This window comes from Elaeis guineensis, chromosome 7, assembly GCF_000442705.2.
Source record: "Elaeis guineensis isolate ETL-2024a chromosome 7, EG11, whole genome shotgun sequence".
NCBI classification, from domain to species: Eukaryota; Viridiplantae; Streptophyta; class Magnoliopsida; order Arecales; family Arecaceae; genus Elaeis; species Elaeis guineensis.
This window is the reverse complement of record NC_025999.2, coordinates 85,146,818-85,209,249: the sequence shown is the minus strand read 5'-3', so window position 1 is coordinate 85,209,249 and position 62,432 is coordinate 85,146,818. Positions and strand designations below refer to the sequence as shown.

Here is a 62,432-nt window from a genome sequence, read left to right as displayed (position 1 = left end):
GAGCTTACCCGGATCATCATCGGATAGAATGAAGACAGCATGTCGGAGACACGCTGGTTCTTCATCGCCTCGATGTCGGCAGGAAGAAGGAGCGCCTGGCATAGTCTCCTGGCCAAGTCATGGTTGGCCAGGCCCAACGCACCTTCAGGGAGTGGGAAGTCGGTCGATCCTCCGTCGGCCGACCGTCCTTCATCGCCCGACGCCTTGGGGGCCTTCCCTCGGCCGGACGCCTAGGCCCTGACATCGGAGATCGACGGCAGGCTTGCACCCGATCGAGTCTCGACCGACGGCGCGGCAGCAGCGGGCACTGGTCGCTCGGGTTCGTGAGCCTCCTCCCGATCCTCCTCTGCCTGCTGGGTGGCCGGCGCACCATCTACCGACTCAGTCGCCCTTCTTTCGGGCGAAGCGGCGCCCTCGCCCGACGGTCCCTCGGACGGGACTTCGACAAGCACTGTCGGCGCCGACAGTGCAATGACGGGCTCCGCCCCCGACCCAGTCGGTTCGCTCGGCGGAGCTGCATGGGGCCTCTTGGGAGGCCGCGACGGTCCGGCCCCTTGCGCCGGCCTCTTTCGAACGGCGTACTGACGTACGTCGGCTGCCGTCAATCGTGATCTCGGCGGCATATCTACAAACAACGACAGACAGTCAGTACCATAAAGAAAAAACAAAAAGAAGAAAAAGGAAAAGGAAAACGAAAAACCGACCTAAGCGAGGGATCGGGCTGAGGCCGGCATCGTACAAGGCCTGCTCGGTGACGAGCTCCCTTTGCTTCGGCACCGAGATATCTTTTAACCGGTAGAAGTCTTCCCGATCTTTGGCTTCCACCCGACTGTTCTCATTCGGTTCGGTTCGGGGATTTCCTCAACGGACAGGGAACCCCCAAGGAGTGGAAGACGACGCAAAGAAGAACTGGTTCTTCCATCCGTGAATGGACGATGGAAGACCAGTGATGAAGGAAAGTCCCTTCCGAGGATTGAAGTACCACCACCCTCGAGCTTTAGGGTGGGGTCGGAGGACGAAGAAAGCTCGAAAGAGGGAGATCCGAGGATCGGTCGGCAAAAGCCAACACAGAAGCGCAAAGCTGACTATCAGCCGAACTGAGTTCGACGCGAGTTGTGCTGGGCACAGCCCGTAATAGTCAAGAATGTTTCGGACAAACTCCAGAACCGAGAAACGAAGGCCGGCCCGGAGGTCCTCCAAGTAGAAGGCCACCTGGCCCTCAGGCGGGCTGTTAACCCGACCGTCGGCACCAAGGGCGAACAGCCGAAACTGCCCCGGGATGCGGTATTGCTCCCGGAGCCGATCGACGTTCGGCCCCGAAAGTGAAGAGACCTCCACCTCCGGGGTCGACCGAGTGTCGTCAGTCGGCTCTCCCGACCGACCACCTCGTGGAGACGTTCTAGCCATGGACTGAAACGAGTGGCAGGAAATAAAGGAGGAGATGGTGAAGATGATGATGGCCCTCAGAAGAAGGAGAAGGAACTCCTAAGAAGAAGGGAAGCGTTGGAGAGTACCTGGAATAAGGAATTACGTGGGCAGAGTCTCGACAGCGAAACGAGGGGGGTAAAAAATTGAATAGGGGCGACCCGGTATATATAGTACCCCCCGACGATCGAGATGAAGGCACGACCAACGAGGACTCCCCAGATCTTGCCACATGGCATCATCCGGGCCGTCCGTCGGCCCGACTGTTCGACGCACCTATCTTCAGATTGAGCCACGTCACCTCCATCCGCCCCAACGAACCCGTTCCAATGGCCGCACGCCACGTGGCGTAAAGGCCACGACGTTTCGTATCCCCGAAGGGACGGCGGGAACGACGGTTTCCCTTCTCGATGGGATGAGACGTCTGACACCGACAGGACGTCTGACACCGGTTGGATGTCCGACACCTGAAGGACGTCTGACGCCGACGGGATGGGACATCTGACACCGACTGGACATCTGACGCCAGTGAATCGCTCGGCATTCATGAGACGCCTGACATCGTATCGATCCGCGGTACGGTCGGAACTTGGCATACAGTGAATCCACTCCTTTTCGCCCGGCGTTACTGCCCAAACGAAGACATCGGCCAGCGCGCCGTCCGACTCAGGAGTGGAGGGGGGCAACTGTTGGAGAATACCGACCGACCCCGCTCATGCCAACTTATAACCGGACGTACCCGACCGACCGACCGATCGTCGGGTACCGTGACCGACCGATCGACGGCTCTCTACCGACCGAAGATATGTCGGCCGGGCAGACCTCTCCGCCCTCCCGACCGACTGCACCAGGGGGTTCGATGGCCGACTCCCGCGACGTGCCCGACCGACCGTTGGAGGGGTCCGAATCTCCACCCGATGCCACTCAGCTGGCCACCGACCTAAAGTCGGTCGACTCCTCCGATCACCGTACTACGGCCAGAGACTGTCAGTCCTGACAGCAGCATGCGGCACTGCCGCCTAAGGGCATTATCCCGCCTAGGGCATTGTCAATCCTAGTGATTTGACAGCCCCACGACGACGTGACACTTTCACGGCGACTCTGACAGTCTACAGTGAGTTGACAATTCCTCAATTGTCTGCGCCATTAATGACGGCGCCATACTACGCTCCACTATATATATCGGGGAAGGCTACAGTGCCAGAGGCCCCGGGGAAAACTCACAGGCTTGCCCCCTCTCTCTCTAGTTGAGTTCTTTGCTTTCTTCTCACTGTTGCCTAGTCTCCTTTCTGACTTGACCGTCGGAGGGTCCCCGCCGGAGCCGCCTCCGGTCAGTGCAGACTTTCTTTTGCAGGCGCTTGTTCCCGACGATCAGGCGACGAGGGGATTGGCCGCAACACTAAGAAACAGTAGAAATTAGGCAGTGGGGATTGGGAGTTTGGGACAATCCCATTTCTCTTCTGAAAATCGAAACGGGAACGAGACTCCCTCCTATCAAACAGTCGGAATAGGCCTCACTCATTCTCATTTCCATTTCGAAATCCCACTCTCTCTGACTGAACTCCTGACTAATTTTATGCCAAGGAATCAAGATAATGATTTGTGCCCTTTGCCCACATAAACTGCATTGGCTCATAATTGCATGCATCCAAATAGTAATACGGAGAAGCTTTACCGCACCAGTCCATTCCCTGCTTAGACTTCTACAGAAAAGTTAGTGATTGGAATGGATCCAATCCCCAGATGCTGCAGGGGATCGAGGATGGAATGGAGCCGTTACAAGCAGCCATAGTTCTAGTAATGATATTTTTTCCAACGACAGAAGCAAGGAGACACAAAAACCCAAATAAAAGTCTACGGGTCTCTCCCAGGAGGATGTTGATTGAATAAAAAAGAGGGGCTTGTGGTATGCTGGAAATGAGCTCTCATGTAAATATTATCAACACGGATCTGACTATATGATCTAGAATCCTGCCCTTTCCAATCTATCCCTCATACTATCCACTTGGCCAAATCATAGGCTTCACGTTACACACAAGCCCTTCCGCCATCATTTTGGATCACTTGCAACATACTCTTCCATTCTGAATAATTATTTAGTATCTGTGTGATCTATGATCTATGATCTATATTATATAACAAAGAAGCACCTGAAACTATTTGATTCATCGCAGCCCAATCCTTACAACATACTCTTTCATTCTGAATACTTATTTACATCTACATGATCTATATTATATAACAAAGAAGCACCTGAAACTTTTTAATTTATCGCAACTCAATCCACTAGACAAAACAATTCTCTCCAAGTTCAATATTGATTCCCTTAAACCTAACCTATACCAATAGGATATACATCTATTACAAAGACAGCTCAACTGATTCCAGCACACGATTCCAAACCGTAATCCAAGCCAGAGAATGCAAAATCAAGATGTCTGACAGCACATCTTATTCTTAGGAATCGCCTGTGCTGGTCCAGGGATGAGAGCTTTTTGCCAGACAGTGCTGGTCCATTGCCATTGCCTTGAGGTTCAGAAACCAGGTTCTTCCTGTTGACAATGGTAAAAATTTCAGTCAGAACAGTTTCGAAGGCGGTCTCAACATTTGTAGCCTCCAGTGCTGATGTTTCCAGGAAGAAAAGATTTTCCTTCTGAGCAAACTCGCTGGCATCTTCTGTGGTTACAGCCCTCTGGTCCTCTAGATCAGTCTTGTTGCCCACCAGCATGATCACAATGTTCTTGTCAGCATGGCTTCGCAGCTCCTCAAGCCACCGAGGTATGTGGTCGAAGGTCTGACGCTTGGTAATGTCATAAACCAGCAAAGCCCCGACAGCACCTCGATAGTAAGCACTTGTGACAGCCCTGTACCTATTAAATATTTTAACAATCAGCAACACCAGATTTCTGTAAGGAAGAAAACTTCAAAGCATCATGGTAATCTCTTTTGGAAAACGATAATTAGTCTTTCAGCAGTGGTTCACATTATGATCATCATAGAAAAAACATTTATCTCGGCTACATTAAAAAAAAAAAGCAGTTTTAAATACTGCTTCATTTCTCTCCAGGGATATACATATATATATATATATATATATTTCAAACTACTTGTCTCTTTGTAGCAAATTTTAGAAAAATGAAAATTCAGCCAAACAATAGACACCTTCCCATTTTGGGAAAATAAACAGGATAGTATATATCCCCTTATCTCGATTGTTCTCCCGTTTAATTGCTTCATTCACAAATCTCTCCCACCATCAACCATTAAACTATTCTACATAGATTAAAAACTGAATTTTAAATTCTAGATTAATAGAACTCCATCTCCATATAATAACATTTCCTTCTAAGTCTCTCCCTCATAGCAATCCATTTTGTTTAACAACATTTCTAGTTAAATTATAGCTTTTGTATATAATGTAATTTAATATTTTATTTTCATTATTTTCACCCAAACATGCATCACATGCGCTGAGTAGCCAGTGGGCAGCCAAAAATCTTGGTTATGGTAAAAAGACACAAGTATCTCTAATGGATATGTATGTACAGAATAGCATGCATCAATATAAAACTCTGCTGAAGACCAAACAACATATTGTATCATCCGATAACATGCTTGGGGCTGCATTTGGAGGTTGCTAATTTGAGAATCATGCCCATTTTTTAAGGCATTTTAAAGTTTATGAATTCAAGAGCTAACATTTTTTTAAGGTATTTAATGGTATAAAGAAAAATCCAAAAATGGATAAACTTGATAGGGAGGAAAAGATTATGAATTCAGAATACTTTCCAATTTCATAGTTCTATGGCTTCGAAGAAACAGCATTGCGCAGAGACATCAGTTTTATGAAATCATAATATTCTAATTTTAAGAAGCATGTAAATCACGAATCATGATTTTGTTACTTATCCAGAAACTTGTAATAACATCAGCCTAAAACCTTCCTTGGTCCAAATTAAGCACCAAGATCACAAAATTATGCTCTTTTGCACAAGAGTTCAACTAAAAAAAAATTTTTAGATAATCACACCAAGTGCCTCTTATTCTCATGCCATGCCTCAAGGAGCATTATATAGGATAATCTACTTCTTGGAACAAAATGATTGTGCTATTATACCATCTTACAGGATGCAGTTTACGTCCACTGGGAAGCAGAAATTTATACACTAAAAATTTTGAGATTGGGAAATGCCATCATGTGTCAAGCAAAATACCAAGAAGTTGTGAGGGACTGTTCAGATCTGAAAATCCACCATGTATGGCAGGTCACTCTGTAGCGTACATAAACCACACTTCATTTGTGATGTAATACATGTTAAGATGATTTTGTTATGGGACAAGTGATTGATTTTCCTTTCATGTTGAATAAGTATTGATAGCAAGTGCTCCATTTTTCAGTAAGGCAATTATTATTATTATAGGTGATCACCACCTAAATTCATTATTCTGAGTGGTATCCCCTAAGATAAATATAGGAAAATGATCAATTAATTACCACAGATGGTGTTCATTTAAGTTGCAAATGGGCTTCAAAAACAATAACAAAAGAGGTTCAGACTTCTGTATAAGAAGTATTCACTTAAAGTTATAAAAAGTAATATTGGCCTTGATCAAGCCCTTTAACATGTTATAATGATATATAAGTTTGTGAAACAATCATCAATAATGCCAGTTCCAAGCATAGCATCTTACATATGGGAGTTAGTATGTGGGAAAATAATAGCATTCCAGCTAGTTGGTTCAAAATTTGAACCATTTTGTCTGATGAAAAAAAATGCCTTTATCCTCTCATCATTTGTTAAACGATATTAAGATAGTGAGATCACTTCATACACATCATATTAGCTGCTTGTGCAATCAAAAAATTATGCTGGGAATTTTAGATGCTGCGACCTATATGCAATACATACTGGACATCAATATTGTTGGATATTGCCAGGATATGCATTGGATATTTTTTCTAATTTTAAATTATAACTTTTTTAAAATTAAAAAAGGGCTTCAGATACTTTCCAGATATGGTAAGGATATTTACAATTATAATGTCACAAGGTACATAGGAAACTTGCGATCATACCAACTGTAATGACAATAATCATGACAATAGTAATACAATTTTAAAGGGGAAAGCCCAACCTCTGAATGAAATCAAGGGAAATGAAATGAAGGACCAAACGATCCCCAAACAAAAGAAAAACAGGGTTTAACTAGACAATAACACAAAACACCATTTATTGTTGCAAACTTGAGAATGAATTTCCTAAAGTCAGGAAATAATGATGATATGACATTAAAATCACTAGAAGATGCATTATCTGTGAAAATCATTGGGAGGTAATATGGAAACTGATATGTTATATAAACAAGAAAACAGGAAAACAAGGAAAACAAACAACCTTTATGCTGGAAATTTCGTAAGAACAGGAAATTTGGTGTCCATCTAAAAAAAAATGTTGAGTGTGCATCTGGAAATAAAAAAGAGATGGTTGAAGTTATGGAGTCTCTTTACTTTAACTAAAAGTTGATCTCACAAAGGGTAAAGAGTGTTACATAATCTCTTAATACAGATGAATGCACATGCACACACGCATGGTCTTGCAGCAGCATACCCAACTGTAGGTCAATGTTCACGGTATGGCTCCCTGCAGTCTATAAAAATTCCCTAAGACATGTCACTCTCTAGAAACCAATTACCATATCCTGCCCACATTTCTCATTTGCACACGCATACAAATTACCTCATCAGATAAGCTTTCACATGTGGTGTTAATTTATTTTTTATGTCTTGCATCCATGCACAGAATATGAACTACTGGATTGTCGCCTGAGACCATAGTAAACTTAAAAAAGATGGACTTAAGGTTTACAATTTAACATGTCCTCTTGTAATTATAATTTCAGACTTCACTACCATTGTGCCTGTCCTTCTGGAAGGTTCCAAGGTGGAAAGGATATATGGCTCACCAGAGCTAAACTTATGTCGTTACCACAGATGGGGAGCTCTTCACTGTTGTTATTTATTTTTTGCTTTTTTTTCCCTTTTTGGTATCTTATTTGGAGTTTGCTATTATTCTACACCTTATCCTCTTTACAGGAGGATGTTGGAGAAATATATTTTGTCCACTTCTCCATGTATGCCTTTGACATCCATTTTGTGGCAGTTAAAAAGCCAGAAAAAATAACTAATAATCTAAAATAAATAAAATATATAGAATTTATGTTTATACAGTAAAAAAACCACTATCTTCTTTCATGGAAACATAGATCGTACAACATATACATACGACTTTGACATCTATGTAAACAGTGGATAACTGGACAACTGAGTCCTAACATAACATGATGTCAATATAGTGGCCATATAGCATCAAAAAGAAATCTGAATGTGTCTCCAACATACAAGTGCAATCTTCATATAAAAATTCAAAAATTAATTTGAAACTTAAAAACGCATTTGATGTAAAATTGAGGCTTTCTATGAACTTTGTTCAAAAAATTTATCATAAACTTCTGTAATACTGTGATGCACAGATGAAGCATCCATGCCCCAAATTCTAGAAAAATAACCAGCATATTTCATAGTTTTTATTTGTTCCACATTATTATAGTTCTATATGAACCACCAGCAACAAGCAATTTCATTTGCGTCGCCTATATTTAGTTTTGGACTGCAGATGTATGTAGCTTCCAAAATATCTGAAGTGTCCACAGTTACAAGTGAAAGAATATGAAAGCATTAATAAAACATTCATATTCTTCACTTTTTTTTCTTTTTTTTTCTTTTTTTTTTTTTTTTTTCTTTTTTTTTGGCATGTGTGTGCAAGAAAGGGGGGTATCCACCACTATATCTACCATGGTCCAGATACTTGGATGCACCATGTAATTCTTGAACCCAGAACCTCTGGTTAACAGGCAGAGGTGTGTGACCACGGACCAAGCCCCAAGTGTCTCCTAACCCACCAAAAAAAGGCTGTGCATGAAATCAAGATAAATGAACAAGATGAAAAGACATCATTGTTAACGAAAAGAGATTGCATGATTCTGCTATTGAGGAAAAAATAGTACTAATCCAATACAGGACGGAGAAAACCAACTAAACCCAGCTAGAAATGGGAATTCTCTGGCCTGATTATAGTATCTACGAATATTCTCATAAAACCTCCGAGGTGAGTGTGGTTTTTCACGTTTGACGTGAGGGTCATTCATCAGTCACAGGTTTCACTTGATTTTCCCCATGCTACAAGCAAGAGAAAAGTTTCTGATAACCTATTGTTGCAGGTTTAAAACCATAATGACAATCAAAATGTCAGTCATTGGTCCCTAATCTATGAACCAACAAGACCAGTATATTTAAAATTCTAAACACCAAGACAAGGCAACCCTAACAACCTGGCAACAGGCATTGCAAGCTTAAGAAACTCCTAAATCACAATTTCAATCTAACGATACCTCAAAGTAATGTATCTCTCAGTGTAGATTTTGACAACATCCAGCAAGCAAACAAAATCCTGCCGTTTCACTACCATTTTACTCTACCTCCTAAGTTATGTATTCATATCACAAGGAAACATAGTTGCATAAAGGAATACAAGAATCTAAATACCAGTTCAGATCCTAGGTAATATCAGTAAATGAATCGAGCAAAAGATTTAGCTTTCCTTGAATTCAGAATGCAATCACAATCATAACCTTTTCTTGTCACCCTGCCAGAGACTAATAGTGAACAAGATCAAGCAGCTAGTTGGAAACAATAACTCAACAATAATGCGAGCATTAAAGACAGCAAAAACACTAAAAAAGCAGTCGGGTTTAAAGCATTGGATCAATACGCTACACTCGATTAACGGAAAAACTCTCAAGACACTCAAATCTAAAATTCAACAAGATCAAGAAGCTTCCGGACCGGAAAACCAAACACATAGCAAAGAACTCAACCATTAAGCACGACCAGCTAGATTCAACTCAAAGGCCACCAAGAGACAACAAGCCAGTATTGGATCTAAGGAGTTGCACAAGAAGTAAGACAAAATGGGAACGAATACGAGAAGGAAAGAGAACCAGAACCAGATCAGAGGTCTAGGGTTTGGAAGGAGGTACCTCTCTTGGCCGGCGGTGTCCCAGATCTGGGCCTTGACGCTCTTGTGCTGGATGACGAGTGTCCGAGTCTGGAACTCGACCCCAATGGTGGCCTTGGAGTCGAGGCTGAACTCGTTGCGAGCGAAGCGGGCCAGGATCTGGGACTTCCCCACCGCCGAGTCCCCGATGAGGACCACCTTGAACACGTAGTCGATCTTCTCGCCACCAGCCGCCATCGCCGCCGTCGACGACACACCACGATAGTAGTAAAAGAGAGGAGGCGAGATGAGCGAGAGCAGCGGGGGAGAGTGACCGGATCCCGTATGGAGCTCGCCCACTAGGCTCTTGTTTCTCGCTGACGAGTGTGGAGGCTATTAAAACATCGTAGGAGCAAATGAAAAGCTGACTCTTGGAAGATTATAGGACGAAAATATGCCCCCCTCAAGGTTGCTGCAGCTGAGGGTCGGGTATCATTCAATGGAAGTCAACAACCCGTTAAACTAACTTCAGATATAAATTTTAAATTAAAAATAAATTTCATAAATATTAGATTTTTTTTATTTTGATTTTATAATTAAATCCGAACCTTGTTGAATTGTGGTTGGATTTATATACCCAAAACCGGTCAAACTATCTGCATTGTATATATTCTCCTACCTATAAATCTAAAATACACACATGCATTATACATACACACACACATATGTGTGTGTGTATAATTAATTCCTTTAATTATCAAAGATAAAAAAATATTATTGTGAAAACCAAATCCTCCAACTTTCTTTCCATGTCATTTGTGGCAAATTTTTAATATATCAGTTGTGATTTAATAATTATATTAAATTTAATCATTTTTAAAAATTTCTTTTGTTCATATCTGGCATAAAGATTTTGATAACAAAAAGATAAATGTTGAAAAGAATCCCTACTTTAGATACAGTTTTCGGTTCTTTTATTTTTTTCATAGTTCAAAGTTAATAGGATAGCATTTGAGCACATTAAATATTTTGGGAAAAGTCCCAAAAATATTATCAAATAAACATATTTTTATCTAAAATCTGACTTGATGCCCAGTTGTTTTGGGTCCAAAATTAAATATGAGTAAAAAACTTTTTTTAATTGAATTAGCGTTTAGATTGATTTTGGTTGGAATAACTATAATGAAACCTAGTTCGGACCCCACCAAATGACATCTCTGAGCATAGATAAGCTAACAAGATAGGCTTGTTTTCTTTTTTTTTTTTCTTTTTTTTTTTTTTGGTGGAGGTGGGGACTTGTTTAAAGGTTTTTGGGATGATTTATTTAATGATTTTCTTCGTCTTTTTTTGTGATTTGGAGACCCAGGTCAAAACACGTTACTGTAAGGGTTGCAAAATAAAGGAATGCACGTGTTGCACTTAACTTAAGCTCAACCAAGAACAAACTTGCTTAGGCTTGGTTTGAAACTAAATTAACCGAGCTTGAATTAACAATTTAGACTCAAAAATAATTTCAAGCTAAGCTGAAAATCTAGCTCATTTAAGCTAAACTTGATGAGACTCGGGTTTTTTTTGTATAGAGAAGCATGCCGGTAGTATATTTGGTATTGTTGTGGTCAATCTCCTGGAGAGCTGATGCCGGTGAAGAGCACTTGCAAAAGAAGTCCACACTGATCAGAGTTGTATCCGACGAAACCCTCCGATATTTAAGTCGGTGGAGAGTAGTCGAACAGGAAGTAAAATATCAAAATTGACAGAATATCAATCCAGAAGTGTCTTACCAATACTATTCATTTACCTTTCTTTTATAGATAAATTGTTGGTAACATTTGTAACAGTTAGGCACATGGTCCCGATGGTTACATGCTTATTGCGCTAACAGTTTCTGATAAGCCGACTGAAGGTCGATGATCCTAATGTTATGTCGGAGTCATCGATGGTATCGTCGATGGCATACCGACAGGATGTCGTTATCGATTGGATGCCGACAGAATGCTGCTATCGACTGGATGTCGGATTTTCTTAGTCAGTCACTACTTGAGTAGACGATCGGCGATAGATTGTCGATGTCGAATGCTAATAAGACAGTCGATGTGGCAAATCGTCAACTTCTTTGATCGATTAGACCATTCAACCTGATATCAGTCGACAATATATAGTTGAGTATCGTTGTCGAGTCAGAGATATCGTACATCGAGTGCAAATCAAGATAGTAGAATCAGTTGTTCCAACAGTTATCCTCCACTCTCAAGTTCAAGATGACTTGACACGTTGGACAATGGAAGTATCTTCTTTATAATTTGATGCTGGATTCTGTGGTTGCTTAGGCTGTCAGCATTTATGATTTTTTTGAAAACTGAATCGTCCGTCACTTTATCATTTTGGAGATCGTGTAATTATTATTGGAGTGTCACCTCAAAAAGATGGTTATTTAATGTTGCAGGCGACCAAACGGCGGGAAGATATGACTTGGTTTCATTTCAGTCGATTGGGCGCTACCACGCATCGGACGATTGTTGGCTCCTAGCGATCACGCAAATTGTGCCTATTACTGAGGAAGAGTCGGCTATCGGGGTCCAAGAGACCGATGCAGTGGCAACGACTGGAGAGACAGCTGATGGAGTCGATGAAAGGGAGTCGGTGTAGCTTAGTCCACTTTTTGTATTTAGATCTTAATTCGCTTTTTGTAATCCCTTTGTCTTTTCACAGTCATGAAAGTAAATTTTTCTAAGTGTTGAGTACTTACCTTTTCTTTCTTTACTTAAAGAATTGATTAACTGATTAATTTTGACTATCTGAAGTCGTGCTCAACCGATTGAAATCGGTGTTATAGTCGGTGTTATCTGATTAGAGTTGATATTTACCGACCAAAGTCGATGTTAGCCGATCGGAGTCGGTCTTTTGCCAACCAAAGTCGGTCTTTTATCGACCGAAGTCAGGTCGGTAGATAAGTAGCTTGTAGATAGTCGAATATTCAACAAAGATGTCGAAAGTCGAACATGTCATTTCAAATATTTATCAAAAACATATCTACTGATGATACATATGAAGATTGTCAGTATTCCATGTTTAGGGGATAGATGTCTCGTCGAGGGTTTTGAGCCAATATGCTCTCAAGCATAGAATTATCCATAAATATTTTTTTTACATCATAATTAGCTATCATTGTCGAGATAACGACAGCATCATCATAAGAAGTTGAACTTTTCGAGCATCTTCTTCCGAAAAGAGATTACAGTGTCGTGTCATCGTTTCTTGGATGACTTCTCTTTGATGCTTGCCCCTAGTTTGCTTGCCCCCTAGTTTCTCGGACAGTCTGTGATTATGTTGATCATCCCTGTAGTCGATCGATTGAAAATCTCTCCAGTTGGTGGTGGAGGTTGCTCTGCAGCAACTTCAAGCTGTTGACCTTGGACATATTTTTTGAGATATCCTCTGCAGATGAGGTCTCGATTTCATCCTTCAATTGGATGCAGTCATCGGTGTCGTGTCCATGGTCGCAATGGAATCGACAATATTTGTTCTGATTACGAGAAGTGGTGGGGCTCACATTGATGGGGGCTTCCTCACATATTCTTCCTTCTCGATCTCTATGAAGATTTGAGATTGAGGACCACAAGCGGAGTATAGCTGTCGTACTTATAGCTTGGGCTCCTCAGTCTCGACATCGATTGTCGTCGAGAAGGATCCCTATCGGATCGTCTTTGACCTAAACCTCCCTCAGTCTTGTTCTTCTTCGAAGCTCCTCTATCCTCACTGTCGCATCGAGTAGCAGCAGCTTCTTCGGCACAGATATATTTCTGTGCTCGAATGAAGAACTCAAAAAATGACTTGGGGGCTGTCTTATCTAAGAAGTAAGTGAAGCATGAGCCACGAAGTTCCTGAGTAGCAGCCACCATAGCCGTATCCTGATCAAGATCATAGACTTCCAACATGGTGGCATTGAAATATGCCATGTAATCTCTCAGTAATTCTCTTTTTCGTTGCTTGATCGAGAAGAGGTTTACAGAAGTGTGTGGCAACTTTCTGCTAGTGTGGGAATGCACCATGAACTGTTGGTTGAGTTGATCGAAGGAGTTGATGCTCCTTGGACTAAGTCCCGAATACCAAACTCGAACTGCCTTCCAAAGGGTTACCGAAAAAGCCACACAGATGAGGATGTCGGTCATGTCCTGAATCATCATGAAGATTTGTAGCTCTTTAAGTGGTCGACGGGGTCGGTGGAGCTATCGTATGGCTCCATATGCGGCATCTTGAAACGAGCCAAAATAGATTCATCCAAGATGCACCAGGTAAAGGGCGGCATCAAGTGGATGCTAAGGTCATTGAAGAACCCACAGTCATCCACTTGGATTTGTGCAAGTCGACGGTCAAACTCCTTAAGCTTGCGCTCATAGTCATCGAATCACTGTCGTTGGGATACTTTCAGCATCGAATCTTCCCTAGAAGAACTTGGTGATGAGCCAGGGTGCTTCCCTTTCTTTGTACTATGATGGCGAGAGGGAGAAGGAGACCGTCGCTCTTTGTGGCCGGCACAATGGGAGTGTCGGGATGGTTGAGGCTCAACACAAGACTGCAGAGCCTGTCGTCATTCAGGGGGAAAAGAAGGTGATTGCCGTGGAGCACGGCAACTGTGCCTTGATGGCACTTTGTACAACGTTGGTTCCTCCAGTCCTGATCATTGTTATTGCTGCTGTTGGAGGTTGTGCACCGCCTCTGTCAGCATAATAACTTGCTACATTAGAGCAGCAAACTGTTGGGTGTTCGTCATAACGATTGGATGCGAGGTGTTGGGCTCCGCTAGTGGTGGCGAACGGTCTTCCCGATGGAAAGACTGCCTGGTGGAGCCAGTGGAGAGTTGTGCTCCATTCTTATCATGATCAATGGCAAAATGATTGTTCATGCTGCCTCCCTTCCTGACGCGTCAATCTGTTGCAGCTAATCTCCTGGAGTGCCTGACGTCGATGAAGAGCACTTGCAAAAGATGTCCACACTGATCGGAGTTGTGTCCAATAGAAATCCTCTGTGCTTATGTTAATGAAGAGTGATCGAACAGAAAGTAGAATATCAAAATTGACAGAATATCAGTCCAAAAGTGTCTTACTAACACTGTTTATTTACCTTCCTTTTATAGACGAATTGTTGGTAACCATTTGTAACAGTTAGGCACGTAGATCTCACTTATTTCGACTTTATGGTGTCGTGGAGTGGGCAATTAATGCTTATTTAGTGGGCAACTGATGGCCTGATCATAGAAGTAACTATTACGCACTTAGTGCACTGACGATTACATACTTATTGCGCTAATGGTTTCTGATAAGCTAACTGGGGTTGGTGATACCGACTAGTAGTCGGTGATCCCAATGTTATGTTGGAGTCGTCGATGATATCGTCGATGACGTGCCAATAGGATGTCATTACCGACTAGATGCCGACGGGATGCCGCTACCAACTGGATATCAGATTGTCTTAGTCGGTCACTATTTGAGTAAATGATCGACGATAGATTGTCGGTATCGAATATTGATAAAGTAGTCAGTGTGGCAAATCATCAACTTCTTTGACCGATTAAACCATTTAGCCTGACATCGATCGACGACATATGGTCGAGTACCATTATCGAGTCAGAGATATCGTGCGTCGAGTGCAAATCGAGGTAGCAGAATTGATTGTCCCAATAGGTATTTTTTTAGACTTATGCTTTATATTTTACCAAAAAAAAACTAATGCTTTATAGCTTTATAATTAAGACTTTAATTGACACTTATGTTTTTACGTTTCGATCTAAGAATATTAATTCAATTAAACCAAGTTTTAGGTCAAGCTCTAATTCAAGCTTGAACCAACCTTGGTTCAAAAACTTGAATTGATTCCCTGCTTAATTAAAAATTTACAAGAATCAAGTTCTAAATAGAAGACTCCACTTAACAGCCCGACACGAACTGGGCCGTGCCTAGCATAGCTTGCCAAGCACTATAGCGGGCCGTGCCATATACTAGGGGCCGGACCAAGTTGGGGGTTTGGTGGCCCACGGCCCAGGCCTGGCACAGCCCTACAGAGCCTGGGCTCGCACAGCCCACCGGGCCAGACACGGCACGGCACGTGCCCAAGCCCGCATGCTAGCCCATATGGGCCGTGGCACAGTCTATTAGGCATGAGGTGTTTTTAAAATTTTTATTTTAAAAAATAATTTTTATAAAATAAACAGGCTAGGGAATAAATAAAAAAAATTGAAGATATTGAATTTTTTTTTGTAAAAGTAAAAAACACTTTGTAATGGTGGAGAATTTGATATGGAACCCTATCAGTTTATTAATATAAATCAAAATTGTACAAAGGAGGGAGGGGGCTAGGCCTGACCCCCAGAATATAATGAGGGAGAGAGAAGAAAATAAAGGTGACCTACCTCAACAAATAAAAAGTAAAAATATACAATTTTAAGAAATTAAGAATTAAAAATAAATCTTAACTAATTATGTATGCCGTTTGTGTTGTCCTCATCATCAGATCCAGTATTATATCCTCCTTTATCCTGAAGTCTCGTCTCCACATCTAGCCAATCTTTGAAGCAGAGCAGTATCTCAATTGTCTTGCCCATCATGCTACTCCTTTTTTCATTCAAAACATGCCGACCTATACTAAAAGCTGATTCCGATGCTACTGTAGATATCGACACAGTTAAAATATCACGTGCAATTGCAGATATAACAGGATATTGATTTTTTACACTCTTCCACTAGGCCAACACATTAAGATTTTCTATTTAATTTTCATCCAATGCAGAAGATATTTTATCTCGTAAATAAAATTCTAATCCGTTGCTTAAAGATGAAGAAGATACAGATGAAGAAATTTTATCATCAAAACTTTTATTTTTTCAAAATACCCCATAATCTAGCCATTTTTTGACTGTTGGAGAGGTCAAAATGATCATTTCCCAAACTAGCGGTTATAACCCAAAAAAACCAAAAAAGAGAGGATTTTAGCCGTTACGAGATGGGTCTAACCCGTAACGGCCTTAAACGGACCGTGCTAGATACGATCCGTAATGGTCTTAAACAAACCGTACCAGACACGGTCTATTTGAGCTGATTTAAAAAAATATATATGGATCGTCCTATGGGCCTGGCGGGTCACGGGCCGTGCCAGACATGACCCATCAGATCCTTAGCCTAGGATTATGCCAGGCTGAGATCTGGGATAAATAGACCGTGCCCAACACGACCCGTTTGGATCGTGGCTTGATGGGCCAAAGCCGAGCCGGGCCGTGTCAGGCACAATGCAGTGCCCAAGTCTAATTTGGGTGGAGTCTTCTGGCATGGCTCAATGCCCAAATCTAGTTTGAGCGCAGCTAGAAGTCTCCGTTTCCACGTAGAGGATAATTTTGGCAATCGAAACTCGCTGATCCAAATTTGGGTAGCAAATATAGCTGAGTCGGCGAATGATTCGGGCTGGAGAGATAAGGCGATCAAATGGGCGCATGCAAGCGGACGCAACGGCACGCTGCGGGCTAATTTTGTACCATGACCTGATATTTTCCGTGCACGGATGTGTCTCGATTTAGCGCAAGGATCCAAGGGGAAGGTGGTGGGATTCGCTTGATTGTTTCCCGTTTGGTTTCGCTCCATGCGGTCTCCACGGTGGAGCCAAAGCCAGTAGGGTGTTGCAATCGCCGCAACATCATTTTCTTTCTATTCGCTAGTGCTATCCCAGGGACCATGAGAAATCATCTGAACTCGCGTGATTTGGAATTTTGATCTGTGTCTGCTGTTTTGAATGTGATAGCATTTCCCTTTGATGTGTTTTTGTGTTGTTCCATATTTTATAAGAATTGATTTATTTTCATTTCCTGTTTTTGTGTTTAAGAAAGACAAATTGGTAGTCTGCAAATCTTTGGTGTCTGGATCTTTTTAAAAAAAAAAACCCAAAAACATCTTCAATCACAGCAGAGCGGGGTTTAGATTGCAACTAGGTGCAACCACACAATCGAGATTTGAACGGACAAATAGGGAATTCATGAGGTTGAGTGCATCTACAACCACTCCCTCCCAATATTCAAAATGTGTTCTTACAAATCAACAGGTTTAAAACAATTACAGACTCACAGTTGAGAGAGAGAGAGAGAGAGAGAGGGAGGGAGATTTTTTATAAAACAATAAGTTAACTAATTTGAAATATCTTAAAAAATTATATTAATTAATGAGAAATAGGATGTATATATAAAATACAATAAAAACAAAAATTATATATTTAACCTTTGCATTCTATTTTCCACAAATACTTATCAAAAGAAACTAAAATCTCGTCTGATCGATAACTTTGACACACTGAATCTAATATAAAATATATATTTGTGATTCAACAATATTGTACGGTAATCAGCCAAAGGCCGGCTTTGCTCTTCCATGGACACCGGTATCCTTCAGTTCAAAAGTCATTAGAAATTAGACATTCCTAAATCCTAAACCTAAATTCCATTCTACACAAAGTTTGGATACTAACATGCTCGAAAAGCTTTACGTCTGCGACTTCGAACAAACTCGCAAACACGCTACGAACACAACAAGCAAAGTAGCAAACATGGAAGCTAGCAAATACTCTCTATATATATCCTCACTCGATCTGGACCTGGACCACGTCCTTGCGCTCCTCCTCCTTCACCTTGGGCACCACCAACTTGAGCACCCCATTCTTCATCTCCGCCTTAATCTCGCCTATATTGTACAAATTCGGCGGCAGTTCGATCCGGCTGCTGTACCTTCTCCGCCCGCTACCCTCCTCTTCGCCCTTCCCCTCCTCTTCCCCGCCTTCCCCCTTTATCACCAGCGCGTTCTGCTCCACCGTCACACTCACGTCCTCCTTCCCCAGGCCGGGCATTTCGACACTCAAGTACAGCGCGTCCTCCTCCTCCCTCGCGTCCCACCCGCGCCGCATCCCCCTCACCGCCGCGAACGGGCTCTCCATCATCTGGTCCATCAGGTTCAACACCTGGCTCAGACTCCTCGTCGGGTTGAACGGATCAAACGCATCTGGACCCCCTAAAACGAGAAGAGTTAGACGAGATTAATCGACCCAGCGATCGAACAAATTGGGGGAAGAAGAAGAGGAGTACCGGAGAAGAAGCTGGGGAAAAGATCGCCGCCGCGGCGACGGCGGCGGCGGGTCGCGGGGGCGGGGGAGACGTCGGTGCCGCGGTCGATATCGACGGGTTGTGTATCTCTGGCGAGGTCGCGGGCCTCGGCGGAGAACGATCGGAATGGGGTGGTCGCGACGGCGGAGCGGATGGGGGAGAAGCGGAGCTTCTCTAGGAGTTTGGAGACCGGGGAGGCAATCATGGCGATCACGACGAGACTTTTCTCAATCTCTTCTCTTTCGTATGGTGATTCGCGTCCGTGCAGCAAAATGGAGGGGTTTGTGGCAGAAGATAAAGGATGGGAGAGAACTCTCGAGAGCAAAGCAGAGAGAGCAGTGCCGAAGCTTCGAGCGACGAAAGGATGGGAACACGCTAGAAGGAGCGCCGGAGGATCGTACGTGGCGAGATCAGGAGGAGCCGCGCACGTGTTTCACCGAGCGTCTGATTAAGATCGGACGGGCATAAAAATAGGGTCGCTGGTGCTTAGGATCGTGGCGAGGTCTGGAACAAATGAACTTGGGTATTGTTCGTTGGATCACCTTGGAGAATCTACACCTAATACACTTACGTATGTGGGTGTGGTTTTTGTTGAAACATGTGCTTATGTGTTTGCAGGGTCTGTTCAGGATGTTCCACCAAACACCGGAAGATGAGATCCACAAGAAAATATTCGTTGCAACAGTGAAATCATGACATATTTATAACAAACTAATGAAAAATTATAAATCAGTGAAATATAAGGGTAGCATGAGGTCACATCCATAGAAATCAATGAAATATACTAGAATCGATGAAATATAAAGATTTTTATTGATTTGTGATAAATATGATGTGGTATTATCATTGCAATGAATATTTTTTCGAGGATGATGACGCATGGTTGGCGAGCGAAAGATGTACAGCGCATTCTTAAAATCTTAGACCACAAAAAAGATGATTCCATCTCACGAGAAAATATTCGTTGTAATGGTGATATCACGTCACTATTGTAACAAATCAATCAACAGTCGAGAACGAATGAAATACACGAAAATAATCTGGGATATAATTCATGAGAATCGATGAAATACATGACAATCGATGAAATATAAAGATTTTTATTGATTTATTACAAATTTGATATGATATCATCATTACAATAAATATTTTTTTTCACCTCACGATATTCGTTTGAAGTTCGATTTATAAACATAAGGAGAGCCCGATATAAAAAACATCTTTTATATTTACCACATATCCATGAGATGTATCTCAAAGGTATATATTAGTATGTCCATAAATCTTCGTCACCTACAATTTAAAAATATGTGCTCTTTATTTTATAATCACTAGAATGTCTCCTGGTTGATGTATCATGGTTGATAACAGTGTTATAACCTTCATGACAGTTTTTACCACCTCGCATTATGTTTTTGAGATAAATAACGTGAAAAAATTAGGTGGCTATTATTTTTTATTATTTTTCATTTGATGGATCGACGTAACGTGAATAGAGATTATTATTTTTATCTATACCTTTTTAATTAAAAAATTATTTTAAAATACACAACTTTTTTCTCAAAAAAATTGCAAGATCCCAAAAAATATTATTATTTTATCTAATAAAAAAAGTAAATAAAAAGATAATAACGTTATTTTTTATTATTGTCCATTATTTAATGAAACTGCTTTTCTGTACCTATTACATGAATAGGATAGGGAAAGTTTTGCCCATCCAAAATTTTTAAAAAAAAACCTAAAAAATTATAGAAAATCTAGGATGCCACATCAAAAAGCCATGTGTTTTACTAAATTTAATTTTGGAATTTCTAATTAATCAGACTCTTCTTATAGTTTGTTTTCTGATTGAAATTTGTTTCCACACCCCTCCCATTGCGAGAATCAAGCCGAGAGAGAGAGAGAGAGAGAGAGGGGGGGGGAAGAGAAGATGTCTCAACTCTCAATGGGGGCTAAGAAGGAAGGGTGCTCTAAGAATCCTATCTTGATATCCCATCGCCTAATACAAAGTATGCTTTCTTTTCTCCGTTTCAACATTTTTTTTTCTTTTTTTTTTTTTTATGTTAAGAATAACTCTTTCTACAGCTTTGATTGAATATTGGGTCTTCTCTTTTGAGAATAAGGATTTTTTTGATCTCTTCTTTCTTTCTCACTCTTTCTTTTAGCAATCTTCGATATTCTTTTGGTGCCAAAAGATGGCGAAGAAGTTTGGGCTTAGGTTGAAGAGGCTCAAATTATTTTAAAACCTTTGACAGTTGTTTGTTTGACCTTTGAAAGTTGTTTTTTTTTTGACCTTGAAGGATTGTTGGATTGGGCAGAAGAGGAGGTTGGTTTCCAACCATCAACCAAAGCAAATTATCTCAAGCGGCGTATTCGATCTATGGGTAGATATTTCACACCCCTCCAAACTCCAACATTGGTATATTTTAATCTTTTCTTTCTTGTATATATCGTTCGTTGTTACATTTTCTACTGAAAATTATAAAATCTCTTTACTCTTTCCCCTATGTATGTGATTGCTTTATTATTTCCCTTGTTTTTGTTCATTCCTTAGTTATTTCTATTCTTTCTTTTCTTTTCTCTTTTTTGTTTCAATTGCATTGCGGCCTATAAGTGCAATAAGTATTCGGAGCAGCCAAAAAGAAGGAAATGGAAGAGAAGACATTAGAGTAGAAAAGTAGGCGTGCTGCAACGGTTAAAGGGGAATCGGCTGGAATCGTTGCCATTCCATTTGTACAAAAGTTTGCTTCAATCATCTAATTGAATCATGTGTAGCCCGACGTAGCCACTGCAGCATTATCCGAGACTCAGGGCCGGCCTTGAGATAGATCAAACTGGGCGACCGCCCCAAGCCCCAGGCTTAGACCTTGTATTGATGTTCTAATAGGGTGCAAGGATGGCTTTCTACAATATTATAACAAGAAAAATAATTAAATAGGTTAATGATGGGTTTTATACACTGCTTAACGAATATATCTATAGAAAATTATTGCACGTAGATTAATTTTTCAATGATAATTAACATTTAAAGTATGTTAATTTTTAATAGAGAATGTGCCATTTTTTCATTTAGCCTTAGGTCTAAAAAATGTCAGGACCGGCCCTGCCGAGACTTTGCCCATGACCCTTGGTAGAAGATGGTATACATGAGATATCAATGGTTGTGCAATGTTGGAGATGCCTGGTCAAAACACCATCTTTATAGAATCTTTTTGATATCACATATTATAGTAAAAATAAAATAAAATAAGAAGATAATAAAATACGTGGATCAGCCAAAAGATTCGCTTCCATGAAGCATGCAAGCTTCACTATGAAAAAAAGAGAAAATTATAAGAGAAGATCACACTCTCAACTCTCAACTCTCGTGCACCCAATCTCCCCCTTACAAGAAGCTCTTCCTCATAAAAACTCTTTTTTCAGAAAGATCTTCTGAAGCGATCGCTGTCTACTGTCTGACAGTCTTCCTAAAGCACTCTGTCTTTGCTCTCTGCCGGCTCCTCTCGATCTACTACTGCTCTGGGTCCTCAGCCGAACACACAACACCACACTGCACTTTCGATCTCTGATGTTTCGCCCACAGGACCTCTTAAAGGCCCTAAAACCCAAACAGTATCATAGACAAATTCCTTTCAGCATCCAAACACGCCTCTCACCGTTGGATCATGCTCGACAACACTTTCATGCCGTTTGATCAAACATTGGATGACTTTTGGCCGTTGGATCGCACCAGATCGTGCGCTGCATGCCCGCTGATCTCCTTGAAATCGCCAATAGTCGTCCGATCATGATCGGAATCATCCGTAGCCATTCGATCGCGCATCGATCCACGAAAATCTATCGTGGATCGTGAGAATCACTTTCGAATCGTGTCCGATCCATGGTGGACCACGAAAAATCGGACGAAAAATGCTCGGTCTTTCCATAGTGATCAACATGGACCGTCGGTCCACGCATCGTGCATAAACTGTGTGAGGATCCATGTGGGCCGTGCCTGTGCGCGCCCGCCTGGGCCTGGGTTGCGCACTGCACGCGTCCGTGCGTCCGCATACTAGGTCGCATGCGTCTGTGTGTTCGCATGCTGGGTCTCGCAGCTGGCCCGTGTCGCCACACGCGCTCACTCCACCGCAGCCTCCACCGTCTCATGGGTCGTATCGCCTGTTCCGAATTTCTCTCGAACGTATCTTCTCCATCTAGACTTCGTTTGAACTGATCTTAGACTCATTAGATTTCTTTTGTCATCGCGGACCTCACTATGGGCTCAGTGTGAGCTGAATCTCGAGATGTCAAATCCTAACATATGAGATCTTAAAACTACCTAGAGAGCTTACCATACGGTAATAGTAAATTATTATTTTAGACGGTGGTTTTCTTTCATTTTCACTTTCAGATCTATTAATATTTTTATTTATTAATTTAGTTATATATTTTCTCATGTTAGATATCTTTTATTTATTAATATATTTTTTATTTTTTATCCTATTAAATATTTAATGATATATTTACAGATTTCTTTAATTCTATATACCTCTTATTTTTCAACATATTTTTATTCTTCTTAATTTATGTTTTTATATAAATTGTCAAAGAAATTTATAATTATTTTTTACCAAAAATAATTATAATTATTTCATCAGCCAACATATCTCAGGCCATAATTGTATAACTAAAATAAAGTAATAGTTTCGAAACCTTTTAATTCTTTTATTTCCTCCCCCACTGCCTCACTGGACGTTTACCTATGGCGTCCACCATTATAATAATCGTTATTTTAATAACTATTTTAAGATTAAAACATTGAAAAAATATTTTTTTTGGATAGATAATGGCTGTTACAGCTGTTGTAACTCTGAACAACGGTTCTGGTTGATCCATTATAACGGAATAACAAGTTCTTTAGAAAAAAATCCTAAAGGAGCATCAGTCACATTTATTTGCACACGTCACTAATCACTATGGACTATCATTCGCGATAAAGGTCTCTCTTTTTTTTTTTAACTAACAAAGGTCGTTCTTTGACTTGTCACTTTTAAACATCTTTCTTTAACGCGGGTTCCGTTTTCAAGCAGCTGCGAGAATAGCTTCCGCGACAGCGGGGTACATTGCAAGTGCAAGCAAAAGCGAAAATCCTGCACGGCTGCTGTTGCGGAGGCGGTGCGAATTTTATTCTCATATCGATTGTTCAGCCGGACAATCGTATCTTGTTAGGTTTGAATATCTTTCTTTCACATGAAGGCATTTTTTTGGATCCCATCATTTTGATATGGATCCAAAGGATAAAGCCATGAAAAGTACATCCACACTGAAATACATTTTAATGGACCTTCAAAACGGACAATACCTTTACATCAGACTGAATACAGTTTCTAACCTCATGAGTGTGACTTGATTCGATCGTAATATCGATGATCCATGCAGATTTTTCTCAATATGCAGTGATTTTCTGATTGGAGGAGCCACTGTTGCGGAAGATGTACGGACTTTAATCCCACATCGATTATTCAGTCATACAATCATATCTTGTTAGATTCAGATACCCTCCTCTCACATAGAGACACTTTTTGGATCCGATCGTTTTGACACGGACCCAAGAGGACAAAACAGTGAGAGATACACCCACACCATACGAAATACGTCCTGGGGAACCTCCAAAACAGACAATACCTTTACATCGAACTGAACACGGATCCAACCTCATGAGCCTAGCTTGACTCAACCGCAACAACTGCTTTCCATGATTTTTTTAATTTCCCTCCTAAGAACCAGTTATCAACAAATTTGATTGGCAAAAGAGCAATAAGATTCACATAATGACATAAAGATGGATAGGGAGGAATGAAAATTAGGTGGGAGGGAAGGAAGGAAAGAAGAGAAAAAAAACCCTTGCTTTGAATCTGCTTGCATCAAGGATGAAAGCGTACCCCTAGACTTAACCCCACCACAGTGCCATCCAGTGCCTCATCAAACAGAGTCTTCACAACCCAACGGCTGAACGTAACAGCAGCCATTCTACTGCTCTTATTTCCTTATCAAAGATCGAAGGCCAACCGTCTAGATCACTTGTACATATAGCTTTAAAAACAGAAAGTACATTACCTGATATATTAACTTATATAATTTATAGTAAGAGAAACCATCAACAAATAAAACTATAAGTAAATATTGCAGATTCCACCAAACTTCATGGCCTCAGAAAGGCGAGGGGGGCAAAGAGCTAAAATTGTTGGAGCGCGGCAACCGGATCCTCCTCTTTCTAAGACGCTCTGCAATGATGAAGGCAAGCTCCAGTGACTGAGATGCGTTGAGCCTTGGGTCACAGTGGGTGTGGTAGCGTGATCCCAGGTCATCGAAGGTCACGGCCCGAGACCCACCAATGCACTCCGTCACATTCTGCCCTGTCATCTCCAGATGAACACCTCCAGGGTGGCTCCCTTCCTGCTCATGTACATCAAAAAATGCTCGCACCTCCGCCTGCCAAGAAAGGAAAAAAGCATTATCACCAGCAATAAGAGCAATAAGGCAATAGATTTTCATCTTATCGAGAATGAAAGATGATCTATTCTATCTGAACTTTTATGGCATGTTTGATTGGAAGAAGTTGAATTATAAAATGGGAATGAGAATAACTGTCATTCCAACCATATAGCTGGGGAGAGTCTCATTTTCTAATCTTCCAAAACTCAATCCATATTTTTTTTCTTAATATTCAAATTCCATTTCGATTCTAATTCCGGTTTCGATTACGAATCAAATGCATTAGAGAATATGACCATTTTAATTTTCATTCCAATTCTAATTGCGAACCAAACGCATCCTTGAAGGATTAGGATTTGTGAGGTCTTAAACTTCTACAAACTTTCCATCAACTTTAATTGTGGACCCCAAAGATGCAATAAGAGATCCCAACATGCCCCTAAGAGAGATAAAGCCAATGATTTTGAGATGGGTGATGAAGAATTAGGGTTTGATTGCCGAGAGAGCCTGGGAAATGGCTAGGGCATCCAGCAAAGGCTGCAGGGTCAAATACTAAACAAGTAATGCTAAACTAACATCATTCCTTTTAAAAAAAGCCAGAAAAATCAAATTAGTGCCTGAAATATTTGTTTTGTGGGAGGCCTGCCATCCAACCACATGGCTCTCCTCCTAAACAAGCATTAGTTCTGATTTTAATGTTGTTATGAGGGCTGATGTTTGGTTTAACATTTTTCTTACCTAATTTGATGCAGGTAGATAATACATTTAGCAAACTAAACCACATCAGATGGTCCTTTTTTTGGCATCTACAGCTCCTACGTTCTCGGTCAACAAATAAGCATTGTTTGTGCATGCCATGGATCGGCTCGGCAAATCAGAAAATATGCCATGGGATATTTAATTCAAACTAGAGGAATCTTAACTACTCATATGCCAAAGAAAAGGTTAGCGCCTGGGTCTGCCTTTAATATCTATGAATAAACACAGAACACACACTAAACAACTTAGTAACGCCATTTAATATAGATTAATCTCCCCCACACTAATCTTAACCTCAAATCTGAGGACTGCACCAACCACTACTATGACCATTTTGGATAATTATTTTAGTGGGCAATGAGTAGACATATGTCATTACCAATGACACCATTTCACCCAATTTACGTGGTCAACATTTCTGGGTTCGTGTCTCTGTTCCTCACTTGAGGTTACTTTAGCATGAATAATTAAATATTCTCTTTAATAGATTTCTGCTTTTTATGATGAATGGAGAGAATCAAAGCTTAAAAGTGTCATCACAATTTTACTCAAAACTCAGGATAAATCTTCCCTAAGATTGCTTAGTACAAGTTGATTAACTAATCTAGGGTTGCATATTATCCTTTTTTTCTCTTCACATCAACTTTTTATGTTATATTTTATCATTTTAAGTAGTAACTTGTTACTACTGCAAAACCTCAGTACTTATGAAGTCGACAGCTACCATAATGCGTTGCATGGATACGTTGATTGATGAGTTGGATCGTTGGCCGATGAACCAGTTTAGAAGGGGAATGCCTGCCCTAAGACCAAAATCCAAAATGATGCTTGCGACAAGATACAGGCATTCCTCAACCATTTAATGGAGCTATAAGCCCCAAACCCTCAGTGTTGTAGACAATGGACTAGAGTTTGTCATGCTCGATCACCATTTTGAAAGCTCAAGGGAACAGTTGACCGATCAATTATATATTAATTCATGATTGAAAGAATTGATTAGAAGTAACTCCAAGGAAATGGAAACTAAATAAAATTGACAGAAATGGATGAGGTTTTCTGATGGGTTTATTTGCTGTGAGGTGGTACAGAGCTACAGATGTACCACCTGAAAACCAACTTTAGTTCAAAAATATGCACTTAATGTTTCACAATAGCTTTTATTTTTTCATACTTAACTATTATTCTAGTCCAAGACATTAAAGCTAGAATTAAAATGTGAAAATATAAAGTCAATAAGAAAACAAAAAGTTAGTTGAGATCAAGGTTTTAAACTCCGGTGGATGGCGGCATCCCAACTTTCCCAAATATCGGGACAGGATGAATGAAAAAATAGACTAAGAGTCTGGGACAAAAAGGTACATCCAACATCTGATGTATCAGCACAGGATGCATCTCATTGCATGGACGACCTCATCCCATGATATTTAAAACCTCATCCCATGATATTTAAAACCTTGATTGAGACTATTTTTGTTTAAATGAAATGCAATATACTTATAAGAGCTTTGAGTGCAATATTGGATAAAATGACAAATGAGAGGGAAGTTGCACATACCCGGATGGCATCAAACGGTCTAGTCTTGAGGCCACAGGGGGCCTTGATGGTATTGCCATGCATAGGATCACAGACCCAGGTGACCATTTGGCCTGACCCACGAACTGCTCGGATGAGGTGGGGAAGCTTCACCCTCATGTTCTCAGCCCCCATCCTCGTAATTATTGTGATTCTCCCCGGCTTGTTATGAGGGTTCAGTATTTCAATTAGCTTCACCAACTCCCTCGGGTCCATCTTATCACTTACCTGCGTCAATTCATCCATTGAAGCAACCATCTTTAGTCTCCACACAATCACATACTAATAGGAGTTTCTTTGGAAGGAGAAAATGAAGTTTTGTAGCCACCTTGATGCCAAGGGGATTGGCAATGCCACGAAGGAACTCAACATGCGCTCCGTCAAGCTGGCGAGTGCGCTCCCCGACCCAGAGGAAGTGGGCAGAGCAGTCATAAAAGAGGCCAGAGGTCGAGTCCTCACGAGTAAGGGCCTGCTCGTAAGGGAGGAGGAGGCACTCATGAGAGGTCCAGAATTCAGTCGTCGTCATGATTGGGTGGTCCACGGTTAGCCCTGTTGCTGACATGAACCCCAGTGCCTCATCCACTCGGTGGGCAAGCTCTCGGTACCTGCAAGCTCGTTCCCACAGAAACAGCAAGACAAGAAGCAGGTTTTAGACTTTGGATTTCAAAAAGGTCTCGATGGTAACTAGAACAGGTCTCAGTCTTGACTTAGTAACTGGCTATTCAATTCCAGAAATCTCTTTTTCTTTCCCTGAATTAGGAGGAAAGTCACAGTCCATAATTTCCTTTTTCCCTTTAGGATGTCAAAGGCATATATTTTTATCTTTCCCAGCCGAGTCACTTTCTTTCTAGAGGACTGAACTATTGATAAAAACACGCCTTAATTGTGGTAGATATCCTTTTCCAAACTCTAAGACCAAACAGAAAGAATAAAGCAGGGCGTATTCTAAGAGTGACAGCTTAGAACATTATAAAGGAAAATAATATTGTGGAATAACAAGCCAATTGGTAGAGTGGAATTCATGTGAATATATTTTATATTTCTAGATGTCACAATCTCCTAACTTTGAATTATGGAAGTCAATCCGTTATTTGTCGGTGCTGGATTTAATATGTATCTAGAAAAAATGTACATTTATCATAGGAAATCAAATTCATTATAAAATAAATGGAACAACACAACTTTTATAGAGAAAAACTGATCCAAAATTCAGCAATATAAAGTTGTAAAAGAGTTAATATGGGAACTCTAAGTCTTCTTCTTTCTCGTAAAATAAAAGCATATAAGGAAAATTATGAACACATGATCGGAAGAATTCAAAGCTAATATATAAATATTTATTATTTCTACATAAAAGAAACAGCACAACACCGATCGACCTTTTTGAGAAAAGGCTAATATACGAACAAAATAAGTGCGAACGCTACACAGAGTTTAAAACCAGACAAAAACTCCAAACGAACAGCATTCTAATCGGTGGCGATGAAACGGATCCTCGAAACCAAGATCAGCAGAAAAAAAATCACACAACTCACCGGTCGCCCTGCTCACTGTGCTCGGTGAAGTCGAGATTCCACTGCGTCACCCGCTGCATCGCGGCGTACCCTCCGGTGGCGAAGGCCCGGAGGAGGTTAAGCGTCGCCGCCGCCTGGCAGTAGGCCCTGATCATCCTCTGGGGGTCCGGCGTCCTCGACTTTTCGTCAAACGCATCGCTGTTAATGTTATCCCCCCTATAGCTCGGAAGCTTCACGCCGTTCCGCTCCTCGAACGGGTCCGACCTCGGCTTCGCGAACTGGCCCGCCATCCGCCCCACCTGCGCCACCACCGAATCGAGTGATCACGGCCCTAGATCCCGCCAATCCGACGGCCCAGAATGCAGATCGTAGGGGATTGGAAGGGCATCTTACCTTGACGACGGGCATCTGGCCGCCGAACATGAGGACGGCGCCCATCTGGAGGAGGATGCGGAAGGTGTCGCGGATGTTGTTGGCGTGGAACTCCTTAAAGCTCTCGGCGCAGTCGCCCCCCTGGAGAAGGAAGGCCTTGCCGACGGCGGCGTCGGCGAGGCGTTCCTCAAGGTGTCGAGCCTCGCCAGCGAACACGATCGGCGGGAAGCTCTCCATCGTCCGGAGCACCGACTCCAGCTCCTTCTTGTCCGGGTACTCCGGCAGCTGCAGCGCCTTCTTCGACTTCCAGCTGTCCAGCGACCACTTCACTGGCGCCGCCGTGGCCGCCTGGGTCTTCTCGGCGACGGCCGGGTTCTTAGCGGGCTCTGCCGCATGGACGGCGGAGATCGGGCGAGGGACAGCGCGGCGGGGCTGGACGGGGAGGAGGGAGGCAAGGCGGTGCTGCTGGCCGCCGGCAGTGGCAGCGGCGGAGGAGGAGGAGAGTTGGTGGAGGGGGTTGGTGGCGGAGAGAGTGGAGCTGCTTGCTAGGGCCATTTCCTTCTCTCTCTTCGTTCCTTTGTTTGTTCGTTTGTTTCCAACTAGAGAGAGAGGAAACCCTGAGAGCGCTCGAGGGGGAAGAGGGGAGATTTATGGAGCGGAATGCGAATCACCTGAGAGCGGGGGTTGGTGGGGTGGTAGTTGAGGAGGGGTATTTCGGGAATGGGATAAAAAATTTATATCCATTTAAAAATTGATGAAATTGTGGATTGAAATAGCAATATCTACTAATATGGTACCAAACCGAATTAAAATATCTATATCGACTAATTATTTTCCTAACCTTCTAGGATTGATTCACCGATTGAGATCGGCTGGTGAAGCCGATGTGGACGGCTTTGAGCCGAGCCGCCGGAGGCAGGTCTCTCTTTTTCCTTTTTCAAATAATTTTAATTTTCAAGACTTGAATTTGGAGAAGGGTTGGTGGTGGGAGCACACGCAACGCACGGGCGTTTTGGAAAGAAGGGGGATTTGGTGTGGGAAAGCCACGTGAGTGGATCCGGCTTATTGGATTTGCAACGGGCACCTACCACCTTATTCCTGAGAGAGAGAAAGAGGGAGAGAGAGAGGAAGCTTGACTTACCTTTACTCAAAGTATATCTCCAGTTAAATCCCATGAATGATATTGATAGAACTTTCAAATAAATAATATAAACCGTTGAACGTGATTTACCACGAATACATCTCGAATCCAACCACATGATGTGGTATCACCTACCATAGGAGCCTGATATGGATTAGTCCAGGAGCCCATTACTTCAACCAACCACTTCCTGCTGTGTAACCATCCCAAGAGCACAAGGAGAAATCCCAATCCTTCCAATCCGCAATAGTTGACCCACAATTCTAGAACGTTCTCCATAACTGCAAAATCGATATCTCATCAACTCTCGATGAATTCCCAAATGTGTAAAATTATTATCTCTAGCTTCCCTCACATATCCTTAACGCCATGTAGAATCGGACCCTTGCCAATCTAATTTTTCCTTCGAAGGCCCTCCAAATAAATCTTTTCTTGCTCCAAATACGCCTATGTCCTTCCAACTTCCCTCGAGTTCTTGAAAGCTCTCTGAAATCACATTAAATCTCTAAAAAATTTTAAATTGACGAATCATCACTTATGAGCTTAGAGCACTCTATTAGTGGCAATCCATCCAACGGACTTTATACAGTCTCGAGCTGAGTGATATCATTGCATACATTTCTCCCAAATATACAAAGTATTCCTCCCATATTCTCCTATATAAAATCCGGCTCTCCACTTCTATTGTCTTTTAGATCTTATCTCTTTCATCCACCTCTCTCTCAAAACCTCTTTTATTCTACCGAGATAGACCGAGTCAAATATCAGAGATTCTCCAACAAAAAAACTTTTGGCAAACAGATTTTTTTTATTTTTACTATTTCAAGATGCTTCAGAAAGCCTAAGCACAGATTCAAACTTCTTTGACAGTTTTGTGACTTTCGACTAGCTCCTAGGATCATTAAGGTACCATTCTACCTCTTATTCTCAGCTCCAGCTTATCAATCTAAATTAGATCAACTTTCGATGATAATAAATATTTTTAAATTACATATGCACCAAAAATTATATACAAATGGTCCAAAAATTTTTAAATATTTTAAATAATATAAAATATATATTTTTTTTTGATGGTGACTGAGAGCGGTTCGCACATCACGCTCACTCCTAATGCATTATGCGGATGATTAAGAAGCCAGGAATATATATTATACATGAGCTACTAATAAGACAAATGGCTTTATGTTTTGGATGCATGTGCTCGTAATGGGACAATCATAAACAATGATATATGTATTTCGAATAAGCAGAGCGTATACAATTCATGCATGTGATCCCAATATATTTTAATAGTGGAGTTACATTAATGGTTAAGCCCTATGGCTTGATTTTTGTAAAGACCCTTAATAATATTATGATTTGCCAATATAAACTAAGAAATGTTGAAAATTAGTTAGCTGATATAATGAAGTTTTTTAATTTAATTATTACATATTAGACTGAAAAAGGGTGGAGAGGAATGTAAATTGAGATTTGACATAGCTTATTTCTTTGACGGTTGTGAAAAATACTGATAGGCCATAAATCAGAAAGTCATCTCGCAGCTTCTATATGAGGGATGAGTGAGAGAGTGGCATAATTTGTTCTAGTTATATCAACATTATAGTCATATAATTGTTGGAACAACTTTAGCAGCCGCATCTAGTTATCTTGGTAATTGTTGGATCAATTTCATTAGTATACATATAGCATTAATTACAGTGATTGCATGCAGTTATGTGTAGTTTGGCCATCATTGTAACCAAATATATTTTAAACATGATTTTGTATCATCAACCTGTATTTGACAATTCAGTTACTTATCTTTCTTTAATTCTCTTTAGTTGAGTAGTTGATTAGTAGAGCCGATACATTTGAGGGGTATATATGTAACTTTAAGATGAGGAAGATCAGAAAGAGGGGATGCTTTTGTTTGTTAACATGAAATTTGATTTTAAGTCTAAAACTAGGATGATTCAATACTTCACGAATTTGGAATTTGAAGAGACTATATCTGGCTTTGATGTAAAAATAGCCGTGGATTTTTTTTATCTTGTAATTAATAACTTCATATGGAAGTTAATATTAGTAATAGAAGAAGATAGCCACTTGGCTCTTACCAATCTCTTCTCTTGAAGGATGTGTTGAAGATGGTAAATCTTAGGTGGGTAGAATAAATCATCTTCGAGTTTCAGATATCCATGATATTATCGGTAATTTGGATATAATGAATTGGTGATGCTTTTGTAGCTTCACAGTATTTCTAAAGATGTTCGAATGCAACTGTTGCTGCATCTTTCCGATGGTGTGGTGAGGTTGTGGAATGGCTAGGGGACATCTGTCAAGCTGGAGTAGCCGGACTTCGATCTAAGATCCAAAATTCTGCGAGAAAGTCCAAACACGCTAGAGAAGAAGGTGGGGGTTCTCTGGCAGGAGATCCTCCGATGGTTAAGTCAGTAATAGACTGAGAGAGAGAACAGTAGAGGAAGAAGATAAAAATGAGAAGAGTCCAGAATCCTCTCTTTTTTTTCTTTACCTTTTCCTTCTATAGAAAAATCTGTTAGGCAGTTAGGGTCTATCAGAGTCGGAGTGGTGAGAAAGTCCAAACACACTAGAGAAGAAGGTGGGGGTTCTCTGGCAGGAGATCCTCCGATGGTTAAGTCAGTAATAGACTGAGAGAGAGAACAGTAGAGGAAAAAGATAAAAATGAGAAGAGTCCAGAATTCTCTCTTTTTTTTTCTTTACCTTTTCCTTCTATAGAAAAATCTGTTAGGCAGTTAGGGTCTATCAGAGTCGGAGTGGTGGATGTCAGCAGGTTGTTACAAGGTTAGCTATCCATATTTGAGGAAGTAGTGGGCTGTTGCAACAGACTACCAACTCATCATCCTCCATATCTAAGAGCTCTTCAGAGGTGCTCGATCTAGATGGCCTATAGAGAGCTGAGATGGAAATAAAAATGAGATCGACTGAAATCCGACAATGTGGACCTCATTAGGTTACCGATCTCTTGCAGATAATTGGCTGGATGTCGATATCTGAGGTGTTATTCAGATTGCAAGATGTGGATTACCACACCATTATGCTAGGTGTGTGCTACATCTTTAAAAATTAGACATGTCAGGAGAAGACCAAATATGGTATAATACTTTGCCCCTTACTTTCTAGTACGAAGTATTTCACATTAGAAAGTAGATCTTCTTTTGGATTCCGAAGTTGTGCTTCGGAGTGAGCTTCAATACAACTGTGAGGCTTCATTGGTGCGGTAGAAGTAGTCGAACACTATCTCATACTAGTGCTGAGATGATGAAAATTATGCGATGACTTGAATGGGCGATGACCTATGCCGAGCTTCTGTCGAAGTGACTCTTCAGCTGGTGTCTGTGGTGGTCAGGCGCTCTTGGGTCCAACCGCTATTCGGTGCCTGAAATGGTACGGACTTTGCTATGAAACCATCGCTAGCCATTCTGACATTTATTACCAATTATAGTGAAAAAGGTGGCTCGCCACCTGATTTTGAAAAAGATAGCTCACACTTTTTTCTACCACAAATGCCAGAGTGAGATTTGAGGCATCGTGACGATTTCGAAAGACATGGTTTCTTGTATATCTTTTCAACCCATCAGGCAATGCCATATAGTAGCATCTTGAGCACCATATGAGAACGGAAAGATCTCGGCCATCTAAAGTCTTTGTATATGTTCAGTTGTTCGAGTTTCATTTTCATTTTCCGTCATTGCTGCTGCTTCCTCTACTTCTGATATTTTTGCAGTTGAAGCCTCTTTCCAAAGATATTGGAGCATTTCTCAATTAAGTCTCTAGTAAGAAACCTCCTAGCCAATTCCTCCCTCTTCTTTTTGGGTCCTTGAGCTCCTTAGACTTCTTAGGCCTTTGTTTTTACCTTCTTTCGATTTCTCCTTTTCTCTCTTTGAAGTTCATGAACCATCATAGGCTAAGGATAAATAGCAATCTAGAGTCCCCTGGCCCTTCTAAAATAGCTTTTCCAAAGGTTTTTGATAGAGCCCCTCATGATCGGAGATGGGCATCCCTAGGATCTGACCATGAAAGTTTCCATCTCACTGAATTCGACTTGAGAAAGTTTCGGATTTAGTACTTTATTCCTTCAAAGTTTAGGTTGATAGTTCCAGATAAGAACGATAGAATTTTAAAACCTCCAGAAAGATGTATCACCTTTTATAAGGAGGTGCTTCTTTCCGATCTTTAGATATCCTTGCATCATTTCATCTGCAACTTATTAGACTATTACCAGATCCTTCCCACTTAGCTCCAAATGGGATTAGGTCTTTGATAGTCTTCATTTTAATCTGCGATGTCTTCAAAATTGCCCCAGGATGATCGCTTGTTAGGTGTCTTTTTATTTTGAAAAAACATCCATATAATAAAATTTGGTGGTACTTCTCTCCACGATTGAAGTGTAAGATCGACACCGATCTTCCATCTTCGGTGCACAATTAGAAGAATGGATATTTTTTTACTTCTTCGGACCAATCTTAGGATTTTAGGATCACTTGGGGCCAATCTAGGTTAGGACCAAATTCTAAAGATGAACCGCTCAAGGAGGATTTCAAAGACTACCAAAAACTAGTTGGAGTCCAGATCCCCTTGTTCAAGAATCTTCTAACAGAACAGAATCTTTTTGATGCAGGCATCCGCCTTGTCAGTCCCCAATGTAGGTCACTACTCTTCATTCTCTTTTTTTTCTGATTGCAAGCTCCTAACTTTTCTTCTGACTTTGTTATTTCAGAGACGAAGATCACTTTTGATAACATCGCCGTAGTTCCATTAAGAACGAAGAAGAAATCAGACGTGCCTATGAAAGCTGAGCTCCTAAAGAGGAGGAATGTCTCCATTTCGGATCCTTCGACATCGATCGAAGTCTCCCAATATGGAAGTGGCAGAGAGACCAAGGACTGAAGTTTTTCAAATCTCTACATCCAAAATTTTCATGCCCAAAGTGGAGGTCATCGTTCTAATGATCGTGGCCCCCAAAACCTCTTCGAAAGTTAACCATCCTTCCCCCGAAGCTGTTGCACGAAAAGGGAAGATTATACTAACGAAAATGATCGACAAATATGAGATATTATTCTTTAACCGTCATCTTGCTAAGGAGCTGACAGACCTTCTGATTCTCCTAGCTGATCGGGAGATCAGAAAGATATATTCTATGGAGGATGCATAAGATTTCAATACCATCGAAGTAATTGGGGTGAGTCCTTCCTCTTTTTCTTCTTCTTTTTTTTGTCTACCTCTTTCCTGACTTACGCTTCTTGAATAGCTGGTGCATACCCTCGCCTTTGTGAGAGAGGCTTTAGCTGAAAATGAGAAAGTCAAGGCTTCGCTCAAGAAGAAGCTTAAGGAGGTGGAGGAAAAGCGGAAGAAGGCCGAAGAGGTGCTATCGGCCACGAAGTTGGAATTTGAGGCTACCACCAAGAAAGTCGAGAGTGCCAAGATACGATGGGCATTCAACCTTGAGGAGTCTAGCAAGAGGGTGAAGTCTTTGCAAGAAGATGACAAGAAACAATGATAGGAGAGGGACACAAACTTAGGTGATCACCTTCGATATAAGGCAAAAATAGAGAATATGCTCTTAGCAACTAAGGACCAAATCTTAAGAGAGAGGGTCAAGGTGGTGGAGGACTATAAGACCTCCAGAGACTTCAGGGCTGAGATTTCCAAAGCCACCTTTGGCTTGCATCACATCGGCTATAAGAAGTACTACAATCTTGTGAAAGAGCTTTATCCGAAGATCAACTCAATCATCTCGTTTTGAACCTGACCGAGCTGGAGGATAGCAAAGATGTGGAGGATGAGACTCCTGCACCCAAAATGATGATTGCTCTAGAGACAGTCGATCCTTGTGATGCTGTGACAGCTGTCAAGAAAAGGATTGCGAGTGTCATCGCTGACTTATTTCTAAGCAGGCATTTGAAGAGATTTATACTGATACCGTCGTTAGGGTTGCTCTTGAAGTTGCATTAGAAGTTGCTGCTGAAGTTGCTCACGAAGTTATTGCCGAAGTCGATCTTGCTGAAGCTTCTCCAGTTCTGATCGAAGCTCTTTCTACTTTAGTAGGAACTCTTCCTGCTCTGATTGAGGACCTATAGGCTGATTCATCTGATGACTGCTAAGTCCAAAGATCAATTCTAAAGCTTTATCCACTAAGTAGTCGTTGTAGTTCGTCTTTCTTTTTGTTTTTATCCTAATCTGTCTGTCCAGTTTTGTAACAAAAGACTTTACAATGGAATGAAATATTTTTTTCGAAAAATTTTTATTAGATGCCTCTTTTTTTTTACCTTTCCTCATTTCTCTATATTGTCCTCATGCTTGTTTTATGTGCACAGCAAAAATAGAAGGCTTGCTATTACTATGGAAATGTCATTTATCTTAGAGATGAGGGAAAGATTTCATCAATAAAACTGTTATGATCCGATTTCGAGCACTCATCGAGAACATGGGTCTTTTCTTCTGAGTGTTTGAGATGGGCTTCAAGCATTGCATTGTGAAGGTGAAGAAGTTCTTTCCGAACATCAACACGGTGTTCTTGATGTTAATGGATATTGATATCGAAGAGCTGAGTCAGAAAGTCTAGGGTGCTCCTTCGGACACTTACGTTCAGATTGCCACAACTTCTCTTGATGTAGCCATCGAAATAATTGAGGATTTGATGAGTCAAGGTCACATTGAAGAACTTAGGCCCAAGGCTTCAGAAGATCCAGGGCTATTGTCCAAGCCTACTGCAGGCCATCAAAGTCGAGGAAGATCATCAGAAAGATCCAAAGGACATGGCAGACGATGAGACCCGACTTCGTGCTTAGACTTTATATCCTCTTACATCCCTTTATATTGTCTTCTCTTTTTTACAAGATGTAGTCATAAAAAACTTGTAAAGATAATATAATTTAATAGAATAAAATTCTTCTTCGAATTTATATTATCACTTTTATTTTAAATTTTAAATCTACTAACTCAAAATGAAGTAGCCATATATAATATAGATTGTAGGCCAAAGTGGTTTAATTGTAAACCAAAGTAATTCATAACATTTGAAATGAAGCAGATGTCTTGAAACAAGGACTTAATGCATGGAGTATTTTTTTGTAAATAAGACTTACTGATAATGTATCCTCAGATTTTTTAAATTCTAAGTCTGAGGTACGGATGTCCCATTTGACTCTACAATCCGATAAGACCTAGGTCGTATTACTTCAGAGATTCGGTAGGATCCTTTTTAGTTCGAAGCAAGCCTGTCTTGCTTGATAGGTTTAGAGACTTTGGCTTGATATAGAACAAGATTGCCATAATTGAAGATCTTTAGCATGACTTTTGAATTATAATAATGAGCCATCCTCTGCTGGTAAGAGGTTATTCTAATCCAAGCTTGCTCTCTGATCTCTTCAAAAAGGTCGAGTTTGGGGCAAAGACAATTAGAATTTTCTTGCTCATTGAAGCTCTCCACTTTGCATGAAGGAAGATCGATCTCTATTAGAATGATAATTTCTACATCGAAGGCAAGTTTGAAGGGCATCTCTCTAATTGATGTTTAGGATGTAGTTCGGTATGTCCAAAGGATACTGTAGAGCTCTTCGACCTATAGTTCCTTAGCTTGATCTAGCCTCTTCTTAGGTCCTTGAACAATTATCCAATTTGTGACTTTGGCTTCTTCATTTGATTGAGGATGCCCGATCGAAGTGAACCGATGTCTGATATGGAGTTTAGAGTAGAAGTCCTTGAACTTTATATTGTCAAACTATCGGCTGTTATCGATGATGATCATCCTCAGAAGATCAAATTGGCTGATGATGAATTTTTAAATAAATTCTCTGGCCTTCTGTTTGGTAATTTATGTCAAAGGTTCAGTCTCTATCCACTTTGTGAAGTAATCAATCAGCATAATGAGGAACTTTCTTTGACTTGATATCATTGAGAATGGATCGAAAATGTCCATACCCTACATCATGAAAGGCCAAGGAGATGAGATCGGGGTGAGCTGAGATGTCAGTCTCTGCTAGATATTAGCATTTCTTTAGCATCGATCGTATTTGAGGATGAAGTTCTCTGCATCTTTCTGCATTGAAGGTCAGTAGTATCTTTATCGGAGTAGCTTATGGGCCAATATTCAATTACTAATATGATTGCCACAAAGGCCTTCGTAGACTCTCGAAGTGCATATTCAGCTTCAAATGATCCAAACATCTTAGCAATGGTATTGAGAATGACTTCTCGTAGAGTCGGCCATTGAGAAAGACATACCACAGGACTTGGTGCTTCAACTCTTCTGGCATCTTTTTTATTGGCTGGAGTGGTGTTGTTGCTCAAATATTCGATCAATAGATCTATCCAGCTCGACTCATTGTTAATCTGGTTGACGCTTGGAGCCTCTTTAATGTTTGGGATGTCTAGATATTCGATGTAGATTTTTCATCCCAAATCGACAGAGTTGGAAGTAGCTAGATGTGATAATGCATTAGCTCGGACATTCTCTGACCTCAGAATTCTTTGGATATCTAATTTTTTGAAACTTTGAGAGAGATCCTTTATCTTTCGAAGGTACTTAGATATCGTAGGATCCTTCATCTCATATTTGCCTGATACTTGGCTCATAACAAGTGGAGAATCGAAGAAAATCTTGACTTCATTGGCATCGAGCTCTTTTGCGATTTTCAAACTGACGATGAGTACTTCATATTTAGCCACATTGTTCATTATATTGAAGTTGAACCTCAATGCATCTCGATGATAACTCTATCAGGGTTGGCGATGATGAAACCTGCATCGCTTTCTTGGGAATTTGAACCATCCACATACAGTATCCACCAATAATCTTCTGCATCGATTTTTGATCTGTGAATGATTGAGTTTTGCTTCTCTTCAAGAATCATATATTCAATGATAAAATCTGTTAGTACTCATGCTTTTATGCTGTACAAGACTAATATTTGATGTCGAACTCTCTGAGCTCAATCGCCCACCTTGTCAGACGATCAAACATATCTGGCCTTCAAAGTATTGCTGTTAGAGACTGATCAAAGAGTATAACAACTGTGTGAGCTTAGAAGTATGGTAAAAAATACTTGCTGGAGATGACAATCGCATAAATTATCTTCTCGATTCTCATATATCTAGTTTCCGCATCCCTTAGGATCTTGTTAGTGTAATAGAATGGCTTTTGTATACCAATTTCATCTCAGATGAGAATAGAACTAATTGCTTGAGAGATGATTGATAAATACATGAAGAGTTTCTCACCTTCAATAGGCTTTGACGGAAGTGATGTCGGCCCTAGATACTTCTTGAGTTTTTCAAAAGTAGATCGGCACTCCTCCAACCACTTGAAGTTTTTTGACTATTTTATTGCTTTGAAGAATGAAAGATACTTTTCGATCGATCTGGAGATAAATCGGCTCAGTGCTGCCACCCTTCCAGTCAAGTGTTGGACTTTTTTCTTATTGGTCAGGTGATTCATTTCTACAAGTGCTCAAATTTTTTTTGGGTTAGCTTCAATTCCTCATTGAGTGACCATGAAGTTGAGAAATCTTTTAGAGCCTACCCCGAAAGTGTACTTGCTCGAACTTAGCATCATTTGGTAGCACCTGAGTTCGTTGAATACTTCGTTCAGATCAGCAATATGTGATCAATCAAGATGCTTTTCACTAGTATGTCATCCATATAGATCTCTATATTTCGATTGATCTATTCTTTAAGGATCTTGTTGACTAAGCACTAATAGGTTATACCTGTATTCTTAAATACGAATGGCATCATTTTGTAATAGTACAGTCCTTATTCTATTATAAAGACTATTTTCTCTTCATCTTCAGATGCCATTCAAATTTGATTGTAATTCGAGAATGCATCCATAAAGTTTAGGAGCTTGTGACTCGAAGTAGCATCAATCAACTGGTCAATCCTTGACAAAGAAAAGCTATCCTTTAGGCAGGCTTTATTAAGATCAATGTATTTGATACAAATCCTCCATTTACCATTAGCTTTCTTAATCATGACCACATTAGTGATCCACTCAGGTAATAGATCTTCCGAATGAATGTGGCTTTGAGGAGTTTGTCAAACACTTCGTCAATTTTTTTTGCCTTTCTAGGGCAAAATTTCTCTTCTTTTATAGGATGGTCCGATGATGAGAGTCAACATTCAATTTGTGAGTGATGACATCGGAGCAGATACCTGACATGTCGAACATCAATCAGGCAAATATATCAATGTTTGCCTAAGGAGGAGTTCAGATAGGTGACTTTTGATCTTGATAGTTCAGCCAGGATAGCTTTCGAGCATCACTTCGATGAGTTGCTCTATGGGTTCATCTCGATTTTTGTCTTCTTCCTTCCTAAGGTCCAATGCTTTGATTGGCAGAGTTTTCTTGGACTTGTTCTTTTGGACTGTTGCCTTGAAACATTATCTCGCAAGTACTTGATCACCTCTCATTTCTCTAGTTTTGTTCTTGGTTGAAAACTAGATAAGGAGGTGGTACGTTAAGATGATGGCTCTCAAAGCATTTAATCCAGGTTGTCCGAGGATTGTATTATATATTGAGGATAGTTGGATCATGAGAAAATTGAGGAGCATAGTTGCTTGTCGAGGTGATTTTTTTATGGTTACGAGCAGTTTTACTTTACCTTCCACAGATATAGCATTATCGAAGAAATCGACCAGTGGTGCATTGGCCCACTTTCTTTGGACAGTTTCATCTTTTAAAAAGTATCATAAAATAAGACATCGGTAGAACTTCTATTATTAATCAAAAAAATTTTTTACATCATAATTTACTATCATCATCAAAAATGATAACAGTATTATTATGAGGAGTTTGAACTTCGATTACATCATTATTGAAAAAGAAAATAACATCATTGGAAGATGAGTTTGCTTTCCTGATTCGCCACCTCTTTGAAGTGGATCCTCCATCTTCTTCTTCTTCTCCTACGCTTATCGCCTGCCAGTCCTGCGATCATATTGAAGATGCCAGCAGTCGGATTGTTGCCAAGGTTGTCATCAACGTTGACTTTTGATCGATGTGATCCTTTTGCTGGACTTTTTCTTTTGTTCTGAACATATTTCTCAAGATATCTCTGATGGATGAGACCCTCGATCTCATCCTTCAACTGATGATACTCCTCGATGTCATGGTCATGATCGTAGTGGAAGTGGTAGTACTTCTTTCAATTCTTCTGGCTTAGCTTGGCTCTCATCTTTTGAAGCCAACATAGGAAGTCCTGATTTTTAATTTTCATTAGGATGTAAATGTGGGGGGTCGTTAGAGGAGTGTAGCCTGGAAGCATCTTTGGGAACTTGTCATTTTCTTTTGCTTTCGAGGGTGGTTTTCTCCACCCTCCTTCTGAGCTCTCGACCATTATCGCAGGACCTCTTATTCTTACTATTCTTCCTCTTTCTTTTTGAAGATGGATTTCATCCTCCTGACCATATTTATGTACTCGGGTTAGGAGGTTGGTCTAATTCTTCAAAAAGTTTTTGTTGAGCAAGAAAATGAGGCGTTCATCCTTAAGTCCTTGTTTTATCGTCAATATAGCGATGGACTCATTGAGGTCGCGGACCTCAAGCGTGGCGGTGTTAAAACATATCACATAGTCCCTTATCGACTCCCCTTCTCTTTGCTCGATGGAGGAAGAGGCTGTTATTGTTCTTCGACTGTAGCCTTTAGCTGTTGAAATGCATCACAAACTATATTTTTAGCTGCTCGAAAGAGTGGATCGATCCTCGTGGGAGGCTGAAAAATTAGACCCTCGAACTCTTCTTAAGAGTCATTGGGAAGGCAAGATAGAGAAAGACATCAAATGCATCCTATAGCATTATAAAGGCTTTATAGCCCTCCAGATTATCAAGCAGATTGGTTGAGCCATCATACAGCTCAACTTGTGGCATCTTGAATAGATACGAAATTGATTCACTCAGAATCTTTCGAGAGAATGGTGGCTGGATGTTAAAGCTGAAATTATCGTTCTATTGACGACCATCCATCTGTAACTCGATGATCCTTTGTTCCAGATCTCGAACCTTCTTTTTGAGGCTTTCCTCATGTCGAGAATAGTGTCGGTGTGAGGAGAGGCTGGAGGTTAGAGCTATCAAGATGGATCGGTCTACCCCGACCTACCCTGACCCGTCTCTAAACGGGTCAGGGTGGGCTGGCCCGTTTAACTGATGGATTAAAAAAATTCAATCCGATCTGATCCGCCATAGATCGTGGGTTAAATGGATCAATCTGTCAAAATTCAAAATAAAAAAAATTTATAAACAGTAATATAAACTAAATTTTATATTCAATTTGAGCTCAAATCAACCTATTAAAGTCTTGCATCTCAATTTTTAGAGTCATAAAATGAAATTATCAAACTTAAACTAAATACTTAATATAACCCAAACTTAAAAGACTTTAAGTTTCAATTTTCAAATTAATTTAAAGGCAAATCAAAATCTCAAAAAATTATCCTTTATCATTATTGTGGTCTTCATCATTTAATTCTTCATCTTCTTTCTCTTCTTCATCAATTATCTCTTCAATAACATTAGAACCCTCTTTTGAAATATATATATATATGTATATATATGTATATATGTGTATATATATATGTACATATATATATGTATATATATATGTATATATATATATATGTATATATATATGTATATATATATATATATGTATATATATATGTATATATATATATGTATATATATATATATATGTATATATATATATATATATATATATATATATATATATATATGTGTGTGTGTGTGTGTGTGTGTGTGTGTGTGTGTGTGTGTGTGTGTGTGTATACATATATATATATACATATATATATATATATACATATATATATATACATATATATATATATATACATATATATATACATATATATATATATATATATATAATATATATATATATATATATATATAAAGAGATGGGTCTGCCCCGACCCGTCCCGTCCCGCCCCATCCCGACCCGCTGACCCAAACGGAGCAGGTCATTTAATCCACTTTTAAATAGATTGCTAAAATATAAATCCAATTCATTCCATTTACATGGCAGGATGGGCCAACCCGACGGGTCCAACCCAAATTGACAGCTCTACTTGAGGTGGAGTCCTCCTTCGAGGGCTCCGGCAATTGATCTCGTCGATTATCTCTCCTAGAACTTCGAGAGCATCAGGGTGAGCGACGCGGGACTGGCTTAACTAATTGTGACCGTTGCCATGAAGCTTGGACTGCATTCTAGCATCGTTGCCCTCATCCAGACCCTTTCGCATAGGTCCAGCAGCTTTGTTGAGATGGGGCTGCTAAGGGAGCTTATGTCCTTGCTATGCTGTCCTACTGTAGTTATTGTACAGCAGTCATAAGTGCCTGGACTTGCTCTGCCTGTGCGGTGATTGGGTCTGGATGCATGGTGGTGGGCTGTCAGAAAGGTTGCTCCCTGATGTTCCATCTGTTGGGATTGCTATGTAGTGATGATTGCCGTTACGATACGATGAGATGGTTCTACAATTGGGTTCGTATCATCTTCCTCCTAAAAAATGAGATCAAGGGTACTGGCCCTATCCTTCCTCTAGTGCTAATCTGTTGCTGTACCTCTCTAATGGTGTGATAAGATGTTAGAAGACGCCCGTTAAGCTGGAGTAGTCGATTTTGATCTAGGATCCGAAATCCTATAAGAAAGTCCAAACACACCAAAGAAGATGGGGGTTCTTCGACGGGAGACCTTTCAATGGTTAAATCAGTAACAGTCGAAGAGGAAGAACAATAGAAGAAGAAGATAAGAGTGAGAAAAGTCTAGAATCCTTCCTTTTTTCTCTTTATCTTATCTTTTATAGGAAAGTCTATTAGGCAATTAGGACCTGTCAGAGTCAAAATGGTGGATGTCAGCAGGTTATTACAGGGCCAACTGTCTACGTTTGAGGAAGTAGTAGACCGTTACAATAGATTGTCAACTCATCATCCTCTGCGCATTATGAGCTATTCGAAGATGTCCGATTTGGGAGACGGCTTGTAGAGAGCTGAGGCGAAAATGAAAATGAGATTGGCCGAAGCCCGACAATATGGACCTCGTTAGATTATCAATTTCTTGCGTGTGATCGACTGGATGTCGATATCTGAGGTGTTGTTTAGATCGCACGATGTAGTTTACCATATTATAATGCTAGGTGTATGCCACGTCTTCGAAAATTGGATATGCCAGCAGCGGACCAAATATGGTATAACAACAATATTGCCATGTAATCCTTAGGATAGCACCTCTGCTTTGCCATGTCATAGTCTAGAAGAAGAAGCCTTACAAAGATTTTTGATAAGGATTTGCATAATGACATTGTTGTGAAATACCTCTGAGAGAAAGGAGTCCAAATTAAATGATCTTATATAATTTTTTTGCATTATTGGTGTCAAAGATTTCTGAAAAGTATTTATCTTCCATAAAGTCGGGCTGCATGTCGATATAAAAAGACTTCACAATTAACTATCTACCTCTTCTACCAAAAAAAAAGTAACTATCTATCATGAAGACAACCACTGACTAAATTGAAAAAATCAAAATGAGAATGATAGAATGGACTCTTGACTTGGACTTTTCTTGTGGCCTTCTTCTTGGGTCTTGCTAAGGATACTTCGGTGTTATTCAAAACTAAAGAAAGATTAGTTCTTTGTGCACCGCATGCAGTATAATAAAAGCGCACCATCCAATAATATTAAGGCACGTAGTATACTTAAATAGATAAATATTTAATATCGCTCAACTTTTTTCTTTCTCTAATTTTCAGTGATGAAAATATCCTTCTTTCTACAGAATAAAGAAAGAACAGTATTATTACTTCTTGATATCTTATATGACTTTCTATGAATATATATGATATCTTGAACGATATACATGACTTTCTATATCTTTATGACATCCTGAATAATATATATGACATCTTGAATAATATATATAATTTTTTAACATCTTATATGACTTTCTGTAAATATATATGACATTCTAAATAATATATATAACTTTCTGTGAATATATATAACATCCTAAATAATACATATAATATCCTAATATCTTATATGACTTTCAGTGAATATATATGATATTTTAAATAATATATATGACTTTCTATAAATATATATGATATTCAAAATAATATATATAACTTTCTAACATCTTATATGACTTTTGTATGAATATATATGACATCCTGAATAATATATATGATTTTTTGATGCCTTATATGATCAATAAAAAATCATATAAAGTATCAAAAAATTATATATATTATTCAGGATATCATACATATTCATAGGTATGACTTCTTGTGAATATATATGACATCCTGAATAATATATATGATTTTTTGATACTTTATATGATTAATAGAAAGTCATATAAAATATCAGAAAGTCATATATATTATTCAAAATATCATAAATATTCATAAAAAATTATATATATTATTTAAGATGTCATATATATTGACAGAAAATCATATAAGATATTAGAAAGTCATATATATTATTCAGAATATTATATATATTCAGAAGACATCATATATGCTATTCAGGATGTCATATATATCCATAGAAAGTCATATAAGATATTAAAAAGTTATATATATTATTTAGGATGTCATGTATATTCATAGAAAGTCATATATATTATTCAAGATATAATATATTCATAAAAAATCATACAAGACATCAGAAAATTATATATATTGTTCAGAATATCATAAATATACAGAAAGTCAGATATATGGTTCAGGATGTCATATATATTCATGAAAAATCATACAAGATATTAAAAAGTAATAATACTTTTTTTTCTTTATTTTATAAAGGAAAGGATATTTTTGTCACTGAAAATTGGATAAAGAAAAAATTGAGCGGTATTAAATATCTATCTCATCGATAAATACGCTACGTGCTCCAATGTAATTTGGTGGCATGCTCTATATCAAGTTTATTGTACCACACATAGTGCACAAAGAATTACTTCTAAAGAAAACTAAGAAAGTAGACTTCATCTCAATTTTACTTTATTTTCAAGTATACAAATAAGCACACTTATTTTAGAGAATAAACACAAGGAGTCCAAAGGGAAGAGATAGAGGAAAGAAGAAAGGAGCTTGGCTGCTTTAGAATGATTTAGCAGGATTTTTATTAGAAAGAGAGGTGCCAGATTTCCAATTAGGAGTGGGGGCAAAGTCTGCTAGCTACCTTCAAAAGGGAGGGGTGGGGAAGGAGGAAGGGGGAGAAAGAGGAACTTGGAGCTTCGATTGGAAAATAAATGACATCCAAAGGGAAATCAAATACAAGAAGAAATATGGTTTACCAATGCCGGGTCACCAATGACAATGAGGGAACAGGGTCCTCCTTCTCTCTTACAACTGATTTCTATCAATGACAAGAGATATGTTCCTTTGTCACCCTACTCTAGCATTAATACTCCATCGACCATAAAGAGGGAGGGGACCTCAACTAGACTCGTCCTTGCACAACATTGAGGTGATGGCATATCAAAGAGGGCTAGGTGCCATACTAGCATCCATATGGATATATGTTTAGCCCCACAATTCACTATGGAATGCGTAAATCTTGGATATTTATATATTTTTTGCAAGTAGGACCTTCACAACCTTTTCAAAATTAACAAATGATGGCCCACTAACTTCCATTGCCTCCAAGACCCAGTCAATAGGAGTATCTAGATATCCATTCTGAGATCGCTAGTATCTATTCATTACATACCATGGACAAAGAAGAGAATGGAATACAAAGAAGAGGGGAAAAAAACAGAAAAGGCCGTATATGAAAAGTTAGGGGTTGCTACAAATTTGTAGAAATTTTTTGCAAAAATTAAAGCTTTAATGGTGGCTTTTATTTATAAAAAATGAAGCAGCATAAACTCTAATTTAAATTCAAGTGTTAAATATAACATCTTTAAAAAAGAAGTATGAAGCTGTGGTCTATATCTTTGAGCTGTATGCAACTTCTATTAGGGGAGCATGGCTCTCCTATAGGGCATATGTGGCACCCTAGGGTGCTGGAGATTTTTTTTAAAAAAATATTATTTAAAAAAATATATAATTTTTAAAATATAGTAAATTTAAACTTATTTATGGATTTATTACCATTTGGATTGTGTGGGATGCACCTACAGTTTCACAGTCATATAGGATCAAATCATGAGTTGAACCCATATTTTTTTTTTATCGAGTTTGGTAATGAAATTATTGGTTGAACCCATGATTTTATTCATATTTCCATCCCTCTCTCCTCGCAATCCCCCTTGCTCTCTGATCCTCTAACTAGCCCCCTGCTCCCACTTCTCCAACCACCCCCACTCATTCCCCACTCCTCCAACCGGCCCCCTACTCTCCACTCCTCTAACCGGCCACCCCTCTCCCCACTTCTCCGATAAATCCCTTTATTCTTCTTTTCCTGTGGTCTCCTCATTCCTCAATTTTATTTTTTTTCCATCCCTATTATAAGTCATCTTTCTTTATTTTGATTTTTTTTATTTTTATAGTATATTAAATATAATTCGATGTTTTGAATTATTTTTATTTATGATTTTATTCATATTCCCATCCCCCTCTCCTTGCAATCCCCCCTGCTCCCTTGTCCTTCGACTAGCCTCCTGCTCCCACTCCTCCAACCACCCCCACTCGCTCCCCATTCCTCCGACCGGCCCTCTTACTCCCCACTCCTCTAACTGGCCACCCCTCTATCTACTTCTTCGATAAGCCCCTTTGTTCTTCTTTTCTTGTGATCTCCTCGTTTTCCAATTTTATTTTTTTTTTCCATCCCCATTATAAGTCATCTTTCTTTATTTTGATTTTTTTATTTTTATAGTATATTTAATATGATTTAATATTTTAAATTATTTTTATTTTGTGGTTGTAGCTATGTATTTGATTAAGAACTGTCTCTTTACCAATCTGTTTATTAGTATTATGTTTTAGTTCATCTTCATGCTCAGTGATATTTATGGTCTCTTTGGTTGCTAGATGTTAGATAAATATGATTTGATAAACATGCTTTATTAAGTTTTAATAATTGTTAGTTTTGGTGAGATGCCAAGTGGGGCATTAGGTAAATATGAAGTATATATTTGATTTCATGGCAAACATTGGAAGAATCATATTTTCAAGAAAGTGATTCTTATGAATTGACATCCTATATGAAAAAATCAAATTAAAAAATTAAAAAATAGCTCCTTAGATTTTATGTGATCATGCTTGATTATTTAGGGTTATAAAAAATATTATAAATAAATTTTTTCTTAAGTATTTGTAGTAGTGGATTTGTTTAATATATGAATGATGATTTCATGCTAAGCATGCTGAACTTACTTTATTTATTATATATGTAGTGAAGTATGATAGAAATTGTCACGACCTTATGCTATATAAGAGTTCAATGGTTAATGAACCATATGATATTGAGTACAATAGACGGCCATCAAAGGACATTAAAATTAAATATGGAATGAAATTTGAGAAGTTAAAAGATAAGTTATATAAAGTCTTTCGTGTAAATAGAAGAAAGAATAAAATAATGATAATATATAGACATCTATAAGTTGTGCAATTAAAGTATAAACATGTTTTGATTATCAAAAATGAGGATATCGAGATAATCTTTTCAATTGTCAGTTCATATTTATATTTATCCGATGCAGAGTTGTATCTAGATATGCCACCAATTGAAAATACTAGATTTGTTTTTGATCAGGATAATTATGAAACAATTGATCGGGACATAGGAATGACAACTTAAGACAGTGAATAGATTATTTCCTCAAGTCCATACGTGGTAGATAATGTCCTAGTAAATACTAGTTCGAGACATACAGAGGATCAATTCCCTATAGTGGGTAATGATATGTCATAGACTATTATCAGATAAGTTTTAATTTACACAATTACTAATGATACAATTCATATAAATAATCGACTTTTTCAAAAAATGATGTACCAAGCAAAGATGACATAGAAGATGATACTCAGCAAGTCACTATATTATATGTTATGGAGTGCCCATGTGACTAGGAATTTTATATGATATAGGAGTCCCAAATTTTTCAATATTTGAAGCTTCTTTTAGAAAATTTAGAATGGTTGATTGGGCAACTAGTAATGTGTTAATGTCTTCAGCCTTACAGACACAATGTAGTACATGGGAAAGAGGTGAAGACTTATGCAAAGGCCTCCATTATATGGAAAGATGAAACTACAAACTGTAATAAAATAATATTTAATTAACGATGTCCTGAATTTAAGGTTGTTGAATCAGAGCTAAAGCTTTAGATTATTAAATATAAAAATATGGAGTCGGAATGCAATTAGATGCTTCGAGTGATTAAGCATAATGATTATTTTAAAATCACACGATATATTGGTTCGCATATATGTATATCCGCCATGCTTTCTTAGGATCATTTTGGACTAGACTCCAACTACATCAATGAAATATGGGATTTGTAAAAGAAGTATCCATAATTACTGCCGCCGATATTGGTGTAGTTCTAAAGAATAGATTTAACTATACATCCAGATATAGAAAGTTATGAGAGGTGAAGTAAAAAACAATGATCATGGCATATGAAAATTGAGATAAGTCATATGACTTATTGTTGAAGTGGCTGCATGCTGTAGAGAAATTTAATTTATACTCTTAAGTGAAATTCATCAACATTCTTATCGGTCACCTAGCATATGCTGTATTTGATCATATTTTTTACACCTTTACACCATCGATTGAAGGTTTTAAATACTGTCGATCTGTAATTTGTATTGATGCTATATTTTTGTATGAAAAATATTGGAAGAAGATGATGATTGCAACTATTGTAGATGAAAATAATTAATTTTTTCACTTACATTTGCTATCGTAGATGAAGAATCTACTGATATATGGGGCTGGTTCTTAACTTATCTGAGATGTTTTTTTATCTCATGTCAGAATATCTATCTAATTTTAGATTGAGATGTAGATATATTATCCATCGTGAAAAATGAACATCTTGATTGGCAACCATCCAATATATATCATATATATTGCTTACACAAACAATTTGAACACAAAGTTTCGAAACTCTAAAATTGAGAAATTCGATAAAAAGAACCAGCATGCAAACACAAGTCAAGAAGTTCAATAAGTATACGAGAAAAATTGAAAAAATGAATTAGGAAGCTATTCAGTAGTTAAATGAAATTTTCGTGGAGAAACAGTCACTTCCACATGATAGTAACTGATGATTTGAAATTATGATTGCTAATTTATGTAAATATTTTAATGTAGTACTTAAAAATATGTTTTTTCTGTCAGTAATTTTGTTGGTGCACTAATATTTTTTTGATTTGTATCATATTTTGATGATCGATATGCTCAAATAAAAAATAAATTAAATAAAAATAAAAGATTTATTTTTTTATTATAGCTTATGTAATCATGAATCAATCAAAAGCTACATCTATAATATTAAAAAAATTTAATAAAATAAGTAGTGTGCTTCAAATACAAATGATATCGCGTGGACGTTATATGAATAAAGACGATGATATTCAGATGAACAATGATGTAATTTTTTTTAATAATTATATTATTATATATAATAAATAAATAAATTTAATTTTTAATAAAAAAAAGAGAACGATAGTTTATGGTTGGGATAGTTTATAATAAAAAAAATTTCACGAACGAAAAAAAGTTTTCGATAAAAAGGGCGCCTCGTAGGTTCAGCCCATGGTTCCGTCTTGCGTGATAGTGAAATACATGCATGGTGTCTTATGCAACCCAAGTAATCGTAGATCCGTAAATAATTTTGATTTAACAGTATTTTAAAAATTAATTTTTAAAAATTAATATTTTTTAAAAGAACCCTGGGATGCAGTGTACTCGTGGATGACGTCCATCATATGATGGATTGCCTGTACACGAGTACCGACTACATGGTGTAGTCATGCATGTTATCTGATGGCCATTCACGTAAGTTGGATTCTTATATAAAATTTTAAATCTGACCTTTTTTTTTTTTTTGTCTGTGGTTGGTGGGCGCAGGTCTCTTTCGATTAGCAGGTTAGGGGGAGGTTCCGATTACAATTTACAGGCGAACCCGATCCGCGGCCCGCCGTTCCCTTTCCCAATCCCGTTTGGTCAGCAGTCGTCTTCGAAGTCTTCGAGTGTTCAAGGCCGGCTAGGGTTCGTTCCCGCTTCCACGCTCCTCCCCTCCTCCCAAGCGGCAATCAGCGAGACAAGCATCCAAGCGCGGTGCCAGGTAGTGGAATCTTGAATCTTGGTCTCCTTTTTCTGTTTGTGTGTCGCTTTTGATGATTTGTGCGCTGGGAGTTGGGCAGATGTGGGGTTTAATCCTTGAGGTAGCGTGAATTTACTGGCTTATTGGGTTTTGACGCTTCCTTTGGTGCGGAAGTGCGGAAAGATTCAATCTTTTGGAGGTTTTTCGAGCGGAGTTTACCGGGTTCTTGGGACGATGAGGTCTCAGATTTTGGAGTAACGTGAGATTTTTTTGGGTGTTCATTTTTTGTTTTTATTTATATTTTTCTTTTGTGTTCCCTGCCTATTATTACATGATTATCTTTTTAAATGTTTGTGCTGAGTAACTTATTTGATTGGGTTTTAGGATTGTTGAGATTAAACCTTACAACAGTAAAAGCCTTGATTCGCAAACTATCAATGTATCTTCTTTTTCTTTTGTATTCTTTTCTTCTTGCACTCACTATCCACTCCGCCTCTGAAGTCGATTTGATATCCGGCTGGCTTCTGGAAAGCAAAAGCCGAGGAGGTCTCGGCGATCGTGCCGGCGAGCCGGAAGGAAGTGAGTGGGCAGAGATCTGTGCGTGGTCGAGATCTTTTCTGAGGCCCTCGTTGGGTTTTCCCGCTTGAGTTTGTGAGGTAAACGCCCGATTCTTGATTTTTCTGCCATCGTTCATGATTTTTGTAGATGATTTTTGACTTTTTTTTCGGTTCGTGTGGGATCTTAGGGAATTTATGCGATTTTTTTTTTTTTTTTTGAATGGAATCGTGGTAGATCCGTGATTTTAGGTTTTTCCTTTTGTTAGTCGTTTCGATTCGATGATGAGAGTTTGCTGCAATTATTAAAGTATGGATTTTCTGTGGGTAGGGTTTGAATTTCGAGTTCTTTTCAGGATTTTTGCTGTCTTTCTTGGCGCGTTTTTTTTTTTTTTTTTTTGTATCAGTCTACCTAAAAATCTAGGTTTCCTCCAACCTGTTGTGAGATCCGGAGGAATGTTGTCCCGTGTTACCGTGTATTATTCGAGGACATAGGAAAACTTTTTTGTTCAATTTCGAGCACTGTTTCACTATTTAATGTGAAATTTCTGTTCTTGTTTTGTTTTTTGGTCATCCTTCTCTTTCTTCATTTGGTGGAAGCGTTAGAGGAAAATCTCATTTTTAATGCTTTTTTTTAATGGATTCCTCTTCTTGAACGAGTTCCTCTCTATATTCTCTACCAATCTTCGGCTTCTGAGATGCCTTTTTGATGCATCTTTTAGTGGATGTCTACTCTATTAGGAAAATCTGCTTCCTTTTACTGAAGGCTGCAAGAGAAGCCGCTCAGTTGTGCTGGCGGGGGGTTTCTCTTTTTCTGGCTGAGTTTCTGAATTTAGTTTTGCAGATATTTTCATCATGAGGACCTGAAAACTGGTTGTCTATTTTTATGAAACTGAAGCCTGTGGTGCACCCTCAAAGCAAGAAATACAAAAAAGTTTGCCTTGATGCTACGTCCATAGTTGTGGAGTTATTTATTCAATTCTAATTAATTCTTCTGTATTAATGGTCTTGTAATCTTCTCATGAAGCTAGGTCACCATATTGTGAAAAAAAGCATATGATTTTACTATGTCTAGACAAATTTATGCTGAAGTTGGTTTGACTGGCTTCATAGGCACATAAAAGAACTGCAGATTTTTCCAGACTTTCATGTTCATAATAAGTTGTGAAGTTCATCACTTTATGTATTGGCATTATATTTACTTTTCATTACTAATAACTATTGTTCTGCAGGGATTGCATCATTTTTGGTGTATCTCAGGTCTTGTCAAGTTTTTCGAATCATAACAAGGCAACAGAATTAGGAGAATAGGTATAATAAGTGTTGCTTCTCACTATTTTTTTTTCTTTTCAGGATGTGATTTAGTTTAATGCCTTAAGAAGTACTTGAGATCTCTAGTATGAGATTATTACTATCTGTGCAGGTTGTCATCCAAACCTTGAAATCTTTGGCATCTCCTATTTGCATAATGTGATGAAGACACACGTCAACAACATAAATAAGGAACATGGAAATAGTGAAACTGAAACTTAGAATAGAAAAGGATATTATGTAACCTAGTGGAATTGCAGAACTGCAACATGTCTGTACTTAACATATGTGCCGGAGCAAACCTAGAAAGCTATGTTCCCAAAGCAGAGAACCCTGAGTATCATCATCTGGACAAGTATGGTAAACCATACAGTATGGGACACTTGGTATGGGTTGATAGGGCAAACCATATGCTAATAAGGTCGGGAACTCATGACTCAGATTTGACTCACCCTCTACTAATCTTTTTTGACTCGACGAGTCAACTGGCAACTCACGAGTCATATATTTCTTATATATAATATACATGCATGCTGCTATAAATCATGAAAATGTATTTGATTGATCTAGATATCTAAACTAATTTGAATTCAATACGCTCAAATCATCTAACAATAATGAAGAGTGTATAGATATCATAGACTCGATAGTGGCAATCACATGAGAAAACAAATTGGAGAATAGCATTACCAAAATGGTCATCTAATGTTCTTAGTTGTCAAAATTAATCATGTCCTAGCCATTTAGTCTTTAAAAAAAAAAAAAAAACTCTAAATTAGCACATAAAACAGAAGCACCAAAATTTTCATGATCTTTTTGCTTATTACTTGTGATTAACTAGTTTTTCATGCACATTATCATTGGCGAAGGAATATGTTCTTGCTTTTGCATCCCGTTCTTGACCCTTAACTCCCACAAACTCTAACGATGGCTTGGTCCAAGTCAGCAACAGATAGGCATAACTCAGCAACAACCAGTCAAGTTGAGGTCTTAAATAAACACAAAAAAAAAAAAGAAAAAAAAGACATGACTTGGTGATTTTTTTTTCCTTCACTGATACAACCAAGTAATGAAACACTTGGCAAGACTAGTGGGGTCTTGCTCATGTTTTAATACTACCCAAGTTATCTAGACTTTTGACTCAGTCCCCTTAGTTTTTTACTTGACTTAGCTGAGTCATTTGAGTTTCGTCCCAAGTTTTCCAACCTTGGCCCCTAACAGTGAATGGTCTACCTCCATTTTTGTGCTCTTTCAAATAGTGCCAAATCTCCCCACCACTTGCATCATCTTCTGAAATGGTGCCAGATTTCTCCTATCACCTCCACCCCATAATAACAGTCCATGCTTGCCCATCTGAAAAAAAAAAAAAAAACACACCTTAAAGGATTCTTTGGTTGACAAGGTTTACTAAGACATGATTGACGTAATCTCAACTTAATGAGTCTAAAAATAGTTGTTTAGTTGTTTTTCGTGGAAGCTGTTTACTGAAACTGACAAGTCATGAAACTTGTAAAATAAGTATTATGAAAAACTTGCCATCCTTTATTTTTAATAAAACATGACCATCCAATGCTTTGATTGGCCGCTCTGATGACCTTCCAATGCTCCTATCTTGGCTTGTTCATTTTGCTCTTCAAACCCTCACCCCCCCTCTCTCTCACAATCACTTTCATTTTAGCTCTCTAGATTTCCTCATTCAAAATCCTAAACTCTAAGACCCCTCCTCCTCCGATTAGCATTGGCCTTCCTTCAAACTCTTACTCCTTGACCCCCACACTGATTCTGACCTTGATGTTAGAAGTTGATCACGAGATCATGATGTCCCTAGTGCTAACCCACCCCGTTCACCCCTAGTCAATGCATTGCAACCCCAGACATGGATATCCCCTAATGTTGTGAATCAATGGATGATTAGTAATCGGTGCTCGGATCAATGTATTTTCCTTTTTCTTTTGTTGGATTTATGCGTATCTTGCTTGTAGAATATAATTCTTTTGTAGTTATGTGATAAAAATTATTTTTTAGGGCTATGTTTCTAATATATATATAAATACTTAGTTCTATTGTAGCAGGATTTGTTTGCAATTTTGAATACACATCTAGTCCATGTTCAGTTCATTATATTAGTCTAAATAGATTCAAAAAATTTACATAGTACAATTAGGTAATGTTTTTGGACAAACATTTAAGGTATTGCAGATTTGTACTAGGCAACAAATCCACCAATGGGTCATTTTACCGGTTAGTGTACTTATCTTGCTTCCAATATAAATCAGAAGGTCTTGAAAATTAAAGCATCACCAGATTGTGCCACTTGACTCACATCCAAGCATGCAAAAAGTAATAAGCTTTTCAAATATACTGATCAGTTAAATTTCCTGCTAGCACGGTCTTGGTGTTTGTCATTGTTCAGATAGATGCCAGTGGAAAGGGATTTGGGTTGTAATCGTTGGAAATTCTCTTGTATGGTTTGGTGATATTGAACAGGATTATAATTCTATTAAATTATGGTGATCAATGCCTGAATATTGTGTGGCTAGTTTGGACTTTGCATTTTTCCATGCAAAAATTTTTTGTTCCTTTCTTGTTCATATCTTAATGAAATCATCATGGAGAGATGTTTATCCTTTTGGGAGTATCAGTAAGTTTTTGTAAATTGCAACAAATTACATCTTTTTCTGTATCTCATCATAGTTGGTCTTCTTTTCAGTATTCATTTTATTTTCTTTTACTAATTCCTGAAGTATCTGCTGCGAATCATGATTAGTTAATTATGTTCTCGGTCCAGATGATGACATTAAGGATTTTCTGTTCTGGGAACATAGCTTTCAAGGTTTTCTCGAGCACACATGTTAAGTACATACATGTTGCAGTTTTTTGCCATTCCCTCATGTTTCATATTGTACTTACAGTTTTCTGTTCCAAGTTTCAGTTTCACTGTTACCATGTTTCTTATTTGTCTTGTTGATGTGTGTCTTAGTTGCATCAAGGCATTGATTCTTTAACCTCCATTAATCATGTGTAATTCTTTTAGTTGTCTTACTATGCTCAGATTGTACCAGTTTTGAGCAAAAGTTGCTTATCTCGCATTGGATTTGAGAGGCCTTGCCTACCAGTTGGAATATTTAACAAAGGGATAACGTGCAGCTATTGCCATTCTGTTCCAGTTATGGCTGGTGACATTCCCACAAACATTTCAAATGGTAATACACAACACGATCCTAAAAGGACTTTTCAGGTTGTTGTTGCTGCCACTCGAAATATGGGTATTGGGAAGGATGGGAAGTTGCCATGGAAGCTGCCATCCGACCTTAAATTTTTTAAGGAGGTTACTATGACTGCATCAGATTCTGTAAAAAAGAATGCTGTGATAATGGGTAGGAAAACATGGGAAAGCATTCCCCTTCAGAATAGGCCTCTGCCTGGTCGGTTGAACGTTGTGCTGACACGCTCTGGGAGTTTTGATATTGCAACAGCTGAGAATGTTGTTATCTGTGGAAGCATGAATTCTGCCTTAAAGCTGCTAGCAGCAACCCCTTATTGTCTGTCAATTGAGAAAGTGTTTGTTATAGGTGGTGGCCAGGTATTAAGGTGAGTTTTAATTAACCCATTTAAGCATTTACTGCATCTTTGCTGTTCAGAAATTTTACAATATTAATTGCAGGGAATCTCTTAATGCACTTGAATGCGAAGCCATTCATCTCACAGACATAGAAACAAACATTGAATGTGACACTTTCATCCCTCCAATTGATTTTTCGGTATTTCAACCATGGTATTCATCCTTCCCATCGGTAGAGAACAATATCAGGTATTCTTTTGTGACATATGTTCGTGTGCGAAATTCAGCTGCAGAGCTTCATACTCTGTGTGATGAGGAAAAACCGGATGTTAAATTATACTTGAATAAGTTTGAGGTTGAAAAGTTCTTATTTCTTCCTAAAATGATCCATGAAAGACATGGGGAATATATGTATCTTAGACTTGTTCAAGATATCATAGCAAATGGTGCCCAAAAGAATGATAGGACAGGGACTGGAACACTGTCAAAATTTGGTTGTCAGGTATGCCTGTTCTTCTGGTAAATGCTTGTCTACTTTTCTTGCCAATAAATTTGTTTCATTAAAAAAAAAAAACACAAGCATCTTAAAATTTTGTCTGCCTGCACTACAGATGCAGTTTAATTTGCGAAGATCTTTTCCGCTGCTTACAACCAAGGTACTACCTGTTAGCTTGTTTGAATCTTAATGTTTGTGTCTGTAGTCGCTAGAGTTTATAATCACAAAGCCGAGGTCTGGAATTAGTTCAGCAAGTACACAGGTTGCAATGGCTGAAAATATTACTTTGGAATTTGGAAAAAATTGAGGATGGCAGTTGAATGGAGAGACAATGACATTAGAAACAACTTAATAAAAAAAATATTTTGAACATGCTCAGATGCTTCTTGGTTGTTTACATTAGTTGGTGAATTATTTGTAAATTTGCCAGAAATATAGGGTGTTCGTTTTGCTTTTGTAATTTTACAAATCTTTGAAAAGAGTTTTGCTTTATCTTTTTATGGAAAATTAGGTGTTTCTGCATACAATTCTTTTGTCTACTCACAATGGAGCCCACAAACCCCACCATATGCGCCTGCATGCGTGCAAAAAAAAAAAGAAAGCTTGATTCAGATTTAGTTGTTGTCAATCATGATTTTATTTTCTGGATGCTATAATTTACTTACAATCTTATGATTAGTAATTACACCCTACAAATTATGGAGAGGATACCTACTGTCTCCTAAGGGTCAACATGACATGGACGTACATTTTCTTGCATTTTCTAGTGCCACAGAATATCAGTATATGGTTGCTTTTGCAGAAAGTATTTTGGCGAGGTGTTGTTGAGGAACTCTTGTGGTTCATCAGTGGTTCAACAGATGCAAAGGTGGGTAACATATTAATTGTAATTTGTATATCAGCTGTAATGTATATCTCCACCACTACCACCACCATCAAATTATCCTATCCTCTTTGCTATTGATTACTGAAATGTTTCTGTGATCTAGATTAGCTCATGAATCTATTTATCAAATTCAATGCTCTTATACTCTTGTATATTCAAATGTTTGTATAATCTAGATTAGCTTATGAATCATTTCTATTTATCGAATTTCCTGAGTTGTATTGTCTAAGACTTGTTTCAAGTGCTGGTTTCTATTTGCCAGTCTTTAGTTTCGTGTTTTTATTGGTTAAGGAAGAAATGATATGTAATGTGCATAAATCAGGTTATTTGCAATAACTCCGCTGGAAAGGGGAAAAAAAATCTGTTATCGTAATGCATAGAAATCAGTCATGCACGACTTGACTAGTTTTGGTGAAATGCTGATGGATGTTGAAGCTTAAGTAAAGGTAGTTTTGAATTCTTGAAATGATGCAAAAATGTTGGGAACTTATATGATTAATATAATCTTAAATCTTCTCATGGGTGATATTAGAAGAAAATGCACCAAAATGGTCTTTTCTGGTTATGCTATCCTGGCAGCTTCTTGATGTCAAGATGCCAATGAAAAGCTACTCTATGTTAATGAGGCCTGTTATATAATCTGCACAGCATTTGCAACATGTTGCTGTAAATGTTCTGATGATGTCATGTGTTTGGATATGTTTTCAGGTACATTATACTAATGGCAATTAAATAGCAAGTTTAAATAGATTTTATGTAATTTATCATCGGCACTTCATGACTACATTGCACTCATCAGAGCTTAAAAGCCTTTAGGGGGCAAGTTCAGTTATGTGTGAACCATAGTTCAACCCAACCTTGCAGTTGGTTAGATGGCAGCCTAGTCTGACGTATCGCAGTCTGGAACACCAACATGTGAAGTTGATCTGAAACTATCAATTCAACTGTAGGATCTGAAACAAAGGAATTTACTAACTAACAAGTCAAAATAACATAGTAAATGTTTAAGGATTTAAGTTCAGTTGGAGACAGTTCAGGCATGAAGCGATCATTTCTTGTTTCTAAGTGGTGGATGGTTGATTTGAGAATTTGAGATTGAAGTTTATAGGGTTTGTTGAAGTATGTATTGCTCACACACTATTGCATGTCTCTGATAACTTTTGAAACCTAAACATATGCTGTGTTTGATATATATGTTGACATTAATCTAATGTGATGTGCTGTGGTGGGATTAGGTTGGGTCTTGTCACTTAAGGTGTCAACCTGAACATGAGCTGGAGTGGTTTGGTCTGGATGTAGTTTTCTTGAATCCAACCGGGTGCTCCTCTCTTTTCAAGATGGCCAAGATTGGCAAGTTGGGCTAGGTACTTTTGGGGGATTGCTACTCCAGTTTTCTTAATTTGAGTTGGATAATGAATAGGGAGTCTTGCTATTAGCGAGCTATCTTAATATATATTCGACAATTATGTGGAAGCATTTACTAGATTTTTTTCAAGATCTATGTTCTGTATAAGGCCATCCACAACTTAGGTTGCTGCTGATAGACTAATTGCTTGATGAATTTATATGGTGCAGTCGGGTGCACACTAACATCATTTTGTATCCCATTCTGGAATAGAAGTTTATGTTGCTAGTTTTGTCTTTGTTTTAACACATTCTAGCAGACAAATCTCTTTTTAACTGTGAGCTGCTGCATAGTGGCCATATACATCTTGAGCACTGAACCATTCTTTTAGTTGTTTTGTTTGGCTGCAATTCTGTGACAAATATTTCTATCTCTTTAACAGGTTTTACAGGAAAAGGGTATACATATCTGGGATGGCAATGCATCAAGAGAGTACCTTGATAGGCATGCATCTTGCTTTCAATTTATCTTCCTTACTATAAATTTGATATTTTGATTACCATCAAATCTTGCTATCTGATGTTATTGAATTTCTTTTTCCAGTGTTGGCTTATCATGTAGAGAAGAAGGCGACTTAGGACCAATATATGGGTTTCAATGGAGACACTTTGGTGCTGAGTATGATATAATTTTCGAAACCTGTCCAACTATCTCTGCTAAGTTGGTGAACTTCTAACCTAGAATCACGTATTTTGCAGGTATACCGACGTGCATGCTGATTACACTGGGAAAGGATTTGATCAGCTACTGGATATAATTGACAAAATAAAGAATAATCCAGATGATCGTCGCATCATTCTTTCAGCTTGGAATCCTTCGGATCTCAAGAAAATGGCCCTTCCTCCTTGCCACATGTTTGCACAAGTTAGTGATCATGCAGAAATTTTAAATATGTTAACCTGGTATTTGCACCACTGTATGTTTTAGGTGTTGAATTTGTTATTCAGTAATCATTTTCAGGCGTTGTATGCTTATGTCTTTTTTTTAAGCATAGTTTACTGTTAACTTAGTCCTGGAAACTTTTAGACCTGATCTTTCAAAAAGTAAGGACAAGCACAACCCATTGGGAGCAACATGGTCAGAAATGAGCCATTGATATTTCTATATTTCATAGCCTTGACATTACTGCCACATCCTGTTCTTGTGTGCGAAGCAATGCAAGATTAACATTGAGATGTTCTTAGAAGACAATTAATAACTACTCTTTTTAGCACGTGGAATGCTAGCAAATGCATTAGGACAATTAACTCTACCAGTTGTTTGGACTGCTATGCAACATTTAGAAACTATTGACTAGAAATTTTTATTCCCGGACCATGATTTTTGCGGCTATTTATTTTTTTAATTCCTGGCCCTGTGTAGAAGGTGTGTATATATTGTATATTATGGACTAATTGATAAATGGAATTTGGGCAAGAATTTACAGTTACATGGCAGTCAAAACGGGGGACAGAGTTCCATTCAGCCAAAAGCATCCATATTTTGTTTTGGTCCTTTCATCTGAGGATCCTTATCTGCTCCCAATTGCAGTAAAATGCCAATTTAGCACATTATGAACATTAAGGTTTTCACCTTTAGCATAATCAATAGTTCATCTATTATTACTGCTTGATAGTGTGCTTGTTTAGGTTATTCATTGGTTGGAAGCCTGTGTGTGTGTGGGGTGGGGTGGGTGGGATGATTTTAGAGACCTTAGAAGCTATGTGAGAATGATATTTGAAAACATTTTCTTGGTGTGGGATGACTTCGGTCACGTGTAATATATATTTATTTATTTTTCTTTATTTAGATTTCAATCATACTTTTCCAGTGCATGCTCCTCTCTGTTTCTATCAATAAAAGTTGTTGCTACTCCCCAGTTTTATGTGGAGAATGGCGAGCTATCATGCCAAATGTACCAACGGTCTGCAGACATGGGTCTTGGTGTGCCATTTAACATTGCGTCGTATTCACTTTTGACATGCATGATTGCTCAAGTTTGCGGTATGTTATCTTTGTTTTCACAGAATTTGTTGAACTGTTTTATACTTAAGAAACTGGTAACTTTAACTATTCATGAGCTGCCTGGGTATGATTATACTTTGATGCCAGCAAGTCAATACATCTGAATATGATTGCTAAAACTAGCTATTCTAACATTGTGCATGATCTACATGTTAGGAAATTGTAGTTATTGGAGTGCAATAAACATTTTAAGAAGAGTTTATAGATGCTAGTATTTGATATTTTGGGAGGTTCTTTGGGAGTTAAATGTGCTGAGATGTATATGATTCGCAAATAATGCATTGTTGATAGATAGAAATGAACATGAACTGAGGCCCTAGACAAAATTGATGGTCAGGAGATTCTAGTCATGATTATTTTTTTTTGCCTTGGATTTACTGTACAAAATAATAGGGCTAATACTTATAGAATAATAGTGAACAGATGAAATCGAGAGGTTGTCCTAGGTGTTATTGACTGTGTACCTTGGTGACTTAAGGGAATGCTTTAAAATAAGGCCCAAAGTAT

The 62,432-nt window shown here is 38.8% G+C and overlaps 4 protein-coding genes and 1 long non-coding RNA gene across 6 annotated transcripts in view; 2 read left to right on the top strand and 3 right to left on the bottom strand.

The window, feature by feature from the left end:
* Window positions 1–3,589: 3,589 nt before the first annotated feature.
* LOC105048638 (ras-related protein Rab11D) lies at window positions 3,590–9,902 on the bottom strand. Its single transcript, XM_010928023.4, has 2 exons — window positions 9,523–9,902; window positions 3,590–4,295 (listed from the first exon to the last, which is right to left on the bottom strand). The coding sequence occupies exons 1-2, from the start codon at window positions 9,735–9,737 to the stop codon at window positions 3,800–3,802; spliced, it is 711 nt and encodes a 236-aa protein (XP_010926325.2). The 5' UTR covers window positions 9,738–9,902; the 3' UTR covers window positions 3,590–3,799.
* Window positions 9,903–17,813: 7,911 nt separating this feature from the next.
* LOC105036952 (small heat shock protein, chloroplastic) lies at window positions 17,814–19,041 on the bottom strand. Its single transcript, XM_010912668.4, has 2 exons — window positions 18,592–19,041; window positions 17,814–18,517 (listed from the first exon to the last, which is right to left on the bottom strand). The coding sequence occupies exons 1-2, from the start codon at window positions 18,812–18,814 to the stop codon at window positions 18,093–18,095; spliced, it is 648 nt and encodes a 215-aa protein (XP_010910970.1). The 5' UTR covers window positions 18,815–19,041; the 3' UTR covers window positions 17,814–18,092.
* A 1,451-nt stretch (window positions 19,042–20,492) lies between these two features.
* On the top strand, window positions 20,493–21,120 carry LOC114914383 (uncharacterized). Its single transcript, XR_003801437.2, has 2 exons — window positions 20,493–20,618; window positions 20,910–21,120. It is a non-coding gene; the product is annotated as an uncharacterized lncRNA (long non-coding RNA).
* A 3,478-nt stretch (window positions 21,121–24,598) lies between these two features.
* On the bottom strand, window positions 24,599–29,941 carry LOC105048637 (phospho-2-dehydro-3-deoxyheptonate aldolase 2, chloroplastic). Its single transcript, XM_010928022.4, has 5 exons — window positions 29,323–29,941; window positions 28,951–29,228; window positions 27,744–28,020; window positions 27,398–27,643; window positions 24,599–25,080 (listed from the first exon to the last, which is right to left on the bottom strand). Exons 1-5 carry the CDS (start codon window positions 29,854–29,856, stop codon window positions 24,799–24,801), a joined length of 1,617 nt encoding a protein of 538 aa, XP_010926324.1. The 5' UTR covers window positions 29,857–29,941; the 3' UTR covers window positions 24,599–24,798.
* A 23,673-nt stretch (window positions 29,942–53,614) lies between these two features.
* LOC105048636 (putative bifunctional dihydrofolate reductase-thymidylate synthase) overlaps window positions 53,615–62,432 on the top strand; it is an 11,627-nt gene continuing 2,809 nt past the window's right edge. Inside the window, exons 1-9 of one of the 2 annotated variants that reach the window (XM_073261331.1) lie at window positions 53,615–53,684; window positions 56,625–57,163; window positions 57,237–57,636; window positions 57,746–57,790; window positions 58,433–58,498; window positions 60,304–60,365; window positions 60,465–60,539; window positions 60,620–60,785; window positions 61,781–61,904. In XM_073261331.1, the coding sequence (XP_073117432.1) occupies window positions 53,661–53,684; window positions 56,625–57,163; window positions 57,237–57,636; window positions 57,746–57,790; window positions 58,433–58,498; window positions 60,304–60,365; window positions 60,465–60,539; window positions 60,620–60,785; window positions 61,781–61,904 (1,501 nt within the window). In that variant the 5' untranslated portion in view covers window positions 53,615–53,660. The other variant, XM_073261332.1, reaches the window with a different exon arrangement.

Coding starts and splice junctions, on each gene's coding strand:
- LOC105048638 (XM_010928023.4), bottom strand. CDS start 9,737: ATGGCGGCTGGTGGCGAGAAGATCGACTACGTGTTCAAGGTGGTCCTC. Junction 4,296..9,522: donor GACACCGCCGGCCAAGAGAG/GTACCTCCTTCC, acceptor AATATTTAATAG/GTACAGGGCTGTCACAAGTG.
- LOC105036952 (XM_010912668.4), bottom strand. CDS start 18,814: ATGATTGCCTCCCCGGTCTCCAAACTCCTAGAGAAGCTCCGCTTCTCC. Junction 18,518..18,591: donor TTTCCCCAGCTTCTTCTCCG/GTACTCCTCTTC, acceptor TTCTCGTTTTAG/GGGGTCCAGATGCGTTTGAT.
- LOC105048637 (XM_010928022.4), bottom strand. CDS start 29,856: ATGGCCCTAGCAAGCAGCTCCACTCTCTCCGCCACCAACCCCCTCCAC. Junction 29,229..29,322: donor GCCAGATGCCCGTCGTCAAG/GTAAGATGCCCT, acceptor GTGGTGGCGCAG/GTGGGGCGGATGGCGGGCCA. Junction 25,081..27,397: donor GACCGTTTGATGCCATCCGG/GTATGTGCAACT, acceptor CTTTCTTGGCAG/GCGGAGGTGCGAGCATTTTT.